At 45.5% G+C, this 72,089-nt stretch overlaps 1 protein-coding gene across 1 annotated transcript; it reads right to left on the bottom strand.

Moving 5' to 3' along the window:
- Positions 1-29,884: 29,884 nt before the first annotated feature.
- On the bottom strand, positions 29,885-33,155 carry EGR1 (early growth response 1). Its single transcript, XM_054978846.1, has 2 exons — positions 32,711-33,155; positions 29,885-32,383 (listed from the first exon to the last, which is right to left on the bottom strand). Exons 1-2 carry the CDS (start codon positions 32,955-32,957, stop codon positions 31,017-31,019), a joined length of 1,614 nt encoding a protein of 537 aa, XP_054834821.1. The 5' UTR covers positions 32,958-33,155; the 3' UTR covers positions 29,885-31,016.
- Between the last annotated feature and the right edge of the window lie 38,934 nt (positions 33,156-72,089).

Below are 72,089 nucleotides of genomic sequence, written 5' to 3'. Positions count from 1 at the left end.
GCATTGCTTGGAACAGTGTCCCAAATATCTAGAAGGCCTGGCCACAGCCGGACTCTTCTTGTGAAGTTGCTGTCTGAATCCTCAGGCTTGCATTGTTGCCCTAGGAGCAGTTCCCCCTTTCTCCTAGCAAGACAAAGTGGAGCAGCTCTGTACTAGGGTGATGGTCTCAAACAGTCAACGAGTTCAGCTGCCAGCAATTTTCTGCTCTTGCTTCTTCAGCTCTTCCCAGCAACTGCAGTTCTTCCAGGGAGAAGAGTTCAGCTCTATGATGGTCTTAGCTCCAAGCTTGGACACAAGCTTTGCCTTCCAAACACCAGCAACAGCAACAGCTCCCCTCCTTCCAGTGGTTTCAGCTAGCCCAGTCCTGTATTATACCACCTTTCGCAGTCACAGTGACCTCTTTTTTTTATACACATGTCCCATGAGCCTTTGCTAAACATGCAAATTAACACAACCGTAGGTACAGCTCAGTTATCTGCTAGTCTGGTCTATCTATGTATCTGCAGGCTATTAATCAGACCTAGATCCTAGGCCCCAAACCCTTTTTTCAGTACAGGCTTACACACTTCCTTTGGCACGAATGGGATTCTGCACCAACTTCCCAAACTTCCTTGCCAACTTTTTCCCAGTCCTCTTTTCTGTGTTAAACTGCTCTCAGTCAGAGCTGAATCTCGAAACTGTCAGTATTCAACCCCTCTCAGCTAGGGCTGAAATCAGACTCTCCTCTCCCAGCATCCAATTTAGAAGTCTTTTTTTGTTTACCTCATGCTACCAAATCTGATTCCTCAGAGCAGCCTGTCACTCAAGGCTCTCTGTTTCTGTGAAGCATTAGCCCTTCACAGTCCTTCAGCACGTCTAAGCTTTTAAAAAGTGCAATCTGTCACACCTGCCTTGCTCTGTGGCTAGCTTATTTCCACTTTCCATTTTCATAGCCATGCTGGCCAGCCAGCTATCATACCCCTGGACTGAGTTTTCCTGCTGATGCCCACCCTCCAAGCTCTAGGCAACTGGATTTCTTGGCAACCTCCTCCAGCTGTTTGCAAGAATCCTAATGCCTAGATCTTTTCCTCATAACATCAGTCATCTTTTGTCCATGGTAAAGGACATTCTTTGTATGCAGAAAATCACAGGTTCATTCCTCATCTCAGCTTAAAAGGATTTCAGGTTTGGAGAACTGCTTCCAGTTAGAGTAGAGAGTACTAGATCAATAGACCAGTGGCCTGACTTAGTGGCTGCATATATTCATGACTATGAGAAGATGAAGACATACACAAAGGTGTCACTGGGGGAAAACAGACTAAGTACAACTGAATTAATTTAGGGAATTTATATGCCAATGTTCCAGAGACTTGCTTGAATTCTGAATATCTGAAAGCAACAAAGAACCCCAGGTTTGGAAATAATTAGGAGAGACTGGGTGAAATAATTGAAAGTAAAACAATCAGTATAAAATAAATGTTTTGAAACATGGTCCTGATCTACTTGAGAGTACAGCTTGAGAAGAGTACTTCAGAGTAAAAGCTGACTGATTTATAATGGTCTATAAGAGTCTTTCCTCCTCTAAACTTAGGGTTGCTAACCAACTCCCAGCATTACAACTGATCTACAGGTGACAGTGATCAGTTCCCCTGGAGAAAATAGATGCTTTGAACAGGGGTCTCTATGGGATTATAACCTGCTGAGCTCCAACATGCCCCCAAACCCTGCCCTCCCCAGGCTACACCTTCAAAATCTCCAGTTTTTTTCCTACCCGGAGCTGGCAACCCTAAACTTGATATTTGTTGGCTAGCTTGCAATTTCCAAGGAACATTATTCCCCCAAATAAAGACTGAAACGCCAATGAAACATTCACTATGTAACTGTAGCTGTTAATTTAGCTAAAACCATAAGAGGGCAGTGTATGTAAAGACATGTCTAACACTCAGCCATAAGTAAGAACTTGCAATGTTTGGTAAAACTATTTCCCCTAAAGTTTAGTTAATATCTAGGCTACAGATTTTTAAATTAAACTATGTAATTCTGAGTCAGAATTCTAGGCCTGTTCCACCTCATGTACTTCAGGAAATCTGCATTTGCTGAAGTATTTTCTGCCCCTTTGACTAAAGCAAAATACTGCAAAGCTTTCCCCCAACCCAACACCAATAATCTGTTCTACAGATGACCGTGTAGAGATCCTTGCACACAGAGAGGATTGCCGGCTCCAGGTTGGGGAATTCCTGGATATTTGAGGGGTGCAGCCTGGAGAGGGCAGGGTTTGGGGAGGGGAGGGACCTTAGCAGGGTATAATCCCATAGAGTCCATCCTCCAAAGCAGCCATTTTCTCCAGGGGAACTGATCTCTGTAGCCAGGAAATCAACTGGAATTCCGGGAGATCTCCAGCTACCACCTGGAGGTTGGCAACCCTACACACAAGTGCATGTGTGTTTGTGTGAGCAAGAGTGTGTGTGCATGGAACAGTAATACCCACACAGGCACAACTAGGTTTCTGATTGACTTATAAAACCATGCACAAGAAAAAGAAAGAACAAAGCTGCAGCTTCTGAATTCCATTATTTCCAAATCACACTAGGATGTCAGGGCAGAAAAGGTGCAGCTCCCCACAAAGTCAATGTGGACCAGTTAAAAGTTCGTTGCCATGGGGCATTCAATCTATTCAGGTTTTGGCAGGTGTGGAAGGAAGCACCACTTGCCTCAGGATCCTATCCCTCATTGGAACTATGCACCATCCTCCAACTGCCTTGCATCCCCCGAAGGGAGGAGGGGGAGCACCATGACAGAATTACTAATGTAATACTGTAGATTTAATGAGCACCTCAGAGGATGAACCATCCTAGTGTGCCCAGGGCCAGATAAATTAGACCTCCCCAAGCCCATGGGAAATTATGTATTTGCTGTGATTCCTGAGGAGTCCTATCTGGTCCTCATATAACCAACCTATATGGATAGTCCCTAAGAAGCAATTTGATTAAAAGTATGACATAATATTATATAAGAACATGTAGAACCTTACTGGTTCAGACAAAGGGTCTGTCTAGCATTTTGTTTCCACTAATGGTCAGACAGATGTTTCAGGAAAGTCTACAAGCAGGAAATGAAGGCAATATATTGTTAGCGGCCTTGAGTTCCTGTAAGGTAGAAAGGTGGCTAATAAATGTTTTAAATGAATAAAATAAACACCCTATAGGTCTGCTAACCTCCAGGTGGTGCCTGGAGATCTCTTGGAATAACAACTGATCTCCAGGTGACAAATACCAGTTTGCCTGGAGAAAACAGCTGCTTTGGAAGGTGGACTGTATGGCAATATACCTCACTGAGGTCCGTACCCTTCCCAAACCCCACCCTCCCCAGGCTCCACTCCCCAAATCTCCAGGAATTTAGCAACCCAGAGCTGGCAAACCTAACAGCCTCCCAAATTGTATGTCCCTAAAACCTAGTGTTCAGAGATACACCATCTCTGAACATGGAGGTTTCATCGATGAGTTATTTAATAACCATGTGTGACATTTTGTCCTCTTCAGATGACCTGTATATTGCTGCCTCCCTGATTTCCTTAGCGTTCTTACTGCCACCAAAGGCATTCAATTTAGTTCTCTCTCAATTTGACTTATTTTATAGGAAGTAGTATGACAGAACAGTCAGTAAGTGGGGTGGCTGCAAGTTAAAAAAGGGATTCTTTATTCTAGATAAAACAGGTGTTTTACTTAACCAGAAATAGAGTTTATGAGTACATATGCATAAATTTCAGAATAAGTTTGTTGGTTTCAGAATGGTTCTTAAGCTTGGTGGTTTCAAAATGCACAGATTTTTAAGTGATTTCTCCACAGACCTAGTCATAAAAACTGGTTTTCTATACCATTACCGCTTATGCCAACTATATTCCTAAAAGAAAAGAACATGAAATTTTCTCAGTTCCCAGAAGTTCACTTGCTACATAGGCTGATTTCATCCACAAAGTAAAACACAGACTTTTTCTCTCAACATGTAACGCACAAAATAACTATTCCTCTCATCTACACACAGACTGACTAAATGACTGACCACTTTCCCTCAGCACTCTGACTAAACTGCAGTTCATTCCACTCCATTGGGTACAGCCACCAGTCACAGCACACTTCACTCAACCATCCAGCCCCCATCATTCTTTCTTTAGAGGCCTACATTTTAAAATATAGCAACATATATTAAAAACCCCTAAAATACACACGCTATTTATATCATGGATAGACCTATCTTCCATAAATTTGTCTACATCTTCTTAAAAATCATCACCACATCCTGCGGGAATGAATTCCATATTTTTACTACTCATTTTGTGAAATTAGCACTTCCTTTAGACCGGTGATGGCGAACCTTTTTGAGCCCGAGTGCCCAAACTGCAACACAAAACCAACTTATTTATTTCAAATTGCCAGCACTGCAATTAAACCTGAATACTGAGGTTTTAGTTAAGAAAAAACAACTCATACAGTTGTCCCAACTAATTAACATCTCTCTCTCTCTCTCTCTCTCACTCACTCAGGAGCCACGACTGAAAGTAAAGCAAGTTAAATCAAAGCAGTTTGCCCTTCTTTAGACCAGCAGCTTGCAAGCACTCTCTCTCTCTTTCTCTCTCACTCAAGAGCCACGACTGAAAGTAAAGCAAGTTAAATCAAAGCAGTTTGCCCTTCTTTAAACCATCAGCTTGCAAGCACTCTCTCTCTCTCTCTCTCTCTCTCTCTCTCTCTCACTCACTCACTCACTCACTCACTCAAGAACCACGACTGAAAGTAAAGCAAGTTAAATCAAAGCAGCTTACTCTTCTTTAGAAAGCCAGCCCGAGCAGCCCGGCTGCTGCCTCTGCTTCCTGCTGCTAAAGAGATCACATGGGTTTGGGCAGGGCCAAAACCCATGTGATCTCTGCTCCGAATGCCGTTCCAGGCGTTCCCCCTCCAAATGAGCCCTGGAAATAGCGATCCAGCGACTTGGCTTGCGTGCCCACAGAGAGGGCTCTGCGTGCCAGCTGTGGCATGCATGCCATAGGTTCTCCATCGCTGCTTTAGACTGTTCTGATTAGTTCTTTTGATCACCTTGAGTTCTAGTATTATAGGAGGAAAATCTCCTTATATTCATTCTCTCTATATCATACATAATTGTAAGAACTTCTATCGCATCCCTTCTCATCATTTCCTCCAAACTGAAAAACCACAAACACTCCTGCCTTTTCTTAGAGTGAAGGTGTTCCAACCCCTTGATTATTTGGTTGCTTTTTGCTGTTCCTTTTCCAGAGTTATGATATTTTTTGAAACGGAGAACCCAAGACTATATACAATATTGCAAATGAGGACACCTAATAGCAGGCATTTTGATCCTGATGGTTTTATTTTCAGTCCCGTTTCTAATAATTATGTACCCTGGAATTGTCTTTTTCACTGATACTGTGTAGTGCGTTGACTTTTAATTGAGCTGCCCACCAAAATGGCAAAATCTCTTTCCAAAATTCAGAAATATATATCTGTGGTTTTGATTCCCATCCATGAGTTTGAAGAGGTTCCCATAATGTGCTTCACAAACTGCTTTAGATTTCATTGTCCTGTATAATGTGGTGGCATCTTCCAATCTTGGCTACCTCCAAGGGCTCTTGGAGGATCCCATTTCTTATTTCCCTCCACTGGGAAAACTATCTTGTTTCCTGTCCTCCATTTCCTGTTCTCTAACCAGTGTTTGTCAAAAGCTTTATGGAAGTCTACCAGATCATCTTTGTATATATGTTTGTTAATACTCTTGGTCTATAAGATGACTGAAACAGGGCTTCGTTTTGCAGAACTCATGCTTCTTTGCTCTCACTATTTTTGTTCTTTGATATATGCTTTTATTATGTAAAGGTTTTCTTGCCCCTTTAGCTGGTTCTCTGCTCTTCATTTATTTACAGCAATTTGTTGATTGTTTCATGCTTTTACCAATATACTCCTTCTTTGCTTGCTTTATCATTAACTTGAATTTGTTTTCCCAGAGCTCATGCTCTTTTCACATTAACTGATTTGGGCAAATATTCCACTCTTTTAAAGGGAGCCTTCTTGTCTTCTGTTTAACCAGGCTGACATCCTGTCGGACTGTGTTGTGGAACAGCCCTGCTGACCTGCAAGTGCCATTCTATTGGCTCTCAAGGCATCAAGGTGTAAGCAGTCAGCCCGGCCTTCGCCAGTTGTACAGCAGTTTTCATATAGCTGCGTGTGATGTTAAAAGTGTACAAGCCTCTGGAGTTTAAAATGGCTACTGTATAGCCACCAGAGAGCCTCTGCCATTGCTACATCCCGCCCGGGAGAACCAGGCATGCAAGGAATGCTGCCTTGGAATGCAGAGTGATTGCGGCTCGATTGGATTTACTGCCATCCTGGCCCCGCTGGTGCCCAGTGCAACAAAGGCCTCGCAGAGTCACCCCCACTTAGCACATTCCTTTCCCTCCTTCCATGATGAGATCTCCTGTCCATGATTGAGGAGCTAATCAAATGACATTCATAAGTATAGACAGTCATTCCTGGCACAATGCGTTCCCTCCCTAAAAACACTTAATCTAGGTCTGGTGCGCTTCATCAGAAAACTGTCCTTTTTGTACAGCGCTAGAACTAGTTTTGTATCTGCATTCACACACCCCGGCAGCTATCAATCAAAGTAATCAAGCCTTTTGTCTAACCCAGGAACTGACTATTGGAGTCTTTGTCCTAACTGCTAAGAGGACTCTCCTCCACCTCAGAGCACATTTTACCTATAAAGGTAGAGATCTGGCCCCATTCAAACCAAATACGTTTCTGGATCCACAAGCGCTGTTCCCTTGAGGTTTGCTCTAAGCCTCCTGCTCTCTTTGCCAAGGACGCTGGATGTTTGAAGCTTCTCTCTCTCTCCTCACCATGGACTGGACTACTCTCCAGGATAGGTAGATATACTTACTCACTCCCTCTCTATTCCCAATCTCTGGCTACATTTCCTAGGACTCTGTGTGTGCATGTATAATTATTCCACCCCCCCCCCCCCCAGTAATTGGTGTGTATGTACATGAAGTTCTTGTGTTCAATAAAAGTTATTGTTTGATATTAAGCACCAGACTCGCTGTTCTATTGTCAAAAGGGACCTGGCATACAAAGGTGACAGATCCCAGTTACCGCCTCTCATATAGCTGTCTTCCTTGGTGGGCACCAGTGATTGTCCTGAGTTTCCATCCGGCAATGCACCACTCTTCCACCTTGCTGGACTCTTGGAGGGGTTTCCCCCCCTAGCATTTCTGCTTTGGTATGCTGCCACCAACTGGTAATTTTAGAAACTAACTTTCAAGAAGGCCAGTACTCCCAGCTTCCCTTCCTTGTTGCCATTCTAAGGCTTCACCTAGAGTCTACATCTCCTGTTACCCATGGTCTGGTCTGGTTACCAAGGGGTTGGCTCACTACATTTGAGCAATCCAGGGAAATAGTGATTTAATGACTAATTGCCTCCCTTCTTTCAGCATCTGTTTTAAATAGTTTGAACACTGGAGGTCTATGTGGTATGGAGAACAGCTATCTGCATTTAAAATAGTAAAGAATTTATTAAAAGTAAAAAGTCCATACACAAACTCTCTGAGCAAGGAATACAAAATAGAGGTGCAAAGATGCAATTCCCTAATATCTCACTCTATTCATACCTTAGCTGGTCTTATTCCAAGACAAACTCTTTAACTTAGAAGTTACAGTGTTCTAAAAGCTTCCTATTACCTTGGAGTCTTTGTCCAGGCAACCAGCCCTTTGTCTGGTCCATGTGGCAATGGCAGCCATCAAGATGGGGCTCAGATGTGACAGCACCTTCCTTCAGATGGAATCAGCCAAAAATGGACCTGCAAAACGGATCCCTCTCCCTCTGTGCTGGGGAGTTTTATCTCTTCTTGTTTCCCCACTCCCATGTGGGTCAAAGAATCCTTCCCTGAAATCTCCAGGAAGATATGATCTAGCCCCTAACATCCTTACGTCTCTGTATCCCTTCAAGGTGTTAGATTCCAGCCAAGGTGTGATCTGACCATTTCACTGTCTCCAGCCAGGATAATCATTAGCATTTCCAAAGCTTTGATGGTTGGCACTTGGATGATGACTGGAAGCAATTTACTTTCCCCCTCCTGTCTTTCTTCTGCTAGGAGAGAAAAAAAAACTTTAAAACTAAACGTGTGGGGTTTGTCAAGCCCAAGTACTGAGTTAAAAAGTATTCTTCCACAGACTAGTTTATACACTTTATAGTCTCTGTAATAGTGACAGACACTTTGAGTGTCTGTAATAGTGATTTTAAATAATCTCCAGCTTTCTCTTACCTGATTCCCTCATTTGTGAAAAATTCCCACTTCTGAAATTAAATCTACATTAGGCTTTCTGGTGATTTTCCCACTCACATAAATGTTTAGTTTGATATTAATAGTCTATGACTGCAAAGCAAACTGAGCCACCCAAATTCACCTGAGAGACTATATGGGGAGTTCCCATAGAAGACACTCAGGCCAACAAAACTTCAGATGGCAACCACAGATCAGTGTGTGTGTGAGAGAGAGAAACAGAGAGAGGGAGAGGGTGGTGGTGGTAGAGAGGGAGAAAGAGGGATAGAAACAAAAACTGAAAAACTTCTGAAGAGCCTGAAGGTTGGGGCCATGAGATCCTGGACTTAATTGAGCACAAGGAGGACAAGACTAAGCATCCTGCGATATGGCTGTGAGGATTATTGTCCTAATCCATGTTGTTTGTATAAATCATTATAAACTCAACATAACATATATAGAACACAAAATAACAGACATTAAAAAATCTGTATGGAGGAAGAAGAGTTCAATGGACCATTTTCCTCAGGAACCTTTACACAGGCAATGTTCAAAAGTAGCTCAGCAACATTTACATGTCTAAACAGATTATGAGAAACACTCGGTATTAAATCAAGGGCTACCTGTTCTCTTGCTAGCTCCATGACTAACTATTCTAGGGTTGCCAGATCCCTTGACTCCCCCGGCAGGAGATTGGGAGCCTGGCACTTACCCTGCTGCATCCCTTGCATGATGATGTCACTTCCGGGAAGTGATGTCATCACACAGGTCAATGGATGGTCCCGCGCTCACCGAGGGGTACGAGTTGGTTCGAAACGGGCCCGCTGCAGGGTGTGATTTGGACCGCTGTGGGCGCAGGAGCATGCTGTGCTGCCCAGGCCGGGGGGGGGTGCATCACACCACCCAGGGGGCACCCCAGGAAGCATGCCCCCCGCTGGCCAAGTAAGTGGGCGCAAGGGGGAAGGGTGTGAGCAGGGGATCCCCCACTCCAGGCAGCCCTAAATTATTCTGAAGCACAATCACCTACCTTGTTTAGAAACATTGTCATTGTGTCAAGATCTAAATGTATATTTACTCAGTCAATACGAGGATTATTGAAGTAATCTATTATCACAACATCCCTTTTGGGCTGTCTGTTATTCTTTCTTCTCCAGATTACTTCCAGGGCTTTGGTTGTGAAGGGCAATAGTAAATTCCCAAGACTTCAGTACATTTTTTTGGCTTGGCATTTCTATCCAGAGGGAGTTCATGATTGATTTCGTTCCTCCCAAGATTTGTAATTTATTTTATTCAGTGACCTCTTAGAGAAACAGAGAAATACTGTTGCTAATGCATCTTATTCTGTGCTTTCTATATTCCAACTACTATCTCCATTTCATGAACTTTCTGATATTCTTGTACTATTTTTTCTTAAAATATCAAGCACCCTAACTCACCCATTTTACTTAGCACATACAAATACCTATGTATTTTCTCCCTCTTCAGATGTCTTCTCACAAGCAATTTTTGCTATGATACTTTTGAGGGATGGTTGGCTCACGATTTTCTCTGTATAGTCATTATTAACTTCTATCCTATCCTCCTTTTGAGAATGTAATAGATTACTCCTAATAGATGGCTTATTGGATTCTTCTGAACTCCACTTGGTTTTTCCTTACAGGTCAAAATGAAAGTTTCTCTTCATTGTGATCTTTTAAAAATTATTTTAAGCACTGTAGCAGCAGCATGGTTCATCTTTGGCTCAGGTGGTATAGGCTGGGCTTCTCTGAAAAAATCCCCAGGGCCCTAACAGACTTAAACCTTTTCTCCCAGCACCTCTGTTTCAACCATACACTGAGTTCTCACAGCTCTGCCTGCCTAATTGATGCAATATATGTAATATATCATTTCCAAAATATATTACCACAAAGATCCTGGATTTCATCTTCTTTTTTAGAAACTTAAATTTGATTTCTCAATGTTGCTAGTTCCAACATAACCACATCCACTGACACTCCCCCCGGCCCTATCTATACAGCTATCAAGACAGTATGATATGTCCACAACCTCCTCACAAGGCAGCAGCTGATGATACAGTCAATATACTCAGGGCTTTTTTTCAGCAGGATCTCCCCGGATCTGATATCCAGCACCTCTGAAAAAAGATCACGTGACTGGTGGCCCCGCCCCCAGCACCCAAAGACCCGTGGGCCATCTCTCTGGGTGGAGCTTCTCCCGGGCCGCCTGCTTCCCCAGCCTCTTCCCTGGCCTTTCCCTTCCTCCCTCCCTCCCTTTCTCTTTCTTTCCTTCTTTCCTTGCGTCCTTCTTTCTTTCCTTCCCTCCCTTTCTCTTTCCATGTCTTTTCTTCTTCCCTTTCTTTACCTTCCATCCTGACGCGCCACCTCTGACTGAGTAGCTGAGAGGCCCCTGTCCTGCCCACCAACTTCATGGTGGTGCTGGTGGAGGCGCCCACTGAGGAGGAGAAGGAAGAGTGCCTGGGGGGACAACTGCTGCTGCCACCCCCAGCAGAACCAGGTGAAGAGTCCAGCAGTGGGAGCCACAGCAGGCTAGGCAGCAGCACCCAGTGGTGGCAAGCTGAGAGCGGCTGCGTGGAGTGAGGTGGGGGCAAAGGTGAGACTTGGGGCTTCTTCGCTACCTGCACAGAGCAGGTGAGGCAGCCACCTGGGCTGGCCCTTGTCGGGGTTAATGGGGCAGGCAGCCACTTCCCTCCCCCTTCCCGTCCCGGTCTTTGGGAGTGAAGGAACCTCTTGGAAGGCTCCCCCGTGGAGGACAGTTGCGAGCCACGGCACTGCAGCTCGTGGCCGGGTCTTGTTTGTCTGGCCAGCTGGTCCCACAGGGGAAAGAGGGGGTTGTTCTATGAGCCCCCTTCTTCCAAAGAGATCTACGAGTCTCCCTCCTCCTGGTAGAGGGGGTTGTTCTATGAGCCCCCCTCTTGGGGCTGGGAGTTTTTAGGAGAGAGGATATAAGAGAACAAATGGTCACAAATTAGATATTAAAAGTGAAAACACTCAGAAACCTTGAATTAAAAAGGATGAAATGTTTCAGCAGAGATCAGTCCATGAGCTGGTGTCAACCTCTCTAAGGGTAGAGTTAAATTGGTCAAGTGGAGTTTGTGTTCAGTCGATGCTTATACTTCCCAGTCTTTTTTTTTTATTTCCCAGAGTTGTTTTTTTTTCCATTCTGCTGACTCTTCCATGCAGTCTTTTCCGTAGCATGACTTAAATGGTCAAGAGATTAACAGTATGTCATGTTAAGTTGCTTCTGTTTTGTTTTGGCTGTGTATCAGCTTTCTGCTTGCTTTCAAATTTATGCAGTCCATATTGTAGTATTGAATGTCCCAGCCATAGATCATATTGACTTACACTGTAATCCGCCTTGAGTCTCAGTGAGAAAAGCAGACCATAAATAACATAAATAAGTAAATAAATTGGACATTACCTAGTCCCACAATCTAGGAAAATAGAAGAACCTGGATTTAAGACTGTTTAATGCCACTGCTTTCTGTCAGATTTAGGTGGAAAGTCATAAACTACAGATGGGTGGCTATATCCTTTATGGTATCTGGACAAGCCACTCTAAGCCATGAGATATTGTTGCTCTAGGGTTTCCTATTAAGCTGAAGTAACATAATGGCTATGGGCTGTGATCTAGGAGGTCCCTGGTTCAAATCTCACTTCTGCCAGGAGTTCACAAGGTGGCCTTAGGTACTCTCAACCATCCATCTGCAATATGAGAACAACACTGGCCTACCTTACAGGGCCAATGTAAGGGCTACCAGTAATATCTGCAATGCTCTCTGAACAATCAAATTGCTATAGAAATGCAAAGCATTATTATTTCACTTAGAAAAAGTGCAATAATAGAAAGAACTGTAGCTTTCCCTTTATTTATTCGATTATTGGACTTCTATCCCACCCCATTCCAAAAGCAGGGTAGCATACAATACTTTAATTATCACTCTCGTTTATGTACCAGCAAGACTTCAGCACTGGAAAAGCAATGATAAGCAAAACCTACTTAGCTTCAGAGATCTAAGATCAGGCTAGCCTGGCTATACTGGCCCAGTTAACTCTTATGCTAAAATAACTGTGAATAGATCTTTCCTCCACACATTTCTCTAATCATTTTTAAAGTCCCTAATACCCTCTAGCAGTTGCCACTTCATATGGCAGTGAACTCCATGTATTACAGATGCACTCTTTAATATCCACAGGAGTTAGCTGTGTTAGTCTGTAGTTGCAAAATAGTAGAGAGTCCGGTAGCACCTTTAAGACTAACCAACTGTATTGAGGCATAAGCTTTTGAGAACCATATGCATAAGTGGGTGTCATCAAAATATTGATGGCACCCAATACCAATGCCTCAGACAATCTAATTCAAGTCTTTTAATCAAATGGATTCTGATTTTGGAAAAGGCATGACCAAACTTGCAATTTGCAGCTCACAAAGTAGATTTCTGGCTCACAACACTGCACCGCTTAGAGGGAACATTGCTGCCAAGTAAGGGGCAGGGAGGTGAACGGGCCCAAATTGAGGGAGCACTCCAGGGGGGTGGATGTGACGAAGCGAGGTCACATCCAAGAAGCGAGGTCACTTCTGGAAGTGATGTAACTTCCTGGAAGTTACATCATTGTGTGTTTCCGCTGGTGCGCAAGCATGCGCTTTGCGCATGCACATGTAGTAATAGAGAGATCCACCACCTCTTTTCCCAGAAAAAAGTCCTCAATATACTAATCACAAGCCCGTCTCTCTATTTTTATGTCTCAAATTTCTCACTAGATCATCATCTTTCCTCAGAGTTCAAAAGACACTGATGTGTCACTTGAGAGGTGGGAACTCTCAAAGGGATTATTTTTCACACATAAAACTGCCATATACTAAATCAGATGGTCGATCCATCAAGGTCACTATTGTCTATTCAGACAGGCAGAAGCTGTCCTGGGCCTCAGGCAAAAGTCTTTCACATTACCTCCTATCTGATCCTTTTAACTGGAAATGCTGAAGACTGAACCCAGGACCTTCACATGCTGAGCAGACGTTCTGCTACTGAGCTACAGCCCCTTGTATGGTACCCTCCTGCCTCCACAACATCTCTGAAGCAGTCAAAATAAGGAACAATCTTCTCCACAATGTTCCAGAAGACCATGTACATACTCTCTTGCCTTTCTCAGTTTCTCTCTGTCAGCTATCTTGACCTCAAGTTAGCAAACTTGTTCCATAAGAGAAAGGAACTCATTATATTAAACAGGCAGATAGCAATACAAATGACACTATGAGCATGGATAGCCCCAATTTCCATGCTGACTTTTCATCATTTAATCGCATTATGTTACCATTTTAGAAATGAGATTATTTTCAGTAAGGTTAAATAAGTCCTTTCTTTGCTACTTTAGCAGAGTGGTGTGAGGATGAAGGTAGCTATGTGTATTTAAGCTCTATCTATTCTCTTGCTCTCATTTCCTTGCACTGAATTCTTCCTGGAGTCACAGGCCGCTTCCACACGTCCTTATAGGGACAGCCCGCTCATGGAATGCTGGCAGCTTTTCCCCAGGAATCCAGACATCTCTGTTTTCAAAATGGTCGCAGGCTGTTTGGTTTCCATTTTGCAGCACCTTTGTTAGCATTATCGTTCATTGAAGCTCTTATACTTCATCATTGGGTTTAAGTATCTATCACGTTTTTATCCTGTCCTTCCTCAGAGGACCTTGGGGTAGTGTACAGCACTCTCTCCTTCCCTATGTTATCCTTAAAACCACTCTGTGACGCAGGTCAAGCTGAGACAGAGTGACTAGCCCAAGGGTACTCAAGGCTAGATAGAAATTCTTGTGGTTGTGGTGGTGGTGAAAGGGGCTATCAAGCTGACTTATGGCAACGAGGGTTTCCAAGCAAGAGATATTCAGAGGTGGTTTGCCATTGCCTGCCTCTGCATAACAAGCCTGGACTTCCTCCATGGTCTCCCATAAATGTACTAATCAAGGATGAACCCTGCTTAGCTTCTGAGATCTGACTAGATCTGTCTGGGAGATTCTTGTAGTAGGAAAATTTAAGTCACTATAAAACACTCGGTGGGACATTACTACACACCTACCTCCAAGACATCTATTTTAGCATTTCTACTGATGAGGTTTTTGTTCTAGTATCATTTTTTTCTAGTGATTCAGCTGAGTGTCAAAGATGGAGGATAGAAGAGAGATTAAAACTGAAATTTATGACTTGGTTTGGTTAACGTTTTCTCACACTGTTTTATTAAGTGCCACATGACAGGGTTCCAATATGGAGTGAATTTGGATCACTATTTGTCTTTTGCCTACGCTTTCATATTCCACTATTCTGTAATCCTGACATCTATAAACACAAATTAAAAATAAATGTAACCATCTCCCTCTCTCCACCCCATTTCTGTCCTCTATTCTCATAAATAAGCAGTTATTAGTCATCTGTTTAATTGTACAATGGAATGCAACTCTTAAGGGAATTTGTAGATACAGAGAAGCAATTTCACAGCCTTGAGAATAGTACCAGTCTAAAGCCAAGTACGTACACATACATTCTAGAACTAAGTTTTCAAATAAAGAGAATTACCAGTTGCATCAAGGACCATAATCTAGTCAGACTCTAGTGAAAACTGCATGTTAAAGGTATGCTGTTGTCCTCATAGGCAACAATTGAAGTATGCTAGATTTTGGAGAAGGGCAGAACTGATCTTCCCAAGCAGTCTTCAGGCATCACTTGAGCAAAGTAGGTTTCACTGGTTTTCCCTTCTCGGTGTGTATATCACACTGGTAACTTCTCTTGAATTCTGAGATATCAGAATAATATTTAGCCTGTATGGTCAATACAGGTTCAAACACTAATACAATTCTCACACTAATTTTCAAGTGTGTGTGTGAAGGAAAGATGTACCATACGTTATAATGCAATGTATGCCTTGCAGATCAAAGAATCAGAATAATAGTGTGCACATTCTGAACACAATCATATCCTTGAAGTTCAAACACAAGCATAATGCCCACACTTGTTTTCCTGGATATAGGAAACTGGTTTTCCTAGATAGGAAAGATATAAAATGAACTATAAGGATGTATCTTCCTGGAGCACTGATAGATTACAATGAAAGTTGGTTTGTAAATCCTCTCAAGTAGTAACACTTATAGTTAACTCTTGAGAAGAAGCAGACTTAACACATAGGGATCTTAGCTTGCTATCCAGCAACATATATTCTCCAGCAGCAGATTTTTAAAAACCTTCCCCCTTCCAGCACCACTATTTAGTATAGGAGCTTTTGCTTTTCACAGAAGGAAGGGGCAAACGAAAGACATGAGCCTGTGGAAAGTAGAGGGGATTCCTTCAGTAGTACAAATGGGTGATATAGGAGAACAGGGTCCTAATATTGAGAAACAGCAAAGTTAATCACCTGAAGTATTGTCGAAGGCTTTCACGGCCGGAGAACTATGGTTGTTGTGGGTTTTCCGGGCTGTATTGCCGTGGTCTTGGCGAAACGTCAGGAACTACAATGCCAAGACCACGGCAATACAGCCCGGAAAACCCACAACAACCATTAATCACCTGAAGCTTGCTTGATCAAGGTTCAGTATAAGGTGAGTAAGAGAGGTGAAAAGTCAGGAAGGCCAGGTGGGTACTGTACACAAGTGAGACTACAACAAAGGGAGGGCATTCCATTAAGAACATGATGTGCAAGAGGGTCATGGATAAGACAGAGCTGCTGGCCATTCCAGCTTCAGTACTGGAATGTATGCTTGCCCTATGAATAAGAACTGAAAGGTAAACAGAGCACGTTCAGTGTCAGTAAAGCTGTTACTATTTGCTTTTCAGTAATATTCCCCATTTTGGGTGGAGTCATAATATCACATCTGGCCTGCTTTGCCAACATGTTGGCTTTCAGTCAACTTCTGCCATGCATACATGAGCCTTCCAGCCTTGTGGAATGTTTAGATAACAAATTCAGATTACAGCCAACCTACATTTCACAGCCTTTGTTTGATATGTATATCTGACACTATTATATTTAAAAATGGGGGGGGGGAGCCAAAATATGCTTGTGCAAATCCACATGTAGTTGAGCTCTAAAGATATGTGTTTTACTTCTGGTTCTCCTATATAAAAGTAATTAAGCTAGAAAGCCTGTCTTCTCTGCCTGGCCACACGGACTTCTCTTCAGAAGCAATACATTTAGACAGGGCTGGCTATTGCCATGTTAAGAGAGGCCGCCTCTTATGCCGCTCCAGTGAGGTGCAAGGCAGTAGCACAGAGCTGCCTCCTATCCTTGCCATCACTGCCTACATCCAGGATGAGCTCCAAAGGCAGAACCTCTGGGGCTTGGAGCTCCTGGAGTCAGCAAGTAGCCTATCCTCTTCCTTGCTGCCCTTGCAAGGGGGCCCTGGACATGAGAGACAGCAGCATAGATAGGAGGCTATGACTCCAAGATGCACTTCTGCTCAAGGACAGGCTAGAGACAAAACCCTTGCATTTTAAAAAGCCTCCACCTGTAATCTGCACTCAGCCCTTCTTGCCTCCTCCCCTCTCCTTAGTCATAATTGTAGAAGGACTTTGCTGTTTTTGGAAAGCTATGCTCCATCTTGATTGTGAGGGATGGGGTGGTTCTTTCTGATATTTGTCCACCTCTGATCACAGCCAGGTGATGGGAGGAAGCAAGGACAGCCAACCAACAGGCCAGAAAGGGACAGACAGGATGGCCCAGAATCCAGGGGAGCTCTAGAACAAAATCGTACCATCCCGGTGCCCCAAGCAGCTGTGTGTGTCACTTGGGGCATGAACCAGCCCTGAGTCTAGACAGGATGGAAACAGCACACACACTGATGGTGTATGTTTGAAGCACTGCCTCAGTAATAAATGCAAGTGTACCGCAGAGGGGGCAGGTCGAAGTAGAGCATGAAGGAGCTCTGCATTACTCAGGGGTAAACCCAGAGTAAATGAGCTTCAGATCTGGTTCTCTGGCTTAGCCACCCAACAACTGCTTGGGGACAGCACAACAAGGAGGGCAGCAATGTCATAAAGGGAGTCAGCTCACTTCTAACATCCTGGGAGGAGTCTGGCTTGCCTCCTGGGCCTGTGCTACCATTGGCCCACAATGAGATAGGTATGGTTTACCTGGGGCAAGAAAATACCCTGGTAAATTTAAACTAGGTTCTATTCTAGTTCTCTTTGTCCTTGGCCCTCCCCTTTCCCCAGGATTCACAATACCTTCTCCAGAAAGCACAGTTTTAGCCAGTGCCCAGCTTGGCCAGAGACACCTCTGTCTTGTAAGGGGTTTTCTTTATAAATGCATATCCACAGGTATTAAGCTCACCACATTTCCTCTGTTGGTTTGCAGAATATCTTATCTCTTATGGTTGATCATCATCATCATTGCACAGTAGATGTCCTTTATTTCAGAACTGCTCCACTTAAGAGACAGTCCAAACGCTTTGTCTTAAAAAAACTTTTTATTTGACAGTTCTATCATCCACAATTGTAGAATGGAGTCTTTCTAGATGCCCCCTATAATATAGAGTTTTCTCTTGTTTTATAACAATATGAAGTGAGTAGCTGATTCAGAATGCCACATACAACAAGACTTAACAGAACCTGTTCTTACCTCAACAAAACTTAGTACTGAAACTTTAATCTGACTATCATAGCCTGTAAAGTGATCTGAGGTACAGTCATTACGTGTGTGTCTAGTTAAGAGACTGGCAACCAGAGAGAAGGATAAAAATGGTAGGATGTACAGCTTATGCATGAATGTTGATAAATGATATGAGTAAAAGGAGAAAGCCCCATTAAATTCTAGGTGTCTGTAATCACAAAGCCAGACTTGTACAGTAGCAGTTTTTTGCAGCTGCCCAATCAGAATCTGTAGAATTTGTAGAGGTATACATTCATGGTGTGGCAATCAACTCCTAAGTCCTGTTTACCCTTCAGGCCTCTGCCAGCCAATCAGAACCTCTGGAGTTCCACAGATTTGAGGGTGGGTAGGTGAGCCAGCCTCAGCTTAAGCAGGGGGAAGGGATACTTTTCTCCTTCAGATAGAGCTTTTGGTGGCTGTAGATAACAATGTAAGCTTAATTTGTCTTTTTATTTGGCTTTTAGTTAGGATTAGGAGTCAGGTTGGGGAAGTAAACTTATGTTTAGTAACAGACAAGTGCCATGTGAAGGGCCCATCAATTCTATATTTTTTGTGTATGGGTTCTGTGACCAGGATCTCTGTGAGGTTAAAGAGTGGCCTGGAATCTGTGTAAGCATGTAAACTTTAGTTGAAAGGTTGCATTGGACCTTAAATGTTGAGGAACCCTATCTATAGAAAAATGGGGGGGGGGGGCGGGGGCGGAATCTCCTTATTCCCATTCCATTATCCCTTCAACATTTGTGTTTGGTTAACTAAAGATCAGTTCAATGTGTTAATTCACGGGGGGGGGGGGGGGAGGGATATTTCGCGTTTTCCGCGCGACGATGCACGACGTTTCGGGATGGGGAGGGCCGTCTGGAATCGGCCCTTTACTGTTTTGCACCTGAGAGCCAAGCTACAAGTGACACCTGACACAGGTTGGACACTTGTCAGCTTCCCTCAAGTTTTGATGGGAAATGTAGGCATCCTGGTCTTGCAGCTTGGCTCTCCATTTAATTGAAGTTTACAGAGCGGCAGTCTATAGGAGAGAGAACATGCAGTTGGGAGTGAAGGCATCAGGCTCTTTCCAGGAGCTCCCCTTCCCCTCTGCTGGGTGTGGGGGGGGGCGGTTTCTGTAAATTTCAATTAATGGAGAGCCAAGCTGTAAGACTAGGACACCTACATTTCCCATCACAACTTGAGGGAAGCTGACAAGTGTCCAACCTGTGTCAGGCGTCACTTGTAGCTTGGCTCTTATTTTCTGTAAATAAAAGTTTGTTGTTCAGTTCTGTCAAGTAAAAATAGCTGTGTGAAGGAGGTTATCTTTACCTCTCCATTAAGTACCATATTTTTCATGTAGGGTCACAAATAAAAACGCTTTATGGAACACAAAGCTTACGCACTACCAACCAGTTAGATAAAGCTTGTGTCTCCCCTTTTGCCTATTGTGGGCATCTGAGGAGGTTTAAGCAAACAAAAGAAGAAGCCAGAGTATGGGATGTAGACAGCCATTAAGTCCAGAGGGCAATTTACCTCAGAAGTCCCCCTCATCTTCCCATTCCCTTCTCATTGTTGCCACAATACCATTTCCTTCCATTTGGAGCACATGCTCATTATTCTCAAATGGCTACATACTGGAGAGAGAAGGGCCACTTTCACATGGGCCTTACGTAAGGAAGAAGATCCAGTATTTCTCTCACCACTCACAATGCCCCACCCCTGCATATGTTACCACAGAGAAAGAAGCCTGTCACATGTGCTCATTTTCCTTCATGGCACCCCTGCTTTAAATAGTGACAAAAGACAACAGAATCTGAATGACAGCCTACTTTTCTTTAGGTCTGTACATTGTTTACAAAAGCCTCAAAGCCTTGTGTATAACACCTGGGATATATATCTACATTCACACTGGAACTACAATTATTAGACCACTTATTCCTGAGAAAAAAAAGTTACAAGGGCCCTTCTGACATAAACCAGTTGGAATTTCGCCATGTATCATTTTATTGATGCATAATGTCAAGAAAGCCAACAAAGAGTTTCTACTTTCTAATATCTGCACATACACACTTCATTACTTAAAAGCAAGTTTTAACAAGACAATCTGGTTTATGTGCCAAACCCAGAACTTTAAAAACAAAGCCCTTTGGAATAAATATCATTCCTCCTGGCACCAACTAATATGAAACTGCAAAGTCAAGCATTCAATTACTCCTTTCATACTCCTTTCTGGCTTGTATTTCACCCTGAACTTTTTATATCTGTGCAGTGTTTTGAGATGTACTAACATTCCCTAAGGAAATAATGGACATTGATCGAACCTTTAGCTTTGGCCAGCTTCAGTCTCTATTAAACCTAAACAGAATCCACCCAAAATAAACAGATGGGTTTTTTCCTTCTTTCCTGCCTCTTACTCCATATTACTCTTGGCCCTTTCAAAGCAGGTTCATTTTTCAAGTAGCATCTTGGAGCTCTGCAAGCAGCAACTTGTTAAAGGACATTAATGTAATCTGAAGCCCCTGAAAAACTCAAAGCCACCTTTCTGTTTAAATTTAAACTGTGCTCCTCAAACCAATGATTTTGAGATCCTAATTATGCTTATTGAAAAGTCAGTTATAAATTTCCTTGCGTGCATTGAATTGGGTGTCAATAATATGTTGATGACAGCCAAATGAATGTCCTAGCTGTTGATTATAGTGTATTTTCACTTGTACTGTGTAATCCACCTTGGATCTCAGTGAGAAACGCAGACAGGTAGGTAGGCAGGCAGATAAAAAGTATATTCTTTAAACCACTAGAAGTAACTGTCTCTGATCTGAACCAGAGTTTTGAATCTGAAGTAAAGTGGATGAGGGGGAACAAATAGTATGGGGATATTAGTCAGGAAAACAAGATGGGCACAAATAGAGAGAGTGCTTTCACTTTTTCAGCGACCTCACTCGTAAAAACCCGCAATTTCCCGTCCCGGCTTACCTGCGGTCCATGGTGCTCAATTGCGCTCTATAAGCGGACGGTGTGAATGCGGTATTGCGGGTTTGCACACTTCTGGACGCTTCGTCGCTGTGGAGAGGCCCTCCCCTTTCCCTCCTTCCTTTGCCGGCCGGCTGGCAACAATATTCCCTTAATTTTTTTTTTAAAACTGGGAGCCATTTGCGCAGTCGCACGTTTGCGCACATCGAACTGCGCAAATGCGCACAAATGCACAAAAGCGCACAAAAGTCGACGCTGCATATTTGCATACCTGCGCATTTGCGCATTTGCGCAAAACACGTAAAAAGAAATTTTAAAAAAACCGAAATGCAAACCAATGAAGGCCCCCAATGTCAACTGTGACGGGGAGGAAACAACCAATCCCGGGTACCTCAGTTGGCCGTGCGAACATCCGTAAGTGGGACGGCACAGCACGCTGCGAGACAAAGCAGATGGAGACGAAAGTAAACGCGTGGCCGGTAAGCGATTATTTCCGCAGAAAAACCGCAATTTCTGGCCATCTGGAATCGGCCCTGGAATCGGCCCAGTTGTCTTACAGGGGATTGACTTAAACTTTGGATAGTGTTAAGAGTTCAGGAGTTCTTTTGGGCCTTAATTTTCTGAAGGCGTAGCAGGTAAATGCCATGGTGTAGCAGATTAATGTCATGCAATCCTAAGCAGAGTTATGTGTGTCTAAACTTATTAACTTAAGTAGATTAGGGGGGTGTAACTCTGCTTAGGTGCTCTTTTCCACATCAACATTTGATTTAGATATTATCTTCAGTTTTAGACTCACCAGCTCTGGCCATCCTAATCCATGCTTCCATATGCAATGCAGTCTACATAGGGCTGCCCTGGAAGACAACTCAAAAACTTCAGCTAGCAGATGTTGCAATTCCTTGTTTACTTAGGAACTAGCTCCTATGTTCATACTGTGCTAGTTATGCTTTTTATTCTGAGCTCAATTCAAGGTGCTGGCTCTTATTTTCAAAACCCTTCATGGCCTGGGACCTATATATTAAAGAACCACCTCTCTGAGTATGAATCTGCATACAGCAATTGAATTCTTTGCAAAGCACCTTTTTTCCATTCCCACTCCCCGTGTGGCTATACACAGAAGTAATTCCGTTAACGGCATAAAATTCTCCCAAAAGTTACAGTTTAGAATTCTTTCCCCCATATATTGCCCCATGAAATAATATATCTTTGCTCTGTAACAGGGCTTTCAACAGCTAACTAGAACCTAGAGACAGCGAGACTTTAATAGTCTACTGTACCCAATACTGGGGATCTACATAAGAATATTGTTTGGATTATATTTTTGACATTTTATTCATTATTCATTATTATAATTATTGTACCTGTTTAGATTCTTTATTTTATTCTGTATTCATTTCCACTGGTTTCAATGGGAAGTATATTTCCATCTGCAAACTTTGTTTTCCATTAAATTGAGATTATGTGTTCTCAAGAACTGTAACCCTCTGCTAAATTTCAAGGAGATAGAAGAAAGCGTCTGTGTTGCAGGCAACTGAGTACAGTGCTCAGCATGTATACTGACAAGTCAGTTCCATTCACTGCAATGGCACGTACTCTCTAGTAAGTGTGCTTAGGATTGCAGCCTAAGATTCTTACTGCACACCTGGCTCAGGGAGGTATGAGCTGGCATACAAATTTTTCCCTTCTTTCCTGGGATCTTCATGTCTTCAGGAAAACTTGGAGTTATTTTTAAACAGAACAAGAGTATGCAGGTAAGAGGGACTAAATCAAGCACTCTTGTACATCTTACCTCACTGTTTGAAGTGTTGCTCTCAAAACAAGTTCACTGCCCAAGGCTTTTGAACACCTTATACTAGGGCATCAAAACCACACACACACCCTTCCTTACAGCAGGGAGGTAGGAAGACTGTGCCTGCCCTCCCCCCTCTTAGAGGAGTTTAGCAACAAGGCATTGTCCCCCCTCCCCCCTTCTCCCTACCATACTGAGATGAAGCAGCAGGGGCAGGAGGAAGAGGACGGGACCTGCCCCTGCACCCACAACAGAAGGAGGGAAAGAACAGGTTCCCTGCTCGCTGCCCACTGGGGCTGCTTCTTGCAGCAGCAGATCTTGGCACCCAAGAGGGCCAGCAGGGGCAACAGGGCTGGTTGCCGCCCTCCACCTCTTGTGCCCTAGGCAATCACCTTGGTTTGCCTAGTGGATGGGCTACCCTGATTGCTCATTCTTGGGCTTCTAGCCCAAGAATAATGGACGAGAGCAGACAGGGTTTAGTTCCTATCATCACATGCTGCAGCTTTACTTAAAACTAAGCGGTCACACAAACACTTCCTTTACAGGGGAACCAGACACCCTATTCTCTCCACCACCGCTAGAACTAAAGGAGAGGGTGGAAAGCAATTTCTATTGGATTAAAAGAACTGCTGTTTTTACAATAATAGAAAGATATGACAGAGCTCAGATCCTGACTGAACAACATTTCCCATAGCAAGGAGGGGCAGCTAACTCTCTCTTGCATGTCTGATTTACGAGGAGTGAGACAAGAGGCCGGTAAAGGTTCAAAAAGAAAGGCTTCCTCTGGTCCAGGGCCTCTGCGGCACCCCAAGGACAAGAGGTCGCCCCAAAGCAGATTTTGAGGGAATCAGGCTAGCAAAGGGCAGCGGCTGGATTCTTTCTCCAGCAACGCTGGCCTGGCCTCCGGGCCGGCCCATAAAGGCCTCGGCGGGCTCACGTATCTCGCCCCTTGCCTTTGCCCCTTGGATTCAACCGCTAGGCCTCGAGCCAGCCGCCGAGGGAAGGAAGCGCCTTTTATGGCGCGAGGAAGGGCCATATATGGCGCGGAGGAAGGGCCATATATGGGCAAGGCAGTTCCTGCCTGGAACCCAGCAAGGGCTGCTTCCGCTTAGCCTTGGCTCGGCGGCTGGGATCAGATGACGGGAATGGCTCCCCCCGCGGCTGCGAGCGGAGCGCGGCTCGGCCGCCCGAGGAGGCTCCCAGGGAGCGGCTTTCGCGCGTCTCGGGGCCCACGAGAAGCCAATGCCGCCCGGCAGGCTTGCTGGAGCCTGGGCTCCGGACCGGCTGGACTGGGCTCCTGTGCGCGAGGGCTCCCCGGCTGGCCAGGAGGGGCTCCGGGTCCGTTTAGCCTACTTCCCTTCCCGCGCCTGGACCGGCTCCAGCGTGACGCAAGGCTTTTCCTGTCACTTCATGGTCAGCCCTGAAGCCCGGCTTTAAATTACAAACAGCTGTCGGCTGACTGAGCCAAAACAGATTCTCTCCCGCTGACGGGCCCGTCGGGAGGGCTTTCGGCTTCCAGAGCACACTGGAATCCGGAGTTCTCGCTGTGGAAGCCGTGTGAACTAAGGCCGGGCGGAGGCTCCGGCTGCAGACAGACCGAGTCAGCACCTTTCCCCCACCCGCTCCCGCTGCGGCCGTCTCATCAAACTCTCCTCTTGGCAGCTTGCGGTGCTGCGCTTGCCAAGCAAGTGGGGGATTCCCAGATTCTGCTGGAAGCGAGCGCGCGAGGCGCATTTTCAAGGGCTGGAACTGGAACAGGGGTGCTGCTCACCCTTCGGCGAATGAGCCGCCAGCTTTGAACGCCGCTGTCTCCTCGCACGAATCAGCATTTCTACATTGTGAGACGCACCCCAAAGCGCCAAGACTGCACTCTTATACGCCCTTACCTGCGCGTAAGACCCATTGAACAGGGGTGACGAAATGCCCCGGAGTCCCTGGACAATGATGCACTGCGCCCCCCACCTGATTGGGCAAAACAGGGATGCTGCTACCATGCCTCCCTCCCTCCAGAATGATCCCCGCCCCATATCCTTGCCACTGAACACAGGGCTTCCCCCAATGCCGTCAATTGCCTTTACATGCGGTTACGTGTGCACTTCAAGTGAGTTAATCCTTCGACCAGCTCCCATCTACCCTTAGGTAGGAGAGGGCCTCTCCCTTTTTACAATTCACATGTTTTAGTGGTAGTCATAATGCAAGTGCGAGTCCAGAACTAAAAGGAGTTTCTGACATTCCGGATTAATAACTCCGAATAAGAGCCCCTGTATGTACCCTTTGTCGATCAGTATGAATGCCCATTTGGAGGAATCAGAATCAGTTTGCAGCTTTTAAAACTCTTCAGGGCACTCCTAGGAAAAAAGCGCAAGAACAGCCCTGCAGGATTCAGCGTCTTGTTTCCAGCAGTAGCCAGCTAGCTGCTCTGAGAAGCCCAAAAGTGGGCAATAGCCTTTCCCCCATTCCGTGGTGCACCACTTAACTCAGCTGAATGTCATTTGCTAGCACCATATTGACTCTCCCACTCTACAGTCACAAACAGCATGTTCTTGGGATATTCATTCCACCCTCCCTCCAAGGCCCTCAAGGTAACTTAATCTACCTCTATTTTATTCTTATAACAACCCTGTAAGGTAGGCTAAGTCAGCAGGGAGTGATGGCCCAGGCTCACCCAGCTTGAATTGCTCTCTTATCTTACCCAGAAAAGTTCTCAGCATCAGTAACCAACCCGACAGAAGGACTTTATGAGAATCTGTTCCATGCTTCTGGGGAATAATATTGCAGTTACCAAAGCCTTCTCCCGCCAGGTGTTTATTTTCTAAAAGGAGAGGCGCCTGCGGCTCGAGCTTGCCTACCTGAGTCACACTTTCTGTCCTGGGAGCTCTTCTCCACAATTCCAGATGTGTGGAATTAAAGGCACTCTGCTGATGCCAAGGCTGACCCCCGAGGGGTGGAAACAGGAGAGAGCTGTGGCTCAGACTAAGACCTAGTGCAGCCGGGTAGGAGCATATTGGTGGCAGGGTGCTTCATCAAAGTTCCTTACCTTTGTGTAGGCGACCGCCCGCTTTCTGAAAGAAGGACCTCCGCAGCTGAGAGAAAAACCTCCGAGAACACAAAAGCTCGAAGGGACGACATACTGGTCTGATTGCTTTCTTTTATTTCCTGACCTGAAAAGGAGAAGCGCTGTTCACAAACTTCGCGATAAAATAAGTCCAGTAGCATTCCAAAGCAAAACCTTCAACTACCTGGAAAGACCCGGCTTCTTCCGAATAAACCATTGCATGCATCTCTCAAAGACACATATTTGTGTCCTTTGAGTTTCAGGTCTAGGCTAGAGATTAGAATCGCCACCCCATGCTCATTTGCTTGGGACTAAACCCGCTGTAGTCTAAGCGCGCAAGGATAGGATCGGGCTGCAGAACAGCATCACAGATATCATTTGTTTTTAGCGCTGAGTTACCTTAAGCTTTCCCCTGGCTGAGGCGTGTTCCCCCTAGTCCAAGCAGGTGTGCTCAAGCAGAAGTAGCATCTTCGCTTGCTGTTGGAGTGGCCATTGTCTTTAACGAGAGGATCCCCGAGCTTGACATTAAAGCTCCTGTCTCTTTCCAGAAGGTTGCCCGGGAAAAGTTGAACTGAATGCCTCCTCTTCACACTAGAGAGAGGGCAAGCTTTGTAGAGAAGCTCCTAAGAGAACTGGAGGTGGCAACCCAAAGAACTCTCGGAGAATCGGGGAGAAGATCTTTTATCAGTCCAAGAGTATCCCATGGGATAAGGAAGTGGAGGTATCTGATGAGCAAGATCCAGAAGAGGGGGATCAAATGAAAGTTGGGGTCCCTTAAGAGGATGAACTTCGGAGTTAACCGCTCCCAGCTCAAGCAGACAACCCATTTCAGCTCCATCTATAATGGGGGCGGTGGGGGGGGGATAATACTGGCCTGCCCCGCCAGGCAGGTATAAGGATTATTTGTAATCCGCCTTTCTCATTAAGACTTAAGCCACCGAAATGATAATGTCCAAATAATAAACGAGAAGCGCTTGGAAAGGCGGGAAGTAAATGCGGTCCCTAAACAGGGGGTGGGGTAGCCTTGGCGGTTTGGAAATGGCTTCCCTCCAACAGGAACAGATTAAGCGATGCCACTGGGGAATCCCCAGAGAGGCTGAGAGACGGAAAGCCCTTTGTTCCTCTTGCACAACTATGTGGCAGGCTGAAATCCATCAGGGACAGCTTGGTGTAGAGAGACAGGGATAAGTAAAGCATTACCTGTTGTATTTATGCCTGAGGTTAAAAGCTACTGGAAGAAAAGATGGTACCGCTAACAGAGAGAGCTGCAGCAAGAGTTAATGGCTTATGAAGACTTCGCTAAAACTACCAGGCCACAATGCTCTGCTGGTCTGTTCCCCTACGTCTATTTCTATTATTCCCATTTTACCGATGAATAACTGAGGCTGATATCACCAGCCTAAGTATCTAACCTGAAAGGAAGTCCCATTATTTTCAAGATACCTGACTTCGGAGTGGGTTTTCCGAGGATGGGAGCAGGAAACACATAACTTGCCCTCAGGGTACAGTCTTTTCTGTGGCGGGACTCCTTCAGCAAACTATAGGGAAGCCTGTCTCTCCCCCCTCCCATACCATCCGCATGCCAAAAAAGTTTAAGCTGGTGATGTCCGTCCAGTTTAATTTCTGCCCGTCATGTTAAAAGCACTGGAACCTGGCTGGGAGGGGTGGTAACCCGAAAGCGTTATTGATAAGAATCTGTAGTCAAAGTAGGATTTCCAAACCGGCTCTCTCGTCGCCCAGAGTCAGCCGGCAGTCTGGGCTGCCCTGAGGAGGAGTGGAAGCTCTTGAGCGCTCCATCCAAACCGGGGCTGCAGATTGGCAGCCTTGGATGGACTCTTCCGAGGTGCCAAGTAGGTCAATAAATGTTTGCCGGGGGGGGGGGGGGCGTGATCAAATGCGGCAGCCGGGAGGAATCAGTCTAAGCGGCGGGCGTGAAGAAGGGGGCCCAGCCCCCTTCGAAAAAGGGGGCCGGGCCGAGCCGAGCCGGGCTTGGGAGGAGCTGTGCGGCGCGGTGATCCTCAGGAGTCCTTTTTGTTCGACGGCTTCGCCTGCGGCTTCTGGTAGAGTCGCTACCAGCTCAGCGAGTTTGCCAGCCTCTTGGAATGAAGTTGTTGGAGGCCTTCGGAGCCCCACCTCCCGCTTTTAATTCCCTCGTCTTTCCTGCGCCAGTATCCAGAGCCCAAATCAAGATCCGGAACTCAGCCGTCTCCACCCGCGCAAAGAGCGCCAGTAACAGTCCGAATGCAAAGACCGTTTTTTAAAGGGAGCAGATTCCGAGTGAGTTCCTCCCTCCATACAGGCAATATTTAACCCCCCAAAGTCTGGAAACTATGTCCTTTCTACTCTGCCTGTACTCAAAGGCAGTCTGTTCTACTTGGTCACTTCACATTTCCCTGGGCTGACCTCTCCCTGCCAGGCTAATAAGATTGCCAACGTTTTCCTGCCTGGATCCTGTCCCCTTAGCAGCTGCAAGGCAGGCAGAAATTTAGCAGGTGGTTTCCAATCCCCGTTGTTTCCACGCTAGGGGAAATTGCACCAGTAAAAATTTCTGCCTGCCTGTCTCCCCTCCCCCACCCCCCCGAACCCGGCAATCCTAGAAACTAGGTGATCTTCGCTCTCACGTATGTCAGGAGTGAAGAACAGGAAACCTGCAGAGACCCTCTATTTAACAGCTGGGCTGCCCTATATGAGCCGCAAGGGATGGGGGTAGGAGAGGAACTGCACCCCAGTGTCTGCCTCTGCAAGAACGACTCCATCCGGAAAGATATTCACATTCTCTGAAATCCTGGCCAGAGTGGAGCTTTGGACAGGGCCCTCTTTTCTAGCCTCAGTTTCTCGTCTATAAAATGGGCATACTGGTAACTCGTCTCACGGGATCGGTGTTCCTCAGGAGAAGGGGGGAAGTTTGCAATCCTACTCGTACTAAGAAAGATCCGTATTGGAACGTACTTTGACGTAAACGAGCGCTGAATGGGGATGAAGCTCACTGTGCCCTTTAGAGGAATGAGGCTAGCGGCTCGGGGGGGGGGGGTGGTAGTCGACGCTCACCGAGCTCCTCTGAGCCGTTAGAAGGAAGGTAGTCAGAGTTCAAAGGGAGTGAACTCCAATTTGCAGCCCTGATCCATGCGAGTGATTAGCCGAGGTAAGTCGGAGAGCTCATAGAGGCGCTAACACCTGAACTATGGTAGCCCAGCCACGATCGAGGGAGCCAGTCAAGAACTCTATTACTGCAAGACGTCTTCTTGATTTCTCGTTGGTCTGCCCGCAATCTTGCTACAGCCATCAAGCTCCCCCTTTCCATTGCTATAGTCTGGGAAGAGGTGGCTAGATTAATCCCCCCACCCCCAGCGGTAGCCCATACTGAGAAGCATGAATGGGGGAAACGCTGTAGACTCTCCGCAGCGATTTGGGCTGGCTCTCCTGTCCTCATGACTGTCCCGGACTCGTCCTTGGCCTCAAAGCCTTCTTATCTCACCCCGTTTTGGAGGCACCTCGCTCCCATTGACCACCCTTTAGATCTTCATTACATACAAGGAAAATACTGTAGGCCTTGGGGGGGGGGCTTTCTACGTCTGCGTCTGACTCTCAGGACTCCCCCAATGCAATTGCCTCTGACCTAAATTATCCCACCGCCCCTTTCTTAGACTCAGGCTAAGGGAACGGGCAGATTTAAAGAGCTAAAAGGAATAAGATCCAATCAGCCGCGGCTGGCCGTAGTAGGGACGTGCATAGACTTCAGAGAGACCTTACCCCGGGAAGAGCCATTTCTGCACCGGCCACATTAGATTGGTACGTGCGGGACACCCTCACGCTCTGTGCATGGGCTTGACTGGGATAGCTGCCTGTGCTAGGGTGGGTTTCGCTGGATTGTTGGATTCAATGCAGGAAAGCAGTTCTGCAGAAGAGACAGCCCAAGGCAGCTTGCTATGCCAGGAGGGACTGCGATATCCCTCCCCCGGTTCCTTCTAGACAAGGGAGCCTGCTGCTACAGGTAGGAGATCTCCAAAGCTGCAGGCACTCCTACAGGGCAAGGAAGAGGCCGCAGCCTGCACTGCCAGCTCCACGCACAGAAAGGACCAGAAGGGGTCAGTCAAGGGACCTGACAGCCCCGCACTGCAACTCGGGAAGAAAAAGCCGTACTGCTGGTCTCTCGATAGTTTATTGACTTTTCTGTAGGGTATTGTACACCAAATATCCCATTGGCAGTAAAGCGCATTCAATGTGTTTATAAGCCAAACAGTCACTTTTGTTTAAACAAACACAAGTACAAAGTCAAAAAATAAAACCACAAAAATAATGAACCGCATGTTCATAACATACAAAAATTGCCGCCTACTCAGTAGGTAACTACAACATTCCAACTCCTGAATATATATTTATAAATTTACACTTCTGTAACAAAAATAGACTTTTGAGAAGTTCGAATTTTTTTTTTTGCTTACATTCTGTCCTCGGGCTCCTTCCTTTTTGTTTTTGAGCCTGAGTCCCTTTCCACACTTTCCCTTTCACCTTAAGGCTAGATGCAAAGCATCCAATCACACAAACGCATGACGTCAGCAGGGCTTCACAACAAGGCACCAAGACTTGGGACTTGAAAGGGAAAAAAACCTAAACGAAAACTTTTTGCCACGTGAGAGAGTGTTTCATCCTCAAGGTGATATTTACAAAGAACATCACACTCTTGACATGCTCAAATACATAGTTAAGTGCTGATTTTTTCTCCCTTGCCCCCCTCCCCCTAACAAGTTGTAAAACTCATTACAGCTTCGTCATCACTAAACGAGCAAAAATTTACCATATACAAAAAGATGGCCCTTCATACTCCAAATAATGCAATATGAGAATGCAAAGGTTTCCATGTCAAGAACCCAGAAGGAGAGCAAAGCCATGGCACATATACAATATACATTGTCTGGGCAGGGATGCCAAAGTCCCTTGCTTCCTAATGAATCGCGGCTGGAGGGGGGCGGGGGGGGGGAGGAATTATCATGGAAGGAGATAACCATCGCCCATGCAAATCAGTGTCCTTGGACAGAAGCAGAGGAACTCCGATGGGGTGGAGCAACTGTTTTTCTTTTTCCAGGCAGTTGAAGTTAAAAGGACAGTCCCGGGACCTCGATGGCGGCTGGAAGCTGGGGATAGGTTGGCTGGCGAGTGTCAGCTCTCCCCTGCACCCCACCCCAGAGCCGAGGTCTGCTGGCCCAAGGGCCAGCGGGAAGATCCGCCACCAGCATCTCCTCCTCTCGGGAAAGGGCCTCTCTCTGCCCACTCCCGCTCAACAGATCTCAATTGTCCGTGGTGAGAAAGTGGAGGCCATGTCGGAAAGGGCCGAAGTCACTTGAGAGCTGAAGGGGCTGGCCAGGCCCCCGGGCGAGGGGAAAGGGGTGGCCGCCGCCTGGCTTTGGAAGGCGGAGGAGGCGATGGAAGCGTAGCTGGTGGCCACCGAGGGGGAGGGGAAGGAGGGAAAGGGCGACGTCACGGGCGAGGAGTATGAGGTCACGGGGGGCGAATACGTCGTCACAGGGGGAGAATAGGAGGTCGGCGCGGGAGAGGGGAAGGAGGCCGCGGGCGAGGCGGCGTAGGGGGCCAGGGGCGAGGCGCTGGCGGTGCCCCCCGGCGGCGCCTGGCCCTTGTCGGCCTTCTTGTCCTTCTGCCGGAGGTGGATCTTGGTGTGGCGCTTGCGCTCGTCGCTGCGGGCGAACTTGCGGCCGCAGATGTCGCAGGCGAAGGGCTTCTCGCCTGTGTGCGTGCGGATGTGGGTGGTGAGGTGGTCGCTCCGGCTGAAGTTGCGCATGCAGATGCGGCACTGGAAAGGCTTCTGGCCCGTGTGGATGCGGATGTGACGGGTGAGCTCGTCGGAGCGCGAGAAGCGGCGATCGCAGGACTCGACGGGGCAGGCGTAGGGCCGCTCGTGCGGCGGCGTCTTGCTGGGCCGGTTGGGGTACTTCCTCATGCGGCTGGGCTTGACCAGCTGGGCCTGGTAGGCGCCGCCGCCGCCCGGGAGGCTCTTGTGCTCCTGCTGCCCGCCGCTGCTCTGCGTGGCGAAGGCCTTGATGGTGGAGAGCGGCGTGAGCGAGGGCGGCGGGCTGGGGAAGGGCTTCTGCTCCAGGCTAAGCTCGCTCGGGGGCGGCTGCTGAGGGAACAGGTAGTCCGGGATGATGGGCAGCTGGAAGGAACTCTTGGCTGCCGGGTAGGCGGGCGGCGCGAACTGCAGCGAGGAGCCCGACGGGCTGGGGAAGGGCTGGTTCGACGCCTCTGGGAAGATCTCGGCCCCGTTGCCGCTGCCAGGGCTGGGGAAGGTGGGCGCCGCCGAGTAGATGGGGCTGGGGTCGCTAGCCTGCACCGAGCAGCTCAGGGCCGGGCTGGGCGAGGCGGCCGCCGAGGTGGGGGGCGAGACGGAGGCCGAGGAGGAGGGCGGCTGGTTGGCCATGCCCACCAGGCCGCTCACTAGGCTGAAGAGGGGCTCGGGCCACAGCGGGGTCCCGCTGCCGCCGCCGCCGCCTCCACTCGACGCGGACGAGCACGCCGGCTCCAGCGAGAAGCGGCCCGTGTAGGTGATGGGCGGCAGGCGGGTGGTCTGGCTCGGGAAGCTGCTCTCCGCCAGGGCCTTTTCGCCATTCAGGGACATCTCCGGAAAGGGATCTGCCGAAAGAAGCGACACCCCAGGTGAGTTCCGCATCACTCCATCCCAAAGGCATCCCTGCCCCGCGGCGCCTGCAGGAGGCTCACCCGCTCCGGACGCTCCCAGGAGGCAGCTCCCCCCCCCACCCGCGCGGGGCTAACGGATGACGGAGCGCCACATGAGCGCGCCCGGCACGGCTCCAGCTGCCGAAGCCCCCGGAGCGAGTGACGCACATCGGAGAATCCCCCCAACACACACACCTCAGAAAGCCCTGCGCTGCTCCAGGCAGCCAGCTCCTCTCCCGCCTGAGAGCGCCATGTCCCCTCCGTCCCTGCCTGCCTACCTACCTGCGGCGAGGTGCTCGAAGGACTGCTCCCCTCCATCGCCGGCGGGGTTGAAGCCTCCTCCGCCGCCGCCGCTCTCGGGCCCGCCAATGGAGCTGAGGAACTGGGGGCCCCCGCTGGCGAGCAGCATGATCTCCTCCAGCTTGGGGTAGTTGGTGTCCATGGTGGGGGGCGAGTGCGGGAAGGCGCTGAAGGGATCGGCCATCTGCAGCGAGGGCAAGAGCTGCGTCTCGGCCTTGGCCGCGGCCATCGGGCGCTGGGGCTGGGGCTTTGCCTGGGGCTGCACGTCAGAACAAGGCAGAGGGGGAGAGAGAAGCAAGCCGGGGGTGGGCGGCGGCGGCGGCGGCGGCGGCGGCAGCTCCTCGGCCGGCCTGGGGTTCCCCCGGCTCTGCCCGCTGGAGGCGCTCGGCTCCCCCACCCGGCCTTAGGCTGCCCCGGCTGTACTCGCTGGAAGCTCTCGGCTCCCCGCCCGCCCCAGAGCAGCCTGTATATATCGAGTCTCCTCGGCCCTGGCCCGCCTCTTTCCTGACGTACATGTCCAAATATGGGAGGCAGGAAGCCCTTATATGGTGGCGGGGCAGAGAACCCCGCCTGGCGTCAGAGCCCGACGCTGGGGGAAGCCGGCCGCTGGAGGGAAGGGGGGGGCTCCGGCCGAGCTGCTCGCCAGAGTTCCGCCACCCGCCTAGGCCTCTGGGGCCCACCTCGTGGGCTCCAGCCTTGGGACAAGGCCCTGGAGGCGCCCCCGGCCGCGGTGTCTCCCCACCGCGGCCTCCGGAAGCCCCCGGACACGGAGGCCATATAAGGCCAGGCCCTAATAAGGTCTTGTTCCGGCGCGAGCCTTCCTGCTCCTAATATGGCAATTCCGGCAAAGTCGGGTGGGGGAGCGGCGAGGAGAGCCCGGCCGGGAGGGGGAGGAGCCGGGAGAACCGCGGAGGAGCCCTCGGCCTCCCTGCTGCCCTGCGGGGCCGGGCGCCGCGGAACCGCCCCCTCCCGTCCTGAGCCGCGGAGAGCGCGGGTCCGAACCCGAGGGTCCCCTCCCTTGAGACGCCAGGGGGCGCCCGCGGGCGGCGGTGGAGCCAAAGCCGGGGCGCTAGGGCAAGAGGCGTCACAGAGGCTAGAAGTCCCCTGAGGGGGGCGCTGCGAATCCCCCCGCGCGCAAACAGCTGCCCGGCGTTGGGGTCCCGATCCCCTGCAGTGGATTCGCAGCCCTCCGGACCACAGTCAGGGCAAACCAGAGTACATGCAGTGCCGCTTGTCCTCGTCAATGTCTTTGAATTTGGGACAAAGGAGCGAAGCTCTTTCCGTAACCGGGAGCACAGGGGTGGAATGTTGACTCTTTTACCATCTGCCCTTCTTCAAGTCGTCTCCTACCCGTTGGCGTGCATTGTGTGCATTTGTTATGTGTTAGTACACTGCAGGGAAAGCGTTGCTGGCAGCGCCGGGGACCCCACTTGAAAAGCAATCTCCAGGCCACTTAGCTTTGCATGGGGCACCTTGCGGCTGCTGGCTAATCTGGGAACAGACAGGGAGAAGCGTAATGCCCGTTCATTTAGAATAGGTAGGACACCCCGTCCCCACCCTCCAGGATGGCGTCAATGGATCTCAGATAAGAAGGGGACCCCTCAAAGTCGTTTTCTGTGCTTTTGTCTGTCTTCCCGTTTTTAGCTTTTGGGCTAATAGTTCATTTTCTATCGCCGCCTACCTGACCACGAGGTCGTCATGATATGTGCACATCTGGGCAGCTAACCTACTGCATTCTAAGAGGCCACTGATGGGGATTTTATGCCCACTTTGCCCCCTCATTCCCAGCCAACGCTCTGCCGTTCTTGCTTCCTCCTCCTCGACATTGCCTAGCGTTGCTGTTTGTTTGGCTAGATTGTGGAGGGGGGGGCATGCCGGTGCCAAAGCACCCTTGGCGTACACACTGCAGAGGCTGCAGCAGCATCTCGTTAAAGGGAATTTCCTGATGATGCGAAATGCAGGGAATCTCGGGGAGTTGCAAAGCAGGTGACTCAGTGCTGCCCCCTGGTGCCCAGGGCTAGCTGCGACCAAGCGTCGCCTCTGCAGCTGGCTGCGACTGCAGATCTGGCTGGCAGCAGCAAGTGGGACTCGCCCCTGTCCCTTGCGCATCCCAGGGATTCCTCGCTTGCAGGGAGAAGCCCCTGTTGCTTCTCAGGCGGTTGCTCCTTATTATCCCCCCCCCCGCGCCCCGCCGCTTCTGTCCAAGCCAGAACCCAAGACGCAGTGAGATCGCACTGAGGCTGCGCGGCCGCCTCTGCAAGTGCTTCCCCCGCAGTCCTCTGAGACCCGGCTCGTAGCTTTGAGCTATGGAGGCGCCTCTGCTGGAATGAGGCTAGTGCTGCAAAGCGCCTGCACTACACACCGCCCCCTCCACCCCTTGCGCTTGGGGCTGAGGAATCCCTGACACTGAAGGGAAATCCTCGGCATCGACAGTCGGAGCCTGCTGCGGACGGAGGGGCCGAACCAACCGCGGCTGCAGAACTCTGCCAGCCTCTCGCCCACGCCTCTGCAGAGGCAAGCCCTTCGGAGGGGGCAGGAAGGAGAGTCCACCCTTAGCAGGATTCCCTCCGACTTGCCAGGTTTTATCTCCGCCGTCTGTGCCGTTGGGTCTCCCCCCACCCCACCCTCCCAAAGCACATCTTCTGGACGAAGTCCGTGTGGGCAATTGCGGGGCGATTACCCACCATCCCCATTATCATCACACATCCTTACAGGCTCCAGTACATTTGCAGGCAGAGAACGTGTGGGGAGCTGGACGGGCGCTTAACAGCTCCATTGGCATGAGCCGCTCGTCAGGTCCGACCCCCCCCCCCACGCTGCGCATGCTCAGGACATCCTGTGTGTCGTCTTCAAGTGTTCTCCTGGCCACGTCACTCTGCGGGCTCCAGAGGCTGCCTCTGCCTTGCTGCGGGCAACGTTCTCTCCACGTTTAATGATTGACGAGGGAACAGCAACCACCTTCTTCCATTATTTATTGAGCAGGCGTTGGGTAGGCAGCCCTGGCTGAAAATGGCTCCAGCAACAACAGGAAGAAAATGTAGCGCAGTACAAAATTATGCTCCCTTCCTCCTGGCATTGCTCAGTGGCCCGAACGTTTTAGACCAGAGCAATTCCTGCCCTCGTCACTGAGCACCAGCCAGCCAGCCAGCCAGCCAGCCAGCCAGCTGCCTGTGTCCCGTGGATGTGATGCTTCTGCGCCTCATCCAGATGTGCACATGTTGAATCGCTTCATTGCAATGATGAGAGAGATGAATATATATTTGAAATGTGGGTTGCCTGAAATTCAGATAGGAAAAGCCGCAGTGGCATAATTTTGAAACGGATGAGGGTTTATGGAAAGGAAGCAGTCCTAGAAAGGGAGACTGTCTGTGTCCCAATAGCTGTCTGGTGTGGATGCCCAAGGCAGGAAGCCAGGCTGGCATGGCCCAAACATGGTGGGGGGAATAGGGACACCCCAGGATAGCCTGGAGGTCCAGGGGGCTGGACAAGGCTACCAGCTCATTGTCAGAGTATGGTTTATTTAGGTTATTTTGGAAATAAAATGCGTTTCCTTTCATGACCCATGACAATAAGGTGTTTATATGTATGGGGTAAAATAAGGGGGGTGTTTTACATTTGTGCCAGGCCCAGAAAAATATGCTTGGGCAAGATTCTTTTGGCTTTATTCTTTTTAAAAAAGGAATGCCCAAAGGCCCTCTCCCCTTCTGCTTATTTCCCAAACCATCCCATATTGAGAATGCACCTGCTAGCCTCAGGTCAGAGGTTAATGCACATGAGCTATCTCCAGGCTAGCTAAGGATGAAGGGGCAGAGCCCTGTGGAAAGGAAGGAAGGGGACAGGATTAAAGGCAGACACTCTGCTCTGTGCCTTCTTCCTGCATTCTCACAAGCTCCTGCTTTTGTAGCATAGTGATGAAGTGGCTGCAAATCAGCACTCTGCTACTTCAACTCCCACCACCACCACCATGAACTCTGCAGGTGGCCCTGGGACAGGCACTCCTCTCAGCCCCAGCTCCCCAGCTGTATTGTGGGGATGATAACAACATTGACTAGATTCAGCACTCTGAGTGTGGCACTAATCTGTCCAGAAGGGTGGTATCTAAGCACACGGTTGTTGTTATTGTGTTGTGCCTATAACAGTTGGCTTAGCAATCAATAGGTTCTCTTTGTTGCCTTCATTCTGATTCAGAGCCAATCCAAAATGATGTCATGCTTTGTTTACTCACAGAATGTTTGCCTAGGTTAATTTAAAATTAATTTTGAAAAAGCTGGGGCTATAAACAAAATAAATCTAGTGAAAATATCCTGTGCTGATACTCTCCATTCAGTTTGAGGCATGCCATTCTAGGTAAATTTAATTAAGAAATTATGAACCACCAACCAATAAACAGAAGAATTTCTATACAGAGCTTTGGTCTGTTTTGGCTTCAGATTGATATACTGAAGAAATTTGACTCCATGGTGTCAATCATGATTGCCTCATGCCTTCACTGAGAGTCTAGGTTTAAGGCTGCGCTCCTCAAGACATGTATTCAGGAGTAGTTACTGAAGGTAATGAGAAATCCAGAGATCCTTAAGGAACACAGGGCTGTCAGCTTGCTTTTCTAGCAGGGTTTCTGTACTTGTAACTGTTACTCAACATTTGGATGCTAGGAAAACCTCACCTGCGGAGTTCATACAAATAAATTGGTAAACACAGTCTGAGCATCTCTAAATTAAGTGGTTCTTGTGCTGAAGTACATCGTGAGATCTTTACATCAAAAATGCAATTTACAGCCTTTTTATAAAATCTGGCTTTTATTCCAGTGCTGTTTGGGGAAGCTGGAGTCAGCAGAATGCAGGCTTTGTGTGTTGATACTTTGAGTATTTAGCCTCGCATAATTAAAATTAAGCATAAGTGGCAGATTGCGCCTTACTATTATTCAGAACTTTGTATTTAGGAATACCAAATGTTATTTTTATTCAGGAATTATGAGATGTAAGTGCAGAATACTTAGATTAAAGATTAGGCTGAGAGATCAGTTTCTCAGTTTGCATACAAAACTCCAAGGAATCAGTCTGAGTGATCCTAAATGAATAGCTTCACCTCAGCATTGTTTACAGTTGATAAAACTTCTATATTCTTACTGCCAAGATCACCTTCAACCCTGGTTCACTGACAAGGTATATTGTTATAAATTCATTGCTTACATCCAGCCTCACTTTTCCATTTTGCTGACTGGAATCTTTTTTTTTGGGGGGGGGGGGGATGTGACAGCAAGAAGTAAAGAGCACCCGATTTTTCACAGGCTCTTTCCTGTAACTTTCATCTTTGGATTTACCTCAGAATTAAGTAAATAAATACAGGACTGAAAAGAAGATTGTTCTCAGGAGTACTTGATAGCAAAATACACAGCATTCCATCTCTAAAAAAGCATGCTGGTATATTTCAACCAATTTTAGAAATATTAATAGCAATTCACAGGCAGGCTCAGATTAAGCAAAGTGTGTGGGGAAGATACAGGAAGCCACTGGAAATATATCTTTACTGATAACTTCTGTTTGGATTAGGATTTTAAATTCTTTTTAAAATTCCTCTACAATTTCAAGTCCTTTTCTGCTATATTAGGCATGTAGGGCAATGGCACATATCAGAAATTTAATCAATCAATTAATTAAGTCATTTATGCCCCACCTTCTCAATGAGGACCCCAAACTGCTTATATCATCCTCCTTTCCTCCATTTTATCCTCAAAACAACCCTGTTGTTAGGCTGAGAGTGTGTGATAGGTCCAAGGTCACCCAATGAGCTTCCACAGCAGAGCAGGGAATCAGACCTGGGTCTCCCAGATCCTAGTTCAACACTGTACCATATACCATATAACTTAGTAAAGTTAATTCACTGCTAGTAATGCTTTATTATTCATTCACATTTTTGCCATGAGTTAGTAATGTGCTATTAGTTACAAATGTATTTGTTTAGTTTCAATCCCTGGTTTATTAATTTAACATTGTATATGACCACTACAACAAAAAAAAGGTAAATATGCCAAATGTAATAGTACCATCCAACCACAAGAGGGCACCCTTCTCTGTGATTGAGGTATGGGGGAATATTGTACCGTTAAATGGCATGTGTGGTTTTTGTGTTTAGACTATAGAGTTTGTTGTGATATTATACATGTGCAACTCTGAGATTCTGTATCTGTTGTTCTAAGCTTTACAGTTAAGAGGTCAGGAGTGCACAGAAGGATAATGTTGCAGTAACTTGGCCAGTCATGGCTAAGAACAGCTGACTTACCTAAAGCAGGGGTCCCTCCCACAAGCTGAAGGAAATGATGCTATGGGCCAGGTGGTCTGAAGGCATACAATGGCATTCTGTTGCTGAAGCTAAGTAGATCTGGCTGTAAACTGTCTGCCTGGAAATGCCTAATAATCAGATGTAAACTGCTTTGAGCTCCTTGGAGATAAGGAGAAATATATGAATAAAACTACAATAATAATAATAATAACACACACCACAAACTACTATGGAAAATTTGCCACTGAGATGTGGAAGGCATATATTCTTACCCACCAATAGATAACAGGGAAAAGAAAGGAGGGCCCACAAGCATGCTTTTCAGTCAGCAAGAAGATGCTCAGAGAACAAGAGGACTTGCCCTCTTATCTTATTTTACTTCATTTCGCCAGCAATGTGCTGGATAGCAGCTTTACAGCAATGTGGTTCAGCAAGAGACAGACTGCTTTTCTCTTACTAGGGAGTTGATCTTTCATCTCAAAGACTGGGAGAGTGAGACAAAGACAAAACGGGAAGTAGATAAAAATGTTGTTGATTCTTTGCACAGTCTAAGTGTTGCTCTAAGTCTTCCAGACAGGTGGGGGGTTTTGAGGAGGGGGTTAAATAAATAGTTCCTATATAAGCACAAATGCATCTGTCTTTTCTGTGCTGTTCTCAAAACACAGCATCTCTAGCTCCTGGGAAAAAAAATGACAATAAACACAAGTGGCCATATGCACAACTTCTTGTATTACAGTGTTTTGGAGAAGTGGCATTAGGTTTTCATTGTGCCTCTTGGCTATACAATTTGGGGAGGAGAAGAAATTTCATAGCAATATTCTGCACCATCCTAAGGAGGAATAGAAATAAATCCACATTTCAACGCAGCAAAATCGAATAGAGGTCATTCTCCCAAGATAAGAACCACTGTTTTCTGTCCTGTGCTGAAAATAAACAGACAACAAGTAGGCCTAATAGTAATTTGGTTAACATTATCAAAAGCATGTTAAAAGGGGGAAAGACCCTTTGTTTTACTAAAGAGCTTTGGGTGATGGAATGGTTTGGCCGACAGAGCGCACAAGGAGAAAAACTCAGAGCAAATGCGACTGAAAACTGGTAAGAGCACATTAGAGCACATTATCCCCGGCCTATTCCCTGGCAGTGACAGCAGCAAAATGGGCTCGCTTTTCTGCCAGCATTGCATCTGCACAATGCTGTCCAGTGGAGCTTTTCCATGTTGTGAAGGGGCTTTTATCTCAAACCTTAGAGGATGTTGACCCAGAAGACATAGAAGCCTATTATGATTCCTTTGCAATCCATTTTGCAGATAAAATTGATTGCATCCACCATAAATTAGACACAACAGTTGGACTGGTTCAATCTCAGGATGTTATTGGAGTGCAGTCTGGTCTTAGTTGTATGGTTTTCTTGCAGTTGATGAGGCCTGATGAAGTGGACAAGGTGCTTTGAAATGTTTGGCCTACCACATCAATTCTTGGCGGCTAATCATACCTTGCTGGGCTGGGCTGGTTAATTGGACCCAGGCTGCAATAAATGCCTCTGTGTGGGAGGGTGTCGTTCTGAGTGCTTTGAAAAAGACAGTTGTGAAACCCCTCCTGAAGAAGGTATCCCTGGATCCAAATGATCTAAACAGCTACTGCCCAGTAGCTAATATTCCATTCTTGGGCAAGGTGCTCAAGCAGGTGGTGGTCACACAACTTCAGGTGCTCCTGGAGAAGATTGATTATCTAGACCCATTTCAATCTGGATGCAGGCCTGTTTTTGGAGTGCAGATGGCCCGGCTCTACCTGACCAACAACCTCCGCCAGGAGAGTGGCAAGAGGAATAGGTCCTTGCTGAGTCTCTCTCTCTCTCTTAGTGCCTTTGATGCCATCAGTCATGCTATCCTTCTGGAGAGGCTGGCTGGGCTAGAAGTAGGGGGGACCATGCTCTAAGGGCTTCACCCTTACATTACCAACTGATTCCAGAAGGTGGTTCTGGGGAACTGTTGCTTGGCCTCATGGCATTTGTGCTGTGGGGTCCCACAGGGTTCTATCTTGTCTCCCATGCTATTTAACAATTACATGAAGCTGCTGAGAGAGGTCATCTGGGGATCTGGAGCGGGATACCATCAATATGTAGATGACATCCAGCACTGTTTCTCCTTAACAGCTTAGCCAGGTGAGTCTGTGGATGTGCCGAAGAAGGTAATGTGTTGGTTGAAATCCAGTAAACTGAAGCTCAAACCAGACAAGACTGAGGTGCTGTTGGTCAATGAAGAAGCTGCGCAGGAACTTCAGAGCCAGCCTCTCCTGGGTTGCACTACCCTGAAGGTGCAAGTTCATCCCTTGGGGGTGCTACTAGAGCCTGGCCTATGGTTGGAGGCTCAGGTCTTCTCTGTGGCATGTAGTGCCTTTTATCAGCTCCGACTGTTCCTCAAAAAGGGTGAAGTGATGATAGTGATTTATGCTCTGATCACATCCAGGTTAGATTACTGCAATGTGCTCTACATGGGGCTGCCTTTGAAAATAGTTCAGAAACTTCCATTGGCTCAAAATGTGGCAGCCGGGCTGCTGTCATGGGTCGGTCAAAGGGATCATTACACCCATGTGCTGAAAGGTCTGCACTGGCTACCCATCTGTTTCTGGTTGGGTTATGACTGGCCCCAGGGGCTCAAGCAGGGAGTGCAGTAGGGTGGGGGATGGGGAGCAGCGGGATACTTGCCTCTCATGAGCATGTGAAGCATGGGCACACTCCTGCACTCTCCATTTGCACTGGAAAATGACATTTTCTGGTCCGAGGAGCTGCAGATTGCACTGAAGCCCAGTTCATTAAAAATCACTTCCGAACAGGCATTTTTAACGAACTGAGCTTCAGCACAACCTACAGCTCCTCTCCATCATGCCAGAAAATGATGTCATTTTCTGGCGCAATGGGGGAGCATTGGGGAGCACATGTCTCTTCTCCTCTCTGCCTCCCCCACCCCCATCCAGGTGAGTGAGGCCAAGAGGTGGCATGTGGGGCAGGATGTGTGGCAAACTTAGTTCTGGGCACAATTGTTTTTACCTTTAAGGCCTTAAATGACTTGGAGGCAGGGTACCTGAAAGACTCTCTCCTCCCTTGCTATCACCCTGGAAGTTAAGATCTGCTTCTCAAGGCCTGCTCTGTGCCCCTCCCTTCAGAGGTGAGACAGATAGTGACTAGAGCCAGGGCATTATCTGCAATACCATCTCGCTTTTGGAATGACTTCTCCATTGAGTTTGACTGGCACTGGCTTTACTTCCTTTTAGACACCAGGCCATAACACATCTTTTAACCCAGATTTTTACATATAAGGTTGCCAGATGGGGTCCGGCCAAATACCAAACCCTGAGGGGGGGGGAAACGACGATTTATCTTTCCAGTGCATGCTCCCAGGGTGGCATGATGATGTCACTGCATTGCCGTAGGAGGCCACCCGCATGCCCAGGCTGGCTGGCTGCTCCTGGGTGGCACCGCAGCACTGCAAGAAACCAACCACATGCCCAGGATGGTTGGCTGCTCCTGGGTGGTGCCACGGTGTTGCAGGAGGCTGCTCAGGAGTCCAGTCTGGCAGGCCACTTTCCTGGTCCAACGGCAGTGCTGCGCAGCTGCAGGAGGCTGGGCGGGGCAACCAATGGGGAAGGGGGAGGGGCCAGGCCAGGTGTCTGGTATTTGAGGGACTTTTCTCCCAGACAGTCCCCCAAAATACCAGACTGTCCAGGCCAAAACCAGACACTGGCAACCCTATTTAAGTTTTATCAGGGTTTTATCAGGTTTTTAACCATCTGCTCTGTTTTATTGAGAGTTTTTATGCAGCTTACATCTAGTGGTTTGTTTTTAATACTGTGGTTTTTAATTGTAAGTTGCCTTGATCAGGACTCTGAAGAGGTGACACAGAAATATTCTAAGCAAGCAAGCAAACAAACAAACAAACATGCTTCATGTTTCCATGTTTAAATTAGGCTGGAATCTTGTATTTTGTCCCAGAATTTCTAGTACATTTACAATCGGTATTAATTCTGAGCACGGCCCCATCAGCAGATACTGCAGTCTGGAGACTGGAGCCATAAAGAAACAAGACAGAACTCTCTACAAACATAAGAAAAGCCCCAGGTTTGCAGAAAAATCTATAAAAAAATTAGGGAGTTACCCCCCCACACACACACACACTAATAGAAGCAGAACCTGTACCTTTGAGAAACGAATCCCCTTGTAGCCATTGTGGAGATTGCTAGGCAAACATAACAGTATTATCAACCTTCTAGGCTTGGTTCTGTCAGTAAAAGGCAGGAGGAGCAGCTAAGGTACTTTCTAAGCATGTTGAGACCTTTGAGGGAGGACTCCTTTGGCCAGGCCTGGTGGTTCACTACTATTCAACAGAAACCACTCCATGAAAGCCAGCGTGCGTAGCAGTTAGAGTTTTGGACTAGGTTCTAGGATAGGTTGTTGTGAGGATAAAATGGAAGACAATAGAATGATGTAAGCTTCTGTAGATCCCCAGTGGGGAGAAAGTTAGGGTATAAATGATGCAAATGAACAATAAATATAGCTGAAGATAAATGGTGGGTTGTGTGTAGGAAAGGTGAGGATATGAGGGTTGCCAAGAGGAGGGAAACAAAAACAGTATAGGAGTGGGATACAGGGAAAAGTAAGACCCCCCCCCATGACCTTGCAGGTCCCTCACTTGTTAAATCTAATTTAGATTAATGATTTTAATTAAGCACAAACCAGAGCTGTGAATAATCATTCTGCAGTTCTGAGTGCTCAAAGTGATAATATCCTGCCTTTGTAATACCCTTTTATGAGAATGAATGTAGTGTGGAGGCTAGAGGTAAGAAGTAAACCAGGAAGACCTCAGTTCTAATTCACCTCAACTGCGAACTCATTTGGTGGCCTTAGCTGCTGTCTCTGACACCTTCTCTGATAATATGAGGATAATAATATTGATTTACCTTGCAGGGTTTTCTAAGGATTACTGAGATAATGCCAGTGAAATGCTTTGAACATTCAAAAAAAGCTCAGTATAAATGCTGTTTTTATTATCTGCCAAAGAGCTCAACTTTGACCTAATTGTCAGTCCTTCTAAAGTCAATACCACTAGGTATGAAACACCAAAGAAGAAAGAACACTTTGAAATATTGCCACGGAGACTGGTCCAAACTGGCAAATCTGGCACGTTTGAGAAGATAATAGGCAAAAGAAATGATAGACTCTTTGGCAGTGGCAGTTTATTATCAACCAGCATCTTACTGCAGAAACTTTATCCATGATGTAGTCCATTCTTTGTAAGTTTAACAAGTCTGCCAGACTGCAGTTCAGTTAGAGATTAATGCTTATCTGTTGTGGTTTTTGCATGACGTTCTTAAATCACCAAGACAGAAGTGACAAAAAGTCATGTAGTCCACTTTCTGCTATGCGTTTTTTTTCACTCCTACAAAGAAGTTCAATCAAGTTAATTGACGCCATGTGTGTGGCAGGCAGCAGGTACTCTACAGAAAGAAGTTTACAGAAATATTTGCTAGATTGATAAATCAAGCAAGTCAAGCCACAGGCTACAGGAAACATGTGGAAAAGTGCCATACTAGCAAATCTTACTTGGTTTTCCTTTCAAATGTTGGCATCCTCCATTGTAACTGATGGGATATTTTTCTCTGGCTTCTCATATCTATTGCACACTTCTGGTGCTCAGCTGCAAAACAAAGCACAAGTGCCTTGTCAAGATTAATCTGAGGAACAAAGTACCAGGTTGCCCTGGTTCCATTTCCATTCTGCCATAGAAGATCTCTGGGTAACCTCGGGCCAGTCACAAACTTTCTTTCTTTCTTTCTTTCTTTCTTTCTTTCTTTCTTTCTTTCTTTCTTTCTTTCTTTCTTTCTTTCTTTCTTTCTTTCTTTCTTTCTTTCTTTCTTTGTCTGTCTGTCTGTCTGTCTGTCTGTCTGTCTGTCTGTCTGTCTGTCTGTCTTTATTTCCAGCTTTCCCCCACAAGCGGGCTCAGGGCAGGTCATAACTTACCTCACAGGGTTTGTTGTGAAGAAAAAATGGAGGAGAGGAGAATGATTTAAGCTGCTTTAAGGAGAAAAGTAAGGTATAAATAAAGTTAAATAAATAGATAAAAAGATAACATGCAAAGTCATTCACAACTTTCCAAATTCCTGGGATGAATGGGGTCAGAAATAAATGAGGTCAGGCCTTTACTTTGAAATGTCTTTGACAGCATAGAATCCAGTAGCACCTTTTAGACTAACCAACTTTATTATAACATAAGCTTTCGAGAACCACAGCTCTCTTTGTCAGAGGCATCTGATGAAGAGAGCTGTGATTTTCAAAAGCTTATGCTACAATAAAGTTGGTAAGTCTTAAAGGTGCTACTGGACTCTTTACTATTTGCTACTACAGACTAACATGGCTTACTCCTCTGGATCTTTGACAGCATAGAATGTTCTCAGGTATTCAAAAGGCAGCACCAGGCAATACAAAGCATGAGGTTCCCATCTCTACGTTCTTTGTTTCCCGGGACACTCACAATTTCTTTATCCCCTCCTGTCCCCTCTCTCTACTTTAATCCTATTTGGGGACTGTGTCAAGTTAGTTTTTTTAATGTTTGCCTCTTATTTATGTATGTAATTAGAAAAAAATATATGTTGACTCTCCAGAGGCAGGTTTGAGGTATCTCACAAAATAAAATGTGATAAAATCATAAAGACAGCATTAAAAATGAGTTAACAAAACAGTAATAACCAGTCATTAAAAACCCAGATTAAAAAAAATAACCCCAGCCAGAGCATAAAAACAGCATAACAAATATAGCAGTGTAAAATGATAATAAAGCCCTACAGTGCTCAGGCTGGAAGCTGACTATAAAGCAATTCAAAGAAGTCACACCCTGATAAAAGCCTGTGTTAAGAAGAAATGCTTCTGGGTGCTGCAGCCACTGGTGTGTTCCTTGCACCCATATATACTACTATTGCATATATGTTTTTAAACATGTACGTGAGAAAGGGGCAGATTGTATCACTTTGGCCGTGGCACCTGGCACAAGGCCTTGAATGGCAGTGTTAAGGAGCCGTATCCAGCAAGCATTGCTAGAAATCCGTTCCTTTAATGAAAGGAGGAATTTTTTTTGACCAGGTGAGTGACAGTTCACATATCTTGCCTATAGACTCAAGTCCATCGTCTCCTTCACAAAAAAAATCAGGCCCAACAGGTCATCTGATTTCCATGCAAGAGATGCATGAATTCTGATTCCAAAGGGGAGTTTGAGCCCAGTCTCATTCGCCCCTTAGGTGCAAGGTGCATCACAGGATTAATTCATAGCCCTTTTGATCTTTGAAGAATTGTGTGTACAGCTTAATGCCCCCTCCCCATTACAGTTGTATCTAATAGCATTGGGGCACCTGTTCCTTTATCTCATCTGTGACACTGGAACTTACTATTTATATAGCAAAGGAAAGAAATTAGACTGCCCTCTGAATGGCCTGTCTGTGCAAGGAACAACACACCCTGTTCCGTAGCGCTGTAAATGTTTCCACTCAAGATTATCATAAATAGTTTGGTCTTTAAAAAGAAGAGGAAGATGAGTGCTTCTGTAGCATATTTGTTTCCAGACTGCTACATCACTACCAGAAATAATCATTGTGGTTTCTTTTTGCATCACAGTCACTGTGACACAGGAAATGCTTCTCTCCACTTCTGTTTTATTTTCCACAAGTCTGAGAAAATCATAATTCACTGTGAACAGCCCATCAGGAGAGAGAAAACAAAGGAAAGGAGTTGCACATGACTGATATATAGAATGGCCTTCCCACAGCCAGCCCCCTGCTTTGTTGCGGGCCACGTAACTGTAGTATTCTGGGGCTGATTTTTCAACCACATCATATTTTCTCATTTGCCTTGTAAGGTTTCCTCCCCTCACTAGGTCATTGCAAACATTGTTATCATCAGGCACTAGTGATAATAGTTGTTTTCCAATGGCTGCACTAAATGCCACCCACATTTAGATGTACCCAAGAACAGATGGCATGAGATGCTACAGCGCAGACTGGTATAGCAGCCAAGATTTTTGCTGCTCTTTGAATGGCTCTTCTGCAATTATGCAATGAGCTTATGGCAATCAAGCTGGGAAGAAACGCAAGATTTGCGCTGCTGCCAGCTCTGACCTGTGGCTTTGGAGCTGATCAACATATGACAGTTGCATTACGCCTTGGGCTGATACATGTCTATGATCTGTTTACTGTTTACTCATTAGATTTGTGATGGTTTAAAAAGAAATGAGTGGCCCACAGCAGCTGATTGCTTTTGATGCACAACCTGTACTCTGGACAAGAGGCTACTGTTAGGACAAAATATGGAGAAACAGAATGATTTACATTTGGCAAAGGTGTCAGACAAGGATTTACTTTATCTCCCTGTCTGTCCAATCTATATGCAGAACATATCATAAGAAAAACTGGATTAGGTTTAGATGAAGGTGAAGTGAATATTGGTGGAAGGAACATTAAAAATTTGAGATATACCGATGATGCCGCATTACTGGCAGAACATAGTGAAGACTTGAAACAACTGCTGGTGACAGTTAAAGGAGAAAGTACTAAAACAGGGTTACAACTGAACATCAAGAAGACCAACATAATGAATACTGAGGAATTACACAAGTTTAATGTTGACAAAAAAGAAATTGAAAAGGTTAAAGATTTCCTATTCTTTGGCTAATTATCAATTTAAAAGGAGACTGCCACCAAGGAGTCAGAAGGAGATTGAGACTTACAAGGGCAGAAGGAACAGGAAAGATCCTTCAATTAAGGAAGTGTTGCTGGAAACCAGCATCAAGATAATTCATAATATGGTATTCTCCCTCACTTTGTATGAATGTGAAAGTTGGACAATTAAGAAAGCTGACAGGAAGAAAATTGATTCATTTGAAATGTATTGTTGGAGGAGGGTTTTACAGATATCATAAATGGCCAAAAAGACAAATAAGTAGGCTCTAGATCAAATCAAGCCTGAATTCTCCCTATAAGCGAAAATGATTAAACTGAGGCTATCTTTTTTGGTTACATCATGAGAAGACAAGACTCTCTGGAAAAGACAATAATGCTAGAAAAGGTGGAAAGCATTAGGAATAGATAAAGATCCAAAATGAGATGGCTTTACCCAATAAAGGAAGCCCCAACCTCCAGTTTACAAGATTTGAGCAAGGCTGTTAATAATAGGGTGTTTCAGAGGCCCTTAATTCATAGAGTCACCATAAGTTGGAAGTGATTTAACAGCATGCGCATACGTGTGCGCGCACACACACAAGATTTGTAGCCTATCTTGTCTCAGGCATTTAAAAACAACAAAATCAGCAAATAGATGGCAGACCTTTATCTACACAATCAAGTAGTATGTTTACACTACTCATGAAATAGAGACTTGCCCAAACCAACCTGGGAACATCAAGACCGTGGCAACAGGAACCCAGGTGTTTCCATTCCAAGTCCAACACTGTATGTTGCAAGCCCACATTATCTGTTTTGTCACGTTCCTGGTCCTGTTCGGAGCGGTGCTTTTCATTTCTAAATACAGTGACTCAGTGCAACTCAAACTAAAGAGAGGGTATTCTAGTACTGTGAGCTTTTTTGCCCTGCATCCTCCTCAGTGCTTCATAGTCTACAGAGTTTTTTTTTTAAATCCTTTCTTCTGATTTTGCAGGGAAAGCTTCTGAAAAAATGACGGGTAATGCTGTGATGCATTTATTAATGTGCTTTCTCTGTGTGTTTCATCCACCACAGCACATGAAATGGTTTGGACTGGACCTAACCCTCACTGCAGGGTTTCCCTTTAGTCCAGTCATGATATACTGAAATATGCAGATTTCTCAGCATGTAATTAGCCTGTTTCCAGCACTAAAAAATACTGAGAGTATTATAATAAAACCATTGTGACCACCAAAGTAAAACTGCGATAGTCGCTATAGCAACATCTTTAAGATGGTCTGTCGCTATAGTAATATGCTATCTTCTTTAATAGCAAGGAAAAAACTGTTCTGCACTATTTTGGTCCCTCAACTTCCACTCAAAAGTAGTCTTTCCACATAAATAGGTTAATAATGTGTCCAGACTAGCATTTCTAGTCCAATATCAATTAATTTTTGACCCTATCATCCTATACAATTACTTGTGTACATATTTCATCTCCATAGGATTGTGCTCTGTCATTTTTGATGTATTTGCCATAATGACCATCCAACTGATGCAAATCTCCACAGGCACCTCATAGTTCTGATGTAGCTTTCTAAAGAAGCAGGTAGAGAGAAACCTTGAGAAGAGTTTGCGAAAACCAGACTCATGGAAAACAAAATGGCAAGTTTACTTCCTACTCAAACAAAATTAGCAGCCACCTTAGTCTCTCTACACAAGACATCTGACATGTGAAGAACATGTGTCAGGAGATGCAATGTTAGCCGGGAAGGGTACTTTAAAAAGATAGAGCTGGAGGCAGGGAAAAGGCTTTGCTATACACTGGAGCTGTGTGAAGGGGCTGTGAAATGCCAGACGAGAATCTTCTGACCATTATAACCTCTCCTGGTCCAAGCCTGGCTCTGGAAGGCAGCTCCATCCCATTTCCATTCCTCACTGCCTTCAAGTTGCAATCCCACGCAGTTTTAGACTGGAAAGGAGAAATTGATAGAGCTTTTGGGGAGGCAAAGATGAAATTAACAAACCCTCTGAGGAGATATCTGCCTGCTCTTTTAACACTATGCTTCCCGGCTAACACCTTTGGGGTGGGGAAGGTTCTCCCCACCACTGCACCTTGCTAATTTGTTTTATTATTTGTATATTGATTTTAGTTTTTGTTTTTATCGATTTTAACTGTTCACCGCCCAGAGCCCCTGGGGATGGGCGGTATATAAATTGAAAAAATAAATAAATAAATTGCATTTCCTTACACTTGACAAATGCATGCTGAGGTGTCTCATCCCTCATGGGAAGATGGGCCAAAAAGGAATAAACTCTGAAAATGAATGACGAGACAAGGAGAGGTCAGCTCAAGTCTTTTCAAGCCAATTTCACACACTCTTGTTCCTCTTCAGCGGATGTAATTAAAGCATTAATTATATAATTAAAGAGCTTGAATGACCATAGGAGAGCTGGATGTATATCTACTCACTGTTCCTTATTTGGGCAAATGAAAATTACAGCAAACTTATACAGATCACTAATTATTCTGCATCCATTTGCCTTTCCTGTTAAAACTGTGGGTGGCTATAACAAAGTTCAGGTTCTGGGCCCAACCTACAACAGGCAATGCTCTGTCTGTCAGGAAAGGCAGAAGGCCAGGCTCATTCATGCCAAGCATGGCCAACCCAGAATCTTTCCCCTTCTTGTCAATCATGTGGGCCAATGCTTTATGCATGCATGGAGACCTGAACATACACAATTCTAGGTACCTCGTCATGGCTACTTTTCATCCTCAGGCAATGCTGTGTCTGTGATATTAAACTCAAAATAAACTGAAGGCTGGTTGTTGGGGGTTTTCCGGGCTGTATTGCCGTGGTCTTGGCATTGTAGTTCCTGACGTTTCGCCAGCAGCTGTGGCTGGCATCTTCAGAGGTGTAGCACCAAAAGACAGAGATCTCTCAGTGTCACAGTGTGGAAAAGATGTAGGTCATTTGTATCTACTCAGGAGGGGTGGGGTTGAGCTGAGTCATTCTGTAAGAGTTTCCCAGGGTGTGGAATGCTAATGGCGGGAGGCTTCACTGTAACCTGAGGAGGTTCTTTTGCATATGGATTGGTGCTTGATGTGCTAATCTTCTCTGCAGGGCTATTGTCGGGCGTGGAGTGTTTTGTTGGCCTGGTGTTTTTCAGAACTGGAGCCCATGCTCTGTTCATTCTTAAGGTTTCTTCTTTCCTGTTGAAGTTTTGCTTATGCTTGTGAATTTCAATGGCTTCCCTGTGCAGTCTGACAAAGTAGTTGGAAGTGTTGTCCAGTATTTTGGTGTCCTGGAATAAGATACTGTGCCCTGTTTGAGTTAGGCTATGTTCAGCCACTGCTGATTTTTCAGGCTGTCCAAGTCTGCAGTGTCTTTCATGTTCTCTTATTCTTGTCTGGATGCTACGCTTTGTGGTCCCGATGTAAACTTGTCCACAGCTGCAGGGTATACGGTATACTCCTGCAGAGGTGAGGGGGTCTCTGCTGTCTTTTGCTGATCGTAGCATCTGTTGTATTTTTCGGGTGGGTCTGAATACTGCTTGAAGGTTATGCTTTTCCATAAGCTTTCCCATCTGATCAGTAATTCCTTTGATATATGGCAAAAACACTTTTCCTGTAGGTGACTGTTTTTCCTTGGTTGTTTGATTCATCCTGGGTTTGATTGCTCTTCGGATTTCATTTCTGGAGTAGCCATTTGCCTGAAGTGCGTGGTTTAGATGATTAATTTCCTCATTGAGAAAGCGCGGCTCACATATCCGTCTTGCACGATCCACTAATGTTTTCATTATGCCTCTTTTCTGTCGGGGGTGGTGATTGGAGTTTTTGTGTAAGTACCGATCAGTGTGAGTTGGTTTCCTGTAGACCTTGTGACCTAACTGAAAGTTTGCTTTGCGGATGACCAAGGTATCCAGGAATGAGAGTTTTCCCTCACTTTCTTTCTCCATTGTGAATTGTATGTTCAGGTGGATGTTGTTGAGATGATTCAAAAACTCCCTCAATTCTTCCTCCCCATGGCTCCAAATGATGAATGTATCATCCACAAACCGGAACCATACACTGGGTTTGTGGGGTGCTGATTCTAGAGCTGTTTTTTCAAAATGTTCCATGTAGAAGTTTGCTATAACTGGGCTGAGTGGGCTCCCCATGGCCACCCCATCCATCTGTTCATAGAATTCGTTGTCCCATTGGAAGTAACTGGTTGTCAGACAATGATGGAATAAGGCTGTTACATCCTCTGGGAAAATCTGATTAATCAGTGCAATAGTGTCTTTTACTGGAACCTTGGTAAACAGGGATACAACATCAAAACTGACAAGTATGTCTTGTGGATTGAGTTTCAGAGAACTGATTTTGTTGATGAAATCTGCTGAATCTTTGATGTAAGACGAGGTTTTCCCAATGTGGTCCTGCAGGAGATCTGCCAGATGTCTAGCTAATTCATATGTCGGTGAACCAATGGCACTCACAATGGGTCGGAGTGGGACTGAATCTTTATGTATTTTGGGGAGTCCATATAGTCTAGGTGGCTGTGCTTCAGTCTTGCATAGTTTTCTGTGCGTGTCGGGATGTAGTGAGGAATTCTTGATCAGCGCATTTGTTAGCCTGGTGATTTTGCAAGTGGGATCTCGTTTTAGTTTTTTGTAGGTGGAGGGGTCCAGGAGTTCCTTAATCTTCTTTTTGTATTCCTCCGTTTTCATGATCACTGTAGCATTGCCTTTATCAGCTGGTAGAATGATGATGTCTGGATCTGCATTGAGGGTCTTGATGGCATTTCTCTCCTTGCGTGTTATATTGCTGGTGGGAAGCTTTGCCTTTCGTAGAATCCTGGCTGTCTCTCCTCTTATTTCCTCAGCTTCCTCTTCAGGTAGATGACGGATGGCAGCTTCTACATTTGCAATGATGTCTTCCACAGGAATTCTGGTGGGGGTGACTGCAAAGTTTCCTCCCTTTGCCAAGATGGAGGTTTCTTCTGGTGAGAGTTGACGGTCTGTCAGATTGATGACAATGCGTGCATTGTCGAGCATTGGGCTTGTCTGTCTTTTTTCCTGTAGTTTGTTAAACTTCTGCTTCTGTCTGGATGTGTGGTTGGTAAACACTTGTTCCATCTTCCTGTAGGTGAGATTATCGACCTTGTCCCAATCCTGACTTCTCATTTTATGGCTGGTGTTGATATGCAAGCAAAATAGCTCCTTGTCTGTGGCAGCAAGTTCTCTGCGGGTAGTGTGGATTCTCTCACGTAAGAGGGCCTGTTCTAGACGGTCATAAATGCGGTTCGCCTGTGTGGTTTTGAAGATTCTTTTAGTTGTGAGAAAAGATGGAATGGTTCTTGTGTCCCTGCAGCGTAGAAGAAAGGTCAAAGAACAGAGTAGATGTGCTTTCTTGTTCCGAAGTGTTTCCAATCTTCGGGTCTGTTGGAATGTTTCCTCCCCGTATGCCAAGACCACGGCAATACAGCCCGGAAAACCCCCAACAACCATCGTTCTCCGGCCGTGAAAGCCTTCGACAATACATCGAACACCTCTACGGGGAGGAAACATTCCAACAGACCCGAAGATTGGAAACACTTCGGAACAAGAAAGCACATCTACTCTGTTCTTTGACCTTTCTTCTACGCTGCAGGGACACAAGAACCATTCCATCTTTTCTCACAACTAAAAGAATCTTCAAAACCACACAGGCGAACCGCATTTATGACCGTCTAGAACAGGCCCTCTTACGTGAGAGAATCCACACTACCCGCAGAGAACTTGCTGCCACAGACAAGGAGCTATTTTGCTTGCATATCAACACCAGCCATAAAATGAGAAGTCAGGATTGGGACAAGGTCGATAATCTCACCTACAGGAAGATGGAACAAGTGTTTACCAACCACACATCCAGACAGAAGCAGAAGTTTAACAAACTACAGGAAAAAAGACAGACAAGCCCAATGCTCGACAATGCACGCATTGTCATCAATCTGACAGACCGTCAACTCTCACCAGAAGAAACCTCCATCTTGGCAAAGGGAGGAAACTTTGCAGTCACCCCCACCAGAATTCCTGTGGAAGACATCATTGCAAATGTAGAAGCTGCCATCCGTCATCTACCTGAAGAGGAAGCTGAGGAAATAAGAGGAGAGACAGCCAGGATTCTACGAAAGGCAAAGCTTCCCACCAGCAATATAACACGCAAGGAGAGAAATGCCATCAAGACCCTCAATGCAGATCCAGACATCATCATTCTACCAGCTGATAAAGGCAATGCTACAGTGATCATGAAAACGGAGGAATACAAAAAGAAGATTAAGGAACTCCTGGACCCCTCCACCTACAAAAAACTAAAACGAGATCCCACTTGCAAAATCACCAGGCTAACAAATGCGCTGATCAAGAATTCCTCACTACATCCCGACACGCACAGAAAACTATGCAAGACTGAAGCACAGCCACCTAGACTATATGGACTCCCCAAAATACATAAAGATTCAGTCCCACTCCGACCCATTGTGAGTGCCATTGGTTCACCGACATATGAATTAGCTAGACATCTGGCAGATCTCCTGCAGGACCACATTGGGAAAACCTCGTCTTACATCAAAGATTCAGCAGATTTCATCAACAAAATCAGTTCTCTGAAACTCAATCCACAAGACATACTTGTCAGTTTTGATGTTGTATCCCTGTTTACCAAGGTTCCAGTAAAAGACACTATTGCACTGATTAATCAGATTTTCCCAGAGGATGTAACAGCCTTATTCCATCATTGTCTGACAACCAGTTACTTCCAATGGGACAACGAATTCTATGAACAGATGGATGGGGTGGCCATGGGGAGCCCACTCAGCCCAGTTATAGCAAACTTCTACATGGAACATTTTGAAAAAACAGCTCTAGAATCAGCACCCCACAAACCCAGTGTATGGTTCCGGTTTGTGGATGATACATTCATCATTTGGAGCCATGGGGAGGAAGAATTGAGGGAGTTTTTGAATCATCTCAACAACATCCACCTGAACATACAATTCACAATGGAGAAAGAAAGTGAGGGAAAACTCTCATTCCTGGATACCTTGGTCATCCGCAAAGCAAACTTTCAGTTAGGTCACAAGGTCTACAGGAAACCAACTCACACTGATCGGTACTTACACAAAAACTCCAATCACCACCCCCGACAGAAAAGAGGCATAATGAAAACATTAGTGGATCGTGCAAGACGGATATGTGAGCCGCGCTTTCTCAATGAGGAAATTAATCATCTAAACCACGCACTTCAGGCAAATGGCTACTCCAGAAATGAAATCCGAAGAGCAATCAAACCCAGGATGAATCAAACAACCAAGGAAAAACAGTCACCTACAGGAAAAGTGTTTTTGCCATATATCAAAGGAATTACTGATCAGATGGGAAAGCTTATGGAAAAGCATAACCTTCAAGCAGTATTCAGACCCACCCGAAAAATACAACAGATGCTACGATCAGCAAAAGACAGCAGAGACCCCCTCACCTCTGCAGGAGTATACCGTATACCCTGCAGCTGTGGACAAGTTTACATCGGGACCACAAAGCGTAGCATCCAGACAAGAATAAAAGAACATGAAAGACACTGCAGACTTGGACAGCCTGAAAAATCAGCAGTGGCTGAACATAGCCTAACTCAAACAGGGCACAGTATCTTATTCCAGGACACCAAAATACTGGACAACACTTCCAACTACTTTGTCAGACTGCACAGGGAAGCCATTGAAATTCACAAGCATAAGCAAAACTTCAACAGGAAAGAAGAAACCTTAAGAATGAACAGAGCATGGGCTCCAGTTCTGAAAAACACCAGGCCAACAAAACACTCCACACCCGACAATAGCCCTGCAGAGAAGATTAGCACATCAAGCACCAATCCATATGCAAAAGAACCTCCTCAGGTTACAGTGAAGCCTCCCGCCATTAGCATTCCACACCCTGGGAAACTCTTACAGAATGACTCAGCTCAACCCCACCCCTCCTGAGTAGATACAAATGACCTACATCTTTTCCACACTGTGACACTGAGAGATCTCTGTCTTTTGGTGCTACACCTCTGAAGATGCCAGCCACAGCTGCTGGCGAAACGTCAGGAACTACAATGCCAAGACCACGGCAATACAGCCCGGAAAACCCCCAACAACCATCGTTCTCCGGCCGTGAAAGCCTTCGACAAACTGAAGGCTGTTTGGTCAGTTGCCTAGGGCTGTTTCAGTCCAAGACTGCTTCTAAAAAGCTCATGGTTCAGAGTAGTATTCTTTTTTACTACCATAAAATTGATCAGTGCAATGGAGATTAAAGAGAGAGAATCTAGTGGCATGTGCTGGATTGCGCCACATAGGCTACAGAGGGTTTTTTTTTTTTACTACATTCTTTTGTTGCATGAAGAAGGGCCGAGGTTCAGTCCTCAGCATCTCCATTTAAAAGGCTTAGGTAGCAGGTCATGAGAACCCTGCGTCTGAGCCCCTGGAGAACTGCTGCCTGTCAGAGTGGGCAACACTGGCCTTGATGGGCCAGTGGTTCTACAGCTTCATGTGTTCAACAGAAGGTGGCTATAATTTAACCAGGAGATCAACTGGAGGGAGAGAAGGACTATTTAATTTTCCCTCTTGCTCAATTTTCCTGCCAGAAATAGCCAGTCCTAAGATACTTTTCTTTATTCTTGGGGAGAGGGAGGGGATGCCCTGTGGGAGGGTATTTTTAGAAGGAAAATAGCAAAAGGGAAAAAGTGAAATAACCCTCCATGCTGATTTGCCCCTTTTAATCATAGCCCCCTGTGTTCTGTTAAAAATAAACCATCAGAAAAAAATAATCAGAGAACTGCATGTAATGTGCAGTTCTGCCCTAAAAGCTGTCATTTTAAGTGCTTTTTTCAACGTTAGCGGAACACTTGTTTTTCTTAATGCCGTGCCCTGGTAAGCCCAGCTGCCGCTTTTCTTTCTGTTTCCTTTCCTTTGTTAATGTGGGTATTTATTTTCCATCTTTTTACACTTTTGGGGGAGCCTCTATGCCACAGTCTCAAAGTGGGTGATAAACAGATTAATTAAGCCTTACATGGTAGGTCAACATGGCTGAATCTAATTACTTGGCATTTGTTGTTTCCAACTGAACATCTTTCAACTTGTCAAAGGCATTTGATCTTTTAAAGATCAATAACACATCTGAGGTTTTTTAAAAGTCCCATTTTTACATTGGTTTTAAAAATATCTCTGACTTGCATTATTTAAAAATATCATCCACGTCATGGCTTTGAAAAAAATTATCACACAAGCCATTTCAGAGATTAAAAGCAACAAAGTGAACGACCTGGAACCCTCAAACCAGCAGAACCACCTCCACCTATAAGTGCCTACCAAGCAACTCCCATCATCAGAGGAGGGATTTGTAGCAATGTTCCTCTAATGAGGTGAGTGAGGTCTGTTTCTTCTTCCGCTAGCATTTTCTCAGTAGCTTGTCCTGTGCTGTGCAATTAGGCCTGCCAGCTATAGGTTGGGGAACTCCTGTTGATTTTGAGGGTGGAGCCTGGGGAGGGTGGGGTTTGGGGAGGGGAGAGACCTCAGCAGGGTGTAATGTTATAGATTCCACCCTCCAAAGCAGCCATTTTGCCAGGGGGGGGGGGTTCTGATCTCTGTTGTCTGGAGATCAGTTGTAATTCCAGGACACCTCCAGGCCTCACCTACAGGAACCCCAATCCTATGTGGAATGGAGTTCCTGAGGAGGTAAGGAAGGCCTCAATCTTGAACAGTTTTTGGAAGTTCTGTAAAGTGAAGCTTTTTCGACAAACTCATGAGTTTGAAGTCTGCTTCCATATACATTTTTTGTGATTTGAGGTTATATTTGTTTTTAATTTGATGTAAGCTGCTTTGAGTCCTGCTGATCAGGAAAAAAGCAGAATATAAATATTCTAAATAAACAAATTGTAGGCTATCCTGGAAAGCTCAAAATCTGCGCGAAGAATAAAAGAAAAAGCATCCCATGAAAATCAATCAGAATGCAAAGGGCAAGATATAGCCAAAGAACTATACATTTTGTTTACTGTGTCTAAGCAGCGATATTTGTCAGTTATGAAGTTAACGACTCCTTGGCATTTGTATCTTTTGACATGGTTTGGGAATGTGAATAGGGATGGATATTCACTTCAGTCCTCAACAATAAGTAGGACTCTGTCTACAAGTCAGGCTCATTGTTCTGTAAGTCCTTCTTCCTAGATATAGATGCATGTGATCCTGTTCTGGTTAAGGGAAATTTACATGTCTAAAATTATTGGGAAATTATTTCTTTACCTATACTGGTGCCCTAGTTTTGGAAAGCATGTCAATGCAAGTTGGGTCTTGAGCAAGGTTCTCTTTGAGAGCCATTGTTCTGTAATAGTTAAAAGTGTTGGACTAGGATTCAAATTCCCACTCTGCCATGGAAGCTCACTGGGTGACCTTGGGGTAGTCACATATTCTCAGGGTAAACTACCTCACAGGGTTGTTTTGAAGATAAAGTGGAGGAGAGGAGATCAATGTAAGCTGCTTTGGGTCCCCGTTGGAGAGAAAGGTGGGGTATAAATGGAGTAAAATAAATAATACCGTGTAGCGTAACATTATGCATACATTGCTGAAACTGATTCTTTATTTTTCTCCCAGAAGTATATTCCCAGAAGTATTTTCTCCCAGAAGTATTTGTGCCTAAACTTAACCATAGAAGCAAGAACTCTGTTGGTCTACAGCTCTGTAGGAAGCTAATATGTATTTATTAATAAAGATAAATACCTTGGCAGGTGTAAGAGTACTGCCACCATACCAGGCCATCACAGCAAATGAGTAGTCAGGGTGGGCTAGATAGGAGGTGGGCACAGACCTCCCATTTTCTGTAACAGGTTGGTGCAGTGCCAATCCATGCACTTATGCATGCTTGCCAAAGTAGGAAAGAAAAAGACTTTGTTATGCTCTCTGGAGATAGCTTTCTGCATGGGCACTGTGTCTGCTCGGGGAAGTATTGTGCCCTTGATATTTATACTGATTATGCTTATTTCTATGCATGAAGCCTTGCCTTGTTTTTTGCATGCCTCTCCTTGCCCGTGAACTGAATATAAAATATAGGAATAACAGGATGTGATGATCAGAGATTTCTAAAAATCTAGTAGTATAGAACTACAACTGCAAGAGGAAGCTTAACTTCCTGTTTTCTCTTTGAAATGATACTGTGCAGTATCACTGTTTGTACTATACAGCTTTTCAAAAACGAAAGTTCAGAGTTTGGCTTTCCATTGCTATTTTTTTCCACAGCGAAAAAGAAATCAAGACATTATATCATGTGCAACAGTTTACTAAGATGGTGCTATTATTTGCTCAGTGACTCAGTCCAGCCAAATCAGCCCCCCCCCCAATGAAAAACAGGTATGAAGTATGGACACCTTTATTTTAGCTAAAAGACACATAATTAAACTTCTTGAAAGGATTGGCCAGTCTCAGATGTACAAAATAGAACTTAGATGGGTCAAAACTCTAAGGAGAACTCTAACACTAGTTTCATTTCTCTAGCCCAAGCTACAAATTTCTGGGAGGAAAATTCATACCTTAAATCAAAATGCTTACTAGCATATCTAAGTTTCTGTTGCTTGCTTTCCCCCCTCCCTCCCTCAAAGCCCTATATGTTGTCTTGTATCCATTTTTACTTGAGGTCATACCACATAATGGGATTTAAAGAATGCTTCATACAGAGTAGCAGCATTTACATGGAATCTGCTGCTGCTATTAGTATAGGGAGGGTACCATTGTAGACCACATCCAGGGGTCTGTAATTATGCTCAATGTCTTGTAGGAGGGTTTTTTCATGCAAAACATGATTTTAAATTAATGCACATTTTGATTGATGCCATAAAGTGTGATAGGATTTGTAATCAACTTGTTTTGGTCTCAATACAAAGCCTGATATTACTGGATCACATAAAATCAGACAAGACTGCATGCTATGAATTATATTTGTAGAAGGTATTATGATATTATTTCTATCATCTATGTTGTTATACATTAAGGAATGTTGTGATGATGGTGAAGCCTCTGATGGATATAGATTTGGAGGTTTTTTATATACTTATTTTTATATACTAAACCTATGCTTTTTCAGTATTACATGCTTTGCACTTTTTCTATGCTCAGGAGCCAAAGTACTACTTGTAATGTAACCTGTAAGAATTTGACACTTGAAACAAGAAGACTTGAAACTCTGTAAGAACTGATATACTGCTTTTAGGGCTGCACTTATATTATATGTTATATTATTCTATAGATTCCAATAGAAATCAGTACCAGAGAGCCTTTTGTAGAAAACTGATTTGACGCAGAGATTGCTGTTGTTCATATCCGAGGACATCAGAGGCTGGACTCAGCAGAAGCAAGGGGAAACAACAGCGCAGATTGGGCAGCTAAAGAAGGGGCACTGTGGTCCCCAACTCAGATGCCACTCATCCCAACCATCACATTGCCTGAGGAACCGGCCTGCACAGAAGAAGAGCAGCAGCAAGCAGGAAAGGTGGGAGCTGCCATGAACGACAAAGGATGGCTCATCGGTCAGGATGGTAGGATCTGGATCCCACGTACCCTCCTGAGGAAAATCGTGAGAGACTACCACCAGTCAACTCATCTCGGCGGAACTTGCATGGGGGGGAAACCCTCAACAGGCTGATCATGGTGACAGGACTCTTCCAGGAAGCAGGGCAGGAGGCCCATGGGTGTTGCATCTGTCAGCAAGTCAATGCCAAAAGGGGGGCTACCAGAGAGAGACCGGGTGCAAGGCCATGGGTCAAAAGACCCTTTGATGTGGTTCACGTAGACTTTACTGAGCTGCCTAGGGCAGATTGTTATAAACGTTTGTTAGGGGTTTTTTTTACAAGATCAGCTTACAGGGGGGCCAGAAGCCTTCCTGCATAGGGCTGTGATAGCAAAAGTACGTAGCCAAGGCTCTTTTGAATAACATGCTGCTGCATTTTCATCTGCCAATGACCTTGTTGCTGCCCATGGCATTGACAAGAATTAGAGCATCAGCAAGAGGAAAGTTGGGGCTGTCTCCTTTTGAGTTACTATATGGTGGACCTTATTCTATTACAAGGAACATTGGCAGTGAAGTAGGAGATAGGAGGCTTGCAGACTATGTAGATGCCTTAAAGTCTTGTTTATCTTCTCTTCACAGGGTCGCTACTGCTGTGCACTCCTTGCAGTATGACAGACTGGTACACTTGTTTCAGCTGGGAGATTGGGTGCTCGTGAAGTTGCGGAAGCAGGAGCCGCTGACACCCCAGTGGAAGGGACCAGTCCAGGTGCTGCTCATCTCTGACAGCACAGTTAAGACAACTGCAGCAGACGGCTGGATCCATCACACCAGAGTGCAGCGTGCAGACCCACCGGGCGATCCAGAGGACTCAGCAGGAGGCGACTTGCAAGGTAACACGACACCAGCAGCAGACTGCAGCGGCCCTTGTGAGGACATCCAAGCATTGCAAGACTCTCCAAGAGCGACAACACCGTCTCCGGAAAGGGACTGAAGGACAATTTTGAGGCCCCGGACAACTGTAGATAGGACCTGACTCTGCCAAAAGATGAGGACGCATGAATAGGATTCAGGAGCCTCAACCTCCTCCGGCAGTGGCAGCTGTCAGTTCCAGTACAGACCGGCAGCAGTTTGGACAGCCGCCACCACTATTGGATCTCCCACCCCCTTCACCAGCGGCACTCTACCGTTGCTTCCAATCTTGATTTTGGCCTGAAGCGGGGCTTTTGGGAAACAGCCTCGTAGTAGAAGAAAGCAGGCAAGTGCAGCAGTGTGTAGAACAAGTGTTCCTGAGAATTGATTGCCCTTGTCCACACGCAAGGAGGACTTGGTCCCAGATACTCACCTTCTATGGCACAGCAGAGCTCTGTGAGTGGGAATACCGCACAGACGCCACCTCTGAGTGGAGCAAGAGAGTGACCTACGTCCTCCTCCTTGATGGGATTGGAGATTGGTTGTGCTATGGAGGTCCTTGGAAGATCCAGCTCCATTATGGAACCATGACATTATGGAACCACCCACCTGCCCATCAACGTCCCAGGACTTGTCTCAGTGTTTGAATGGGACCCAGATATTGGGTGGACCTGCTCCCATATGCAGGTGTTTCCTCACCAGAAGGAAGGTTCTGGTAGGGGAGCGGGGGATGTGAATCTATTCTATAGATTCCAATAGAAATCAGTACCAGAGAGCCTTTTGTAGAAAACTGATTTGACGCAGCAAGCTGGTTTTGGCCACCTGTGGTATTATCTTCCTTAAAGCTGATAAGAAACTGGGGAAAAGGGCACGAATAGGAAAACATCCCTTCCTATCCACCAGATTGAGACTCATTGGCGCCCTTGAAAGTATTATGCCCAGAAGAAAGTAGGTAAAAGGTTAGACAGTGTCCTTCCAAAATGAGGACAGAGGAAAAAAAACTGTGAAGACTGGAATTCCCCCAAATAGAGGGGCCAGCCCAGAATTGCATCTTCAAATCAGAACTGACCCTAGATATGTTACGAGCCAATAAGATATCAAATATTAGAATACTGTAATATTGTTATGATTATCTGAAAGTATTAATTGCCTCTATTTCTATTGTAATTTTGATGAGCTCCGGACACAAGGAGACCACCTACTCCTGTGAAAATGGGCTCCTCCATTGTTTAAATTAAACAATCATATATGGCTTCATTCTACAGGACTCCGTGGTGTGTGTCTCTTATTGTGATTGGTGAGAGGGACACCTAAGGCACAAGTTTGTGCATAACACCTCTGGCTACAATCGGGTGACCTGCTCTAATGTCACAGGAATCCTAGATAAGCAAAGGAAGTGGAACAGGAGCAAGGAAACAATAATGGGAAAGGCAAAAAGGAATCCCTAGTAAAATAGTGATGTGGTAATTAGCAGCAGGGCTTTTTTTGTGGCGGTATTCACCAGTATGGAGTACAGGCACTCTTTGGGCGGCTATCTCAAGTCCTGAGGGGGGAACTGGTGGGAATCAGTGCAACCATATCTATAAGTACCAGCACCTTTTTTAAAAAAACAAAAGATGCACTGGTGGTTAGTGAGTTGCAAGTTATAGCTTTTCAGGTCTTGCTCAGACTAAAACGTACAAGAATTGACAGCAGGAGTAAGCAAGGCATTCTAAAATGGAAGGATGAATAATAGTGAAACATATGCTTGAGACTTGAACCCAGATCTTTCTTCTCAGCTGGAGGAAATAAGGCTCTGAATTCCAAAAGCCATTCAGGATTATGACCAGATGACCATTTTCCTAACAGCTGAATTACTACAATGGCCCAGAGTATTTGTTGGTACTTTTAGGAGTTTCTGCCTAGATAAAATTATCTGACATATTCACTGTGTGAATACCACTATAGGTATAAGTTCTATTTGAAGAGGCAATTGATTGACTTCTTCTCTACCTCCTCACAAATCTAGCCCACACAAACTACCCCTGTGGACACAAACCAGATGACAATCTAATAAATTTTAGATCCCTTGTAAATTGGGCTCCTTATTAGCAATTGTCAAATGTTAGGAGTATTTCTCTGTAGTGGCTTCATGAGCAGGGCCAGCATGGGATTAAACTTCTCAGACTGTAGGTAGAGATGACCAGCCTAGCACAGGGATTCGTGGTCTTATTTAATTACATATCTATTTATTGGCTGATTTATTATTTACTATACCTGTATACCACTTAAAGCATAAAATTTTTTTCAAGATGACTAATAATTTAAATTCTTCAATAACATCCCACAAAATCTCTGGAATACTAATACAAATATGAGCAAATATATAAAAGATTAAAACACTGGCAATAAAATTCAAGATAAAAAGTCCCCAAGGCTTGGTAGAATAAAATGTCTTTACCAGTCTCTGTGTTCACTAATCAAGTATTTTGAATCCTGATCTGCCAGTAGGCAGCTCAGTACCATGAGAATGCCATCTGTGCTTTCTGCCAAAGTTTAGGTAATTTTCCTCATAGGTTTCCGGTAATGTAACATTTATAGATTGTTTTTGAGTAAACACTGTCAACATCTATCATGGTTTATATTACAGATCTAAAGGGGGCATGGAAGAGGTACTTATTGCAGACTATTGCAACATATGAGATAAAAAGTTGATTATTGGTTCCAGTCAGAAATTGGGCTGGACTTTGATTATGGATATCTGCTGCAACATGAGATCTTTCTTAATCAATCCTAACAATTATCTGCTAAGAACTGGAATTATAGGAAGGCTTGATAATACACATTAAGTCATGGGAAGAAGAAGTAATACCAGCTGGCCTGAGTTATCTGAGAAATTGTGGAACTCCCTTCCTCGGACGTTTTAAAAAATAAGATGGAAACATCTGTCATGTCCATTCAGGGAATCCTTTTGCTGCAGGAAGCTGAACTAGAAGATAGTTGAGGATAGGATTGCCAACTATTTCTTTGGCAGAACTCCCAAACCTTTAACAGCATCAGATTCACCAGATTAAGCTTGTCCTGACATGGTGGTGGATTGTTGGGGAAGCTTCACTGTGCAAATTTATGCTTTCCCAGAGCTGTTAAGGAAGGGAGAAGCCTGCCCAGAAATGAGGAGAAACCTCTTCTCCTGAAATCCTTTCCTATTTTGTATTTCTGACTTCAGGACTGGTATCAGCACACCCTGAGTTGGGGCAGCTGCCAGGGCCCAGGGCTTCTGGTGGGGCCCACCAGCCCACATGCTTTCCCTGCTGTTCCCCTCCCCTCACCCAGGAAAAGGCATTGCAGTGGTGCATGGATCTGCAAGCATAGGTGGTGAGAGGGCTCACAAGGGGGCGAGGGAAAGACGTACAGGTTCTCAGCCGGTGAGTCGAAAGGGAGGCATGAGCTGGGGGCATGTAATATCAGTAACATAGCTAATTAGTGCAAAATGTATAATTTTGATTGAGTGAATTAATGTATCTGTACAACTGTATAGTTTGAGATTTGTCAGGCTTGTTTCAACCTAACGGGGTTCTGTTCAATACATGTAAAAATGGTTACCTTGTCTTCATAAAACTAGCTTTTCTTTGCCTACTGCTTGTGATTTGTGGCTTATTTTTTCACGCTTCAGTACAATCATACAGAATGACCTCAGACAGAGAGATCTCTAGTCCATTTCAGTACTGAGGGGCAACTGTTGTCCTAGTTATCAGATAAAGGATTTTCCCAGCCCTGCTTCCCAAGATCCTTTAACTTAGGGTCACTGTACATGTTACTTCTTCACGGAGCCAACTTGTGCTCCATGCAGACACACATCGGCTCCAGGGATTGGCTTCTATAAAAAATGAGAGTGCAAATGGGCTCGGAAAGCTGCTGCAAGAGGAGGGAAAGCTCCTGCCTTTTCCTCAAATCTTTTTCCCTGTGCAAAAACAGTGCAGTGCAGTGCAGTGCAGTGCAGTGCAGTGCAGTGTGTGTGTGTGTGTGTGTGTGTGTGTGTGTGTGTGTTCCCCTTTCTGCTGCCACACTAGCGCACAAAACCTCCACATGGAGCAGCAGAAATGGGGAAATGTCTCCCCTCCACACTATTTTTGCACAAGGAAAAAAGCTTGGGAGAAAGGAGCTCTCCCTCCTGCAGCAGCAGCGTTCCAAGCCCATTTGCTCTCTTGTTTTTTATAGAAGCCAATCCTTGGAGCGGATGTGTGTCTGCACGGAGCACAAGTTGGCTCCATGGAGAACTCGTAAAAGAAGTAACATGCACAGTGACCCTAAATTGCTGGGGGTTCAGGGCCAGTTCTCTGGCTCAGTCATCCAAGTGACTGCATAATGAGAGTGTTGGTGTACAGCAGACCATCTGCAGAACAGGAGGTGACTGGTCTCCTTCTCCGGGGCCCTGCCCACACTGCCTCTGGCTGGGTCCACACCCATGCAGCAGGGTCTAGGAGGGGATGGGAGTGCCTTGGCTGGGATTACCAAGTACCTTGACCTAGCTCTGTAGGGACTGGGCCTAACTATGTGTTCCCAGTTCATGTGCCAAGGCCCCTTCAATACTTGGGGTGTGTGTGTGTGTGTCATCCTCCTCTCGTTCTAGTTTTCCACAGCTCTTCCTTTTTTGAAGGAAAAGACCTGTGCATATTCAAAGCAATCTTAGTAACAAGAAACATAGCTGGAGCAGCTCAAGTTTGTATTGCAGAGGCCTGTCAATGCTGCTGCTGGTTTGGTAGCCATGGAAACCCAGTCTCCAAGATTACCGCTACAAATAATTGGCAATTTCTACCATCCTGACTCAGAGAATCTCCCCTGAAATCAATTCATGCCACTCTATAATTACTACCTTTCCCCCTAGCAGGACGTCCGTGACTTTAATGAGCTAAATGACAGGCAGTCATTCAATAGGTGCAGACCTTCCCAGCATGGAGATTCAGTGAGGGCAGAAGCTTTACCTACTGAGCAGCTACATTTTAGAGAAAAAGGTAACATCCAGTGAGAATTATACTAGGAATAGACTGCATGAGAAAACATTGCTTTTTTGTGCCATCCTAAGTTTCTCCTCGTCTCTCAGGGTGGTTTTAGACATTAATGACATAAACAGGTACTGGAAACAGATACCTTTTGGTTTTTTGCATTCATGTAAACCATCAGCATCTAAAGACAGTCTGAGGCTGAAATACCACATGCACTCCACAGCATTCAAACATATGCTCTTTTTCCAGGGCACCCAATGAAGTGGTTCAGAATGGATGAAAAGAAGTGCTATTAGAGGAGGTAATGATGGCCACAAGCATAGATGGTTTTAAGAGGGAATTAGACAGATTAGTGGAGGACAGCTCCATCAATGACCAATAGCCATGATGACTAAAGACAACTTGAACATCCAGAGACAGCAAATATCTGAACAGTACTGCTAGGAAGTGATGGTTTGCCTCTATGCCCTGTTTGTCGGCCCTCCAAGACCATTGGTTAGCCACAGCATACTCAACAAGATGGACCACTAGTCTGATCCAGCAGTGCTCTTCTTACATTCTCAAGTGCTTTAATTTACTTGGGATTTTCCCAATTCTTCAGTCAATACATGTTATCAGAATTCAAAAGTTATGATTTCCCCAGTTTGAATATTAACCTGTATCTCTTCTGTTAGTATGGGAGAAGATGTCTTGCTAACCCAGGATGTTAGCCCATAGTGCCCCATTAGACTAAGTTTTGACCCATGCCATGGAATGTGGAGGGGAGTGTCAGCAAGAACAGAAGCTAGTGAATGGGTTTCCAGCTACATGTTTAAGGACATGGGGTGGGAAGTGAGATGCCAGGTTGTCTTTGTGAAATATACGTTGTTCCTTTGGGAGGGGCAGTGTGCATGTGGCGAGGCTATACTCTGGAAAGCAAAGCCAGCACTAAGGAGTGCAACGGTTTCTGCTGCTGACCTCCTGTTTCCTTTGCTAAGCTTCCATTTTTTGGTCATCATTTTTCCTTCTACACCACTCCCTCTTACTTCCCCCAAGGCAGAAAAAAGGTTGGCTCAGAACCAAAGCTTCCACTCACTGCCACTCTCTCTTCTTCTCTGCTTTCTGTTTAATTTTGACCAAAAGACACTTTCATTCAGGATGGAGAGGTTAAGATGTGAAAAAGCCAATACTGTGGAACATAGTTCTGTGGGATAAAAGGCAGTGGGCTACATATCTGTTCACAAGTAACCCAAACATTCCAGGAAGGTTGAAACATGATTATAGATATACCTGCCTGCACAGACCATAATCAGTTTAAGAATCTAAAATAAGCTCATATAAATATGCATTTCTGTTTTATATAGTGCAACCCTATGCAGAGTTACTTGGGGCTCAGACTGGAGCAACTTTGCACTGGGGTGTACTATCGACACATGCATGTGGATACTTTGAGTGGAGTACATGAACTGAAATTGGTCTTAGCTTAGCTGAAGGGGTTTTTAATTGGTCTCTTGAACTTGAATTTTATCAAGCCCCTTAAGGTAAAGCAAAGGAAGAAATACAGCCATCAGCACAGCAAAAATAAAAGAAAGCAGCCCAAATGCTTCCATCAGAGCATATTGTTGCACCTTGGACTTTGATTACTGTGTCTCTCCTACGTGAAAAAAGAACTTTGGTAATACATTTTAAGGACTATATATATCACCTGGATGGGCCTTGAGTGTTGGGAAATAGTTTTGTTCAAGTCCCCCTTAGGGAGGGAGCTTTTTGGCTAGCTTGAGGGAAGGAGCAGATTGGTGTCTGTTTTAAAAGAAAGGGCACTTCTGATGCTGGGCAGGCAGATAAAGGAGACAGCCACTGCTATGAAGCCCTTGGGGGGATGCAGGATCTCTCTCTGAGGATATAATATGGGATAGGAGATCTGCTGTCCTGGTGGGGTACCTCTTTGCCTTCTAATAAAGCAAATACTGCAAAAATGCCATACATCGCTAGTGGTCCTTTGTCCTGTTGGGGAAAGGGGTTAAAATATTTTAAAACTAAGAATTGCAATGGATCTTGAATCAATAGAGAGTCAGACATTTGTTCGCTTTTTAGAAAATTTACTTCTAAAGGAAAAAGGTACACAGGATTGCTACAAAACAAAGAACTCTGTTCTCTACATCTTTACTATGGAGTACAAACTTAGACAGCATGAGTAATGGAGACTCTTCTCCTTCTTCTTGACCTTAGAGAGGAAATCACCTGACCTATTGACCACAGTTTACAAACACATCTCAGTTTCCCGGGCTTTCAGTTTGATAAGCCTATTGGCTTATTAGTTAGGAAATTAGTGTTAGGAAATTTAGGGAGGGGCTCCCTACAAATTTAGAGGTACCCAGGCACACCCCTAGCAACACCCCTGGGCTGGGTCAAACCTAGGAAAAGGTGGGAGTTGGCCAATGGTTATAGTGCTATCTCAGTGATCTCCTACAGTGTCCTGTTTTTGAAATTCACTTTTAGGATAGTCACTTTAAGATCTACCTTGTGCATAGGACAGACTAATGGTCACAAATTTGACACTAAGCAAGGTAACACAGAAAAGCCTGTAAGGGGACATTTTTAAAGGTTTTCTGGAAGTTCATTTACAGGAGTCTTGTTTGTGCCTTATTCATAATGGTAACTTAGTACTGAAATTTACTAAATTATGGCATCACAGATACCTTCATTTGGTAAACGCATGAAGTCTTTGAGCCAAGGCAGAATACAAAACAGTTGCTGTGCACTCAATTTCTGAGCAATGTACAGAGTTCAGACTAGTAGGCTCATCCCATGATTCTATTCAAGAGACCCAAAGTTACAGAAACTAAACAGCTGAAACCAGGGCTCATTTGGAGGCGGAACGGGGCAGAACGGCGTTCCGGTAGATCTGAAAAGAGGTCACGTGAGTTTTGGCCCTGCCCACATGATTCCTTTTCCTCCTGGCTGGGCTCCAAAGGAATGTAAGCTGCTTTGAATTCATTCTGCTCAGCTGCTTTATTTTCATTTCTGACTCGTGAGGAGGAGAGAGAGAGAGAGAGAGAGAGAGAGAGAGAGAGAGAGAGAATGAGTGAGTGCAAGCTGGGTGGGGCTGGGCTCCAAAGGAGCGTAAGCTGATTTGAATTCATTCTGCTGCTTTATTTTCACTTGTGAGAGTGAGGGCCAAGCTACAAGTGACAAATGACACTTGAACAGCAAGTGGATTAAGTGGAGGGCAAGTGAACAGGGAGAAATACACTTGCCGTTCAAGTGTCATTCGTCACTTGTAGCTTGGCCCTGAGTGAGTGAGTGTGTGCATGCATGCAATCAGCGCTGGCTCTCCAGAGGAGGGTAAGCTGCTTTGAGTTCATTCTGCTTTAAGGAGATACCTGGAGATTTTTGGGGAAAGGGGCCTGAGGGGTGGATGTTGCCTTCTGACACACTTCTGGTGATGTCAGGGGGTGTGGCATATGCTAATAGGATATGCTAATGAGTTATGCTAATGAGTTCCTGCAGTTCTTTTCTAGGAAATGACCCCTGACAGAAACTATATAAGAAAAATCCTTTAACAGTTACCTTGTTATGTTTATCAGAAGCTTCTTAGACGTATAGAGATCTGAATCTCAATCTCCCATATGCCAGTGCCGAACTCTAACCAATACATCACGTCATTCCTGCTTATATTGATTCATTCAAAGAACATCAGTTAAAATCCTGGGTGGAGTGAGAAGAAGACAATTGCTACTTTCATTCTATGTCATCCATGCAACAGTATGCATGCATAATTATCCCTATATTTACAGCTCGGGTACAACCGAAATTTGCAAGCCCATGTCAACATAGTACAGAGTAACAAAGAAGATTATTTCTGGAATTTACCAGATTCCATTGCCTTCATCCTGCCTTTGTCCCCTTCCTCTGTGCTCTGGGTGACTGCATGCCTGTATTCCCGGAGGGAGTGAAGGTAGGAGGGTGCTGGACTCAAGTTGAGATCATAACTGAACTGTGAACAACCTCTCCCAGGACTTCTCTTGGCTCTCATTCTGTTGGACACAGATGGCAAGCCTTCTCTCAGGGACTTCTTTCAAAGGTTTCTCTCAGTTCTCCTGCTCCTATTTCAATCACAGTTTCCTTCACCTCCTTTCCTTTTTTATTTAAGCACAGGGTTGTCGAGGTTTGTCCCACAAATATTTACAGGCCAGAAAAAGTTGATAGTGGAAAATGCAATGCAATTACTGCTAAATTATTGTTGTTTGCATTGTTAATGTTCTGTAGTGATATAAAATGAACACAGACACGATACAACTAAATATAACCTTAATAACCACAATATTTTGAGGGACATTTGAAAATTTTAAGGTATTTCGATTTTTAAAAATTTATTCCACAATTTCTCATGGCACCCCTGACAATGTCCTGTGGTAGCCAGGGTTCCATGGAACCCTGGTTGGGAAATACTGTGGTAAAGAGCAGGGAGGGAGTTGCATTCTTTCCCCATATCTGAGGACATTGGAAGGAACAGGCAGCATCTTCAGGTGGAGAGCTGGTAACCCCAGTGCAGCCCCTTATAATATATACATCTCTTTTATCACAGAAATTCCTATGGTACTCCCGTTCATAAAAAGTATTTCTTTTTCAGCCTTTTATTTACAGATAGCTGTTCCTTGGAAGACCATGAACTAATTAATGACTATTTAAAGCACAATTTATCCTTCACTTTCAGGTGAAATGGCTGGACCCGTCTGCAACCACTGCCCATTTCTTGTTTCCCTCTTCCCCCTCCCTTTTTCTGCTTAGTTACTATTTTCTCTGCTGTCTTTCCCCCAGTACCTGGAGCTTTACTCTGAACAGCTGGTTCTTCTGTAACCATGGCAACACCATGACGTTATCAGAAAAAGGTCCCACCATTACTCTGTGGAGTCTGATCTCATTAATGCTTGTGATCCCTTTTAAATTTTACTTTAATATTTCCTTTACAGACCAGGGAAGGTATCTTTCCTAGCTGAGGATTCCCTCAGCTCTGACATAGCATCTGCTTGGTTATAGATGCTCACAAAGCTTGACAATGTTTTTACACGACATTTAAAATGACTTTCAATTTCTCACAAACTATTTAGGGGGCATGTATGAACATGGCAGAGCAAGAGGAAAAAGCCAGCTTTATATTTAATTCTATATAACTGCCAATATGCATCCCAGATCTGTTCAAAACAAAATAAAAGAATAGAAAATCAAAATGTGTGCGAAACACATTTATGAAAGAAACACTTTCAAATCATCAATCCACAGGCCTTATTAGATGATAGTGACTTTTCTCCAAGTTGGAAAGAAACTTCAAATGATGTTTCAGATATACATAATGTTAGCAATGAGCCTGTTGTTGAAGCATACCTAATCTGTTTTGATCAGATCTCTAATCTTCACTATGGAATCAAGCTCAGGGGAAACCCATTGCTGTTTTCTCTGTTCATCTCCCCTTGGTGTCAGCATGTTATCTCTGTCTTAAATATTGTAATGGGTTTTTTTTTTAAACTCAGCACATAAGATTTTAGAAGTATCAACTTATGTTAGCTAAACTCGTCAAGGAATGTATCCCCATGGTCATTGTTCTGTATATTTTAGGAAGCTCTGAGTGGGTTAGAATATTCTATCATTACCCTTTTAGTCTTGTATTTTTCCTTTGTCACTCTAAAGCTGTAGTTTCAGGCACCCAAAAGCAAGCATATCACCACTGCAGTTTCATAGGTTCCTTTCCTCCTCCCCTCCCTAGCTCCAGTTTCTCACATAATACACGCACACCCCTGCAGCCCCCACCCTCGCAGTCAAAGAGCTTTCCTCTCATAACCAGAATACTTATTAGCAACCTTAGCATGAAGATAAAGACACGTGGTCCCAGTCAGCTGCAAAAATACAAAAATGCCCTTGCAATTTCAAGAACACTTTCAACCCCCCCTCTCTCCCCCCCCTCTCTCTCACACACACACACTTTAT

Source organism: Eublepharis macularius, chromosome 4, assembly GCF_028583425.1.
Source record: "Eublepharis macularius isolate TG4126 chromosome 4, MPM_Emac_v1.0, whole genome shotgun sequence".
Lineage (NCBI taxonomy): Eukaryota > Metazoa > Chordata > Lepidosauria > Squamata > Eublepharidae > Eublepharis > Eublepharis macularius.
This window is presented reverse-complemented; position numbering and strand designations above follow the sequence as displayed.

What these genes read in the sequence shown, in the direction of transcription:
- EGR1 (XM_054978846.1), bottom strand. Translation starts at nt 32,957, where the DNA reads ATGGCCGCGGCCAAGGCCGAGACGCAGCTCTTGCCCTCGCTGCAGATG. An exon ending in CTTCGAGCACCTCGCCGCAG is followed by an intron (nt 32,384 to 32,710) that starts GTAGGTAGGCAG and finishes TTCTTTCGGCAG; the next exon opens with ATCCCTTTCCGGAGATGTCC.